The sequence below is a fragment of the Bos grunniens genome, chromosome 11 (assembly GCF_055505025.1).
Source record: "Bos grunniens cultivar Pamir isolate PY7600 chromosome 11, Bosgru_T2T1.0, whole genome shotgun sequence".
NCBI lineage: Eukaryota > Metazoa > Chordata > Mammalia > Artiodactyla > Bovidae > Bos > Bos grunniens.
This window is the reverse complement of record NC_141175.1, coordinates 38158475-38230038: the sequence shown is the minus strand read 5'-3', so window position 1 is coordinate 38230038 and position 71564 is coordinate 38158475. Positions and strand designations below refer to the sequence as shown.

General features: G+C 46.0%; 1 protein-coding gene across 3 annotated transcripts; it reads right to left on the bottom strand.

Annotated features, from left to right (window-relative positions):
• Window positions 1–37289: 37289 nt before the first annotated feature.
• On the bottom strand, window positions 37290–64668 carry LBH (LBH regulator of Wnt signaling pathway). 3 transcript variants are annotated; one of them, XM_086323621.1, is made up of 4 exons: window positions 64558–64655; window positions 64253–64436; window positions 60840–60942; window positions 37290–39929 (listed from the first exon to the last, which is right to left on the bottom strand). In XM_086323621.1, exons 3-4 carry the CDS (start codon window positions 60915–60917, stop codon window positions 39741–39743), a joined length of 267 nt encoding a protein of 88 aa, XP_086179747.1. In that variant the 5' UTR covers window positions 60918–60942; window positions 64253–64436; window positions 64558–64655; the 3' UTR covers window positions 37290–39740. The 3 variants fall into 3 exon arrangements, with proteins under 3 accessions (XP_086179747.1, XP_086179746.1, XP_086179745.1); XM_086323620.1 differs by having other exon boundaries at window positions 64253–64668; XM_086323619.1 differs by lacking the exons at window positions 64253–64436; window positions 64558–64655 and adding an exon at window positions 63472–63686.
• Window positions 64669–71564: the final 6896 nt, after the last annotated feature.

Below are 71564 nucleotides of genomic sequence, written 5' to 3'. Positions count from 1 at the left end.
GAGTCTGTATCATATATACAAGTCAAATGTTTGACATGAGTAGCACAGAAGGCTGGGACTGGGGCTGATGCAAATGAAATGTAATGTTCTTGGGTTTTATGTGAATTGACATATTATTTGAAGGTGGGTTATGATAAATTAAAGATGTACATTATTAAACCCCGAAGAAGCCATAAAAAAAAAAAAACAACAAATAGATAGTCATAAAACAGAAGTATGGAAACCAGTCTACCCAAAAGATGAAAATAGGAAATACAGAGGACGAGTGGCAAACAAAGGGAAGATGGTGAATTTAAAACTAACCGTAGCAGGGACTTCCCTGGAAGCCCAGTGGTTAAGATCCTGCACTTCCAACGCAAGGGGTGTATGTCTGTCCCCTGGTCAGGGAACTAAGATCATGCGTGCAGTGTGGTGTGTCCAAAAAACAAACAAGCAAGCAAAGAAACAAAACTAACCGTAGTGACGATGACATTAAATGTGTTAATACATTGTGTATACAGTCCCATTTAAAAAACAGAGATTGTCAGACTGGATTTTTAAAAGGCAATCTCTAATTATATTCTGTCTATTGGAAATCAAATTAAAATATGGACATACACAGGTTGGGAAAAAAAATGGATGGAAAAAATATACCATCATCACACTACTGGGAGAAGCCCTCTCTGTGGCCATGGGAGCAGTAAGAAGGCAGGCGGTTGGAAGCGATGAACAGAGAAAGGGGTCATCAGTGTTCTTCCCGTACTTTGCCCTGCGGGGGAGCTTAGATCTCCGCCCTCCATGAAATGCTGTAGAGTGGGGAACCTGAAGTCCCCAGCACTCACTGTGACTCAGCCTTGTAAGGGAAGCCAGTGGGGAAAGTGCAGAAGAGAAGGCATCAGGATGAAAGTGATTTTGTCTCCATGTCAGGGCAGGACTGGCTTCTAGAAAAGTACCCACAGGGAGAGCTGTGGGTGGAGTGAGTGGAAGAGGTGTCTGGTCAGCAAGTCTCCCAAGCCAGGAGGAGATCTAAGAGCTTAGAACAACTCAGAGCCCCCCTGAGTGACTACAGTGTAGGCATTATTTCCTTTTAAAAAATTTTATTTATTTTTTATTGCAGGATAATTGCTTTACAGAATTTTGCTGTTTTCTGTCAGACCTCACCATGAATCAGCCATAGATATACATACATCCCCTCCCTTTTGTTCTTCCCTCCCATCTCCCTTCCCATCCCACCTGTTTAAGTTGATACAGAGCCCATGTTTGAGTTTCCTTAGCCATACAGCAAATTCCCACTGGCAATCTATTTTACATATGGTAATCAAGTTTCCATGTTACTCTTTCCATACATCTCACCCTCTCCTCCCTCTCCCCATGTCCATAAGTCTATTCTCTCTGTTTCTCCATTGCTGCCCTGTAAGTAAATTCTTCAGTACCATTTTTCTAGATTCTGTATATATGCGTTAGAATACAACATTTATCTTGCTCTTTCTGACTTACTTCACTCTGTATAAAAGGTTCTGGGTTCATCCACCTCATTAGAACTGACTCAAAGGCATTTATTTTAATGGCTGAGTAATAGTCCATTGTGTATATGTACCACAACTTCTTTATCCATTCATCTGTTGACGGACATTTAGAACATGCTTCCATGTTCTAGCTATTGTAAATAGTGCTGCAATGAACAATGGGATACGTGTGTCTCTTTCAACTTTGGTTTCCTCAGGATATATGCCTAGGAGTGGGATTTCTGGGTCATACGGTGGTTTTATTCCTAGTTTTTTAAGGAATCTCCATACCATCTTCCATAGTGGCTGTATCAATTTACATTCCCACCAACAGTGCAAGAGGGTTCCCTTTTCTCCACACCCTCTCCAGCATTTATTGTTTGTAGACTTTTTGATGGTGGCCATTCTGACTGGTGTGAGGTGATATCTCATTGTAGTTTTGATTTGCATGTCTCTAATACTGAGTGATGTTGAGCATCTTCTCATGTGTTTGTTGGCCATCTGTATGTCTTCTTTGGAGAAATGTCTGTTCAGGTCTTTTTCCCACTTTTTGTTTGGGTTGTTTGCTTTTCTGGTATTGAGTTGAATGAGCTGCTTGTATATTTTGGAAATAAATCCTTTGTCAATTGTGTCATTTGCTATTATCTTCTCCCATTCTGAAGGTTGTCTTTTCACCTTGCTTAGTGTTTCCTTTGCTGTACAAAATCTTTTAAGTTTAATCAGGTCCCACTTGTTTACTTTTGTTTTTATCTCTATCACTCTAGGAGATGGATCATAGAAGATCTTGCTTTTATTTATGTCATTGAGTGTTCTGCCTGTTTTTCTCTAAGAGTTTTATAGTTTCTGGTCTTACATTTAGGTCTTTAATCCATTTTGAGTTTATCTTTGTGTATGGTATTAGGAAGTGTTCTAATTTCATTCTTTTACATGTAGCTGTCCAGTTTTCCCAGCACCATTTATTGAAGAGACTGACTTTTCCCCATTGTATATTCTGGCCTCCTTTGTCAAAAATAAGGTACCCAGAGGTGCATGGGTTTATTTCTGGGCTTTCTATCTTGTTCCATTGGTCTATATTTCTGCTTTTGTGACAGTACCATACTGTCTTGATGACTGTAGCTTTGTAGTATAAACTGAAGTCAGGAAGGTTGATTCTTCCAGCTGCATTCTTCTTTCTCAAGACTGCTTTGGATATTCGGGATCTTTTGTGTTTCCCTATGAACTGAGATCAGCCCTGGGATTTCTTTGGAAGGAATGATGCTAAAGCTGAAACTCCAGTACTTTGGCCACCTCATGCGAAGAGTTGACTCATTGGAAAAGACTCTGATGCTGGGAGGGATTGGGGGCAGGAGGAGAAGGGGACGACAGAGGATGAGACACTCACTCGATGGACGTGAGTCTCAGTGAACTCTGGGAGTTGGTGATGGACAGGGAGGCCTGGTGTGCTGCGATTCATGGGGTCGCAAAGTTGGACACGACTGAGCAACTGATCTGATCTGATGAACTGTGAAATTTTTTGTTCTAGTTCTGTGAAAAATGTCGATGGTAATTTGATAGAGATTTCATTGAATCTGTAGATTGTGTTTGGTACTATAGTCATTTTCAAAATATTGATTCTTCCTACCCAGGAACATGAAATATCTCTCCATCTGTTTATATCATCTTTGATAACTTTCAATAGTATCTTATAATTTTCTTTGTACAGTTATTTTGTCTCCTTAGGTAAGTTTATTCCTAGATATTTATTTTGTTGCAATGGTGAATGGGATCGATTCCTTAATTTCTCTTTCTGATTTTTTCATTGTTAGTATATAGAAAAGCAAGTGATTTTTGTGTATTGATTTTGTATCCTAAAACTTTGCTAAATTCACTGATTAGCTCTAGTAATTTCTGATACTATCTTTAAGGTTTTCTCTGTACAGTATCATGTCACCAGCAAACAGTAAGAGCTTTACTTCTTATTTTCTGATCTGGATTCCTTTTATTTCTTCTTCTTCTCTGATTGCTATAGATAGGACTTCCAGAACTATGTTGAATAATAGTGGCAAAAGTGGACACCCTTGTCTTGTTCCTGATCTTCAGGGGATGCTTTCAGTTTTTCATCATTGAGAATAACGTTTGCTGTAGGTTTATCATATATGGCCTTTTCTATGTTGAGGTTGTAGCCATGAAATTAAAAGACACTTACTCCTTGGAAAAAAAGTTATGACCAACCTAGACAGCATATTAAAAAGGAGACACATTACTTTGCCAACAAAGGTCTGTCTAGTCAAGGCTATGGTTTTTCCAGTGGTCATGTATGGATGTGAGAGTTGGACTATAAAGAAAGCTGAATGCTGAAGAATAGATGCTTTTGAACTGTGGTGTTGGAGAAGACTCTTGAGAGTCCCCTGGACTGCAAGGAGATCCAACCAGTCCACCCTAAAGGAGATCAGTCCTGGGTGTTCATTGGAAGGACTGATGTTGAAGCTGAAATTCCAATATTTTGGCCACCTGATGCGAAGGGCTGACTCATTTGAAAAGACCCTGATGCTGGGAAAGATTGAGGACAGGAGGAGAAGGGGACGACACAGGATGAGATTGTTGGATGGCATCACCAACTCAATGGACATGAGTTTGGGTAGACTCCGGGAGTTGGTGAAGGACAGGGAGGTCTGGTGTGCTGTGGTTCATTTGGTCGCAAAGAGTCAGACACGACTGAGTGACTGAACTGAACTGATGTTGAGGTAGGTTCCTTCTATGCCCATTTTGTGAAGAGTTTTAATCATAAATGTTGAATTTTGTCAAAGGCTTTTTCTGCATCTATTGAGATTATCATATGGTTTTTATCTTTCAATTTGTTAATATGGTGTATCATAATGATTGATATGCTTATATTGAAGAGTCCTTGCATCCCTGTAATAAACCCAACTTGATCATGGTGTATGAGCTTTTTGATGTGTTGCTGAATTCTGTTTGCTAAAATTTAGTTGATTTTTGCATCTATGTTCATCAACGATATTGGCCTGTTGTTTTCTTCTTTTGTGTTATCTTTGTCTGGTTTTGGTATCAGGATGATGGTGGCCTCATAGAATGAGTTTGGGAGTGTTCCTCTGCAATTTTTTGAAAGAGTTTTAGAAGGATAGGCATTAGCTCTTCTCTAAATGTTTGATAGAATTATCCTGTGAAGCCATCTGGTCCTGGGCTTTTGTTTTTTGGGAAATTTTTGATCACAGCTTCAGTTTCAGTGCTTGTAGTTGGGTTGTTCCATTTCTATTTTCTATTTCTAATTTCTATTTCTTCCTGGTTCAGTCTTGGAAGGTTGAACTTTTCTAAGAATCTATTTCTTCCAGGTTATCCATTTTATTGCCATATAGTTGTTCATAATAGTCTCTTATAATCCTTTGTAATTTCTTCATTGTCTGTTGTAACCTTTCCTTTTTCATTTTTAATTTTGCTTATTTGATTTTTTTTTTCCTTGACGAGTCTGGCCAAAGCTTTGTCAATTTTAACTTCTCAAAGAACCAGCTTTTAGTTTTATTAATCTTTACTATTGTTTCTTTCATTTCTTTCTGCTCAGATCTGTATGACTTCTTCCCTTCTACTAATTTTGGGGGGTTTTGTTCTTCTTTTTCCAGTTGTTTTAGGTGTAAAGTTAGGTTGTCTATTCTACGTTTTTCTTGTTTCTTGAGGTAGGATTGTATTGCTATAAGCTTCCCTCTTAGAACTGCTTTTGCTGCATCCCATAGGTTTTGAGTTGTCATGTTTTCATTGTCATTTGTTTCTAGAAATCTTTTTATTTCCTTTTGATTTATTCAGTAACCTGTTGGTTATTTAGAAATGTGTTGTTTAATCTCCATGTGTTTGTCTTTCTTACCATTTTTTTTTTTTTTTTTGGTAATTGATATCTAGTCTCATAGCGTTGTAGTCAGAGAAGATGCTTGATGTGATTTCAATTTTCTTAAATCTACTGAGGTTTGATTTGTGACCCAAGATGTGGTCTATCCTGAAGAATGTTCCATGTGCACTTGAGAAGAAGGTGTATTCTTCTGCATTTGGATGGAATGTCCTGAAGATATCAATGAGATCCATCTCATGTATCATTTAAGACTTGTGTTTCCTTATTAATTTCCTGTTTTGATGATCTGTCCAGTGGTGTGAGTAGGGTGTTAAAGTCTCCTACTATTATTGTGTTACTTTCAATTTCTCCTTTTATGTCTGTTAGTGTTTGTCTTATGTATTGAAGTGCTCCTATCTTGGGTGCATATGTATTTACAATTGTTATGTCTTCATCTTGGATTAATCCCTTGATCATTACATAGTGTCCTTCCTATTTCTTGTAATCTTCTTTATTTTAAGGTCTATTTTGTCTGATATGAGGATTGCTACTCCAGCTTTTTTTTGCTTCCCATTTGCATGGAATATATTTTTCAGTCCTCTCTCTTGCAGTCTATATGTGTCTTTAGGTCTGCAGTGGGTTTCTTGTAGACAGAATATATATGGGTCTTGACTTTGTATCCGTTCAGTCTGTGTCTTTTTGTTGAAGCATTTAATCCCATTTACATTTAAAGTAATTATTGGTATATATATTCCTGTTCCCATTTTCATAATTGTTTGAGGTTGATTTTGTAGATTTTGTCCTTCTCTTGTATTTCTTGACTATATAAGTCCCTTTAATATCTGTTGTAAAGCTGTTTTGGTGGTTCTGAGTTCTCTTAACTTTTGCTTGTCTGAAAAGCTCTTTATTTCTCCATCAATTTTGAATGAGATCCTTGCTGGGTACAATAATCTTGGTTGTATATTTTTCCCTTTCAGTACTTTAAATATATCCTGCCATTCCCTTCTGGCCTGCAGAGTTTCTGCTGAAAGATCAGCTGTTAAACGTATGGGGTTTCCCTTGTATGTTACTTGTTACTTCTCCCTTGCTGCTTTTAATATTCTTTTTGTGTGTGTGTTTAGTATTTATTTGTTTGATTAGTATGTTTCTTGGTGTGTTTCTCCTTGGGTTTATCCTGTATGGAACTCTTTGCGCCTCTTGGACTTGACTATTTCCTTTTCCATGTTGGGGAAATTTTCAACTATAATCTCTTCAAAAATTTTCTCATACCCTTTCTTTTTCTCTTCTTATTCTGGGACCCCTATAATTCAAATTTGGTGCATTTGATATGGTCCCAGAGATCTCTGAGACTATCCTCAGTTCTTTTCATTCTTTTTACTGTATTCTGTTCTTCAGAAGTTATTTCCACCATTTTATCTTCCAGCTCCCTGATTTGTTCTTCTGCTTCAGATATTCTTCTATTGATTCCTTCCAGAGCATTTTTGATTTCAGTAATTGTGTTGTTTGTCTCTGTATTTTTACTCTTTAATTCTTCTAGGTCTTTGTTAATTGATTCTTGTATTTTCTCCACCTTGTTTTCCAGGTTTTTGATCACCTTTACTACCATTTTGCATTCTTTTTTAGGTAGTTTGCCTACTCGCTCTTCATTTATTTGGACTTCTGTGTTTCTAGTTTGTTCCTTCATTGGTGTAGTGTTTCTCTGCCTTTTCATTTCTTAAAAAAATTTACTGTGTTTGATGTCTCCTTTTCCCAGGCTTCAAGATTGAATTATTTCTTCCTTTTGGTTTCTGCCCTCCTGTGGCTGGTCCAGTGGTTTGTGTGAGCTTCATGTAGGGTGAGATTTGTGCTGAGTTTTTTGTTTGTTTGTTTTTCCTCTGAGGCAAGGCTGAGTGAGGTGGTAATCTTGTCTGCTGATGATTGGGTCTATATTTGTTTTGTTGGTTGTTTATATGAGGCATCCTGCACAGGGTGCTGCTGGTGGTTGGGTGATGCCTGGTCTTCAAGTGGTTTCCTCTGTGTGAGTTCTCACTATCTGATACTCCCTAGGGTTAGTTCTCTGGTAGTCTAGGGTCTTGGAGTCAGTGCTCCCACTCCAAAGGTTCAGGGTTTGATCTCTGGTCAGGAGCAAAGATTCCATAAGTGGTTTTTTATGGCATTAAATGAGATTAAAACAAATACCCAAAAACAAGAAACCAAAGATGAACCCCAGACAAAGAAACCAAAGATGAACCCCAGACAAATGGCAGTTACAAAATCAGGCAAATAATAATTAAAATAATGGAATATACACATATACATATATACCCATAAGCAAAGTCAAAACAGTCCAACAAAAATAAAGTATAGTAGATTGACCCAGCAAACAAAGGAAATGAAAAATTATATTTACCAGTTAAGAACAAAACTAACTAAGGCACAAACTGTAAAACAAAACTAAAGCAAGGTGCCAAGTGGGGAATAAAGCAATGAAATCAAAACAAATATATTGAGAGGAAAGGAAGGAAAGAAAAGAAAGCAGGAATAGATATGCAAAGTTAAATAGAGGTAGATGAAGAAGATTTGTATACATTAAAGATTAATGCAAGGGGAAAAGAACAATAGGAAAGGCAAACAAAGGGATAAGTGTAGAAAAAATAAAATAGGTTTAAAAGAATTAAAAATTAAAATTATAAAAAATAAAAAAGGAAGAAGAAAGAAAAAAAAGAAACTCCATAGAACTGTAGAAGCCCAGCGTAGAGGCAGAGGTTTATGACAACAATAAAAAATGTGACTGAGGTGGGGAATAAAAAGTTCAAAAGCTTAATTAGATTTCATTGTGCCAATAAAATCAACAACTACAACAGAGGGGGGAAAAGGGTAAAAAAGAAAAGAAAAGAAAAACCCAAAAGAATCTATAGAACAAGTGAAAACACAAGAATTAGAAATGTTTTTCTTGAGTCATTGCTGTCAAGAGTCCTTTCCCTTGCTGGGAGTCACAGTCCACCTCACCTCCCTAGGATGCCCTCCAACACTGTGCTGATCTCTGGACCTGCTGTGAGGGCAGCTCAGATTCTAATCTGGTCCTGCTCCTGTGTGTTCTTGCCTCCAGTGTCCACAGCTATCAGAACTACTGCATTTTCTTTTACGGGAACTCTCAATGTCCTTTTATATATTCCATAGACACAGAGTCTGCCTAGTTGGCTGTGTGGATTTAACCTGCAGCTTGTACAGTTGGTGGGAAGGTTTGGGGTCTTCTTCCTTAGCCACACTGCCCCTGGGTTTCCATTGTGGTTTTATTTCCACCTCTGCATGTGGGTTGGCCACTGGGGTTTGCTCCTGAGGCTGCCTTGGAGGACTTGGGTTTATCCCTGTGAGGGCCAGGCATGGAGATGGTGCAGCTGCTTGAGTTGCAGGGGTTCTGGCAGCACCAGTACTAAGGGGAGTTGGTGGCTAGGGCAGCAGGAAATATAGTGCTCTAGAAGGGTATGGCAACCAGTATTGGCTAATACACTCCAGTATTCTTGCCTGGAGAACCCCTCTGACAGAGAAGCCTGGCAGCCCACAGTCTACAGGGTCGCAAAGAGATGAACATGACCAAAGCGACCGTGTGTGTATAGACGCAAGATTTTTCTTTTTGCCTGTGGCAGCTCTGCCCCAGTTAGAGTTGAGCGTGAAGGTGGTGCAGCTGCTTGGCTTGTGGGGACCCTGGTGGCGCAAAGTGTGCAGGGACACGGACTGCCTCCGCCCCAGGCGTTATGTATGACCCTATCTGTCTTTTTTTGAGCCTCTTGTAGCTGGCGATCAGATGGCCTCTTTAGCCAGTCTTTCTCCATAGCTCCACCCATTTAGGCACATAGAGGGCCCCCCACCCCTGGCTGGGGTCCTACTCGGTAGATCAGTGCCTCAGGCACTTAAAGGAGCACTCTGGGTGGGGTCCTACTCTGAAGTTCGGTGTGTCAGGCATTTGATGGGCCAGCCTCTCTATTGTTCAGCTGCTGATGCTGGCGTGTGGGGAGAGAGAGGCTATGGTGATGGCTCCACCTCCTACACGTGACTCAGCAGTATAGCCTTGCTTCCATGTCTGCCCAGCTTTCCTCCACAAGCAGGCATTTCCCACCACAGTCTCCTCCCTCACATCCCCTTGATCCATCTCTCTGCAGTCAACAGCAGCCCTCACCCTCCCTAAATTCCAGCTCCTAGCCTCTGCGCCTTCCAGAGGACCCTCGTCCCTGTCCAGGGTACATATGGCTGCGGCAAGGACTGTCTGATTCTCATTCTATGTAGGCTGCCACAGATCAGCTGTTTGACCCCCAGCCTTAAATGCTTCTCCTCTGACTCAGACAATTGCCCTGATGTGGGAATCAGACCCCTGCTTCAATTCCCCCACCCACGGAGGGCAAGTCCAATCCTACTAACACTCCTGTTTTCCCCCTAGTTCCTTCATCCTACCTAGTTTTGCGTGGTCCTATATATTCTTTTCCACTGGTCAGGTACTCCTGTCCATCCTCAGCTGGTGTTCTGAATGCACTTCTGGGTCTGAAGGTGTATTCCTGATGTATCCATGGAGAGAGATGTACTCCATGTCCACCGACTCCTCCGCCATCATGTTCTCTGCATTATTTCCTATTAATCAAGCTATTTTCTTTATACCATTGGGTGAAGAATGTAAGCGAGTTGGGAGTTCTGGGCCATCCAAAGGGTAGATTTTCCCCAGATCCTGGGTGTGAGTGCAGGCCCAGTTGCATGCAATTCTGCCTACTTTGTTCAAACTGAATTAGCTCTTCCTCCACCGAAGCTTGGTCATGCACACAGTCAGAATCTAAGATTCTGGAACTTCCTGCTGTGGCTGTGGGCGATAAATTTTGTGTCAACAGGAACCATCATGATGGTGAGGGAAGCTTCCGTGATGCCTATTGGTGATCACTGAGTAGAGTCAGGATGGGGAAGCAGGACAGCCAAAGCCCTGAGGGATGAAGTCAAGGCCAACGGGGCAGGATTGAACCAAGGAAGCTCTATCAGGTGAAAGCTAACTGGCAGTCCTATCTGAAGTTCTTCTTTTGGGGTCCTGGGTAACATGAGGGCTAAGATTACCCTGTTCTGGGGGGTAAAAAGCTCAGAACTCAGAGAAGCACCTCTGAAATGTTTGGTCATTTTAGGCAATGTTTTACCAGAATTGGATTTCAGGGTCTCATACCAGAGATGCCCACCTATAACCCTCTACACTTGACAAAGCATGGAAATATCCATGTTGGTGAATGATAGTGCGGCCCCAGAGAATCAGGGGGATGCTCTCAGATAGCAGGATGTATGGGTTAAGGATATGTGAGACTCTACAGCTAGGGCCTCATTTCTTGCCCTCTTCCCCTGTTTCTTCCAGAAAGGAGCAGACCACATACCACCAGACTAGTAAGTGCCCCAGAGTCACCCGAGAAGCCTCGCTCTCCCCTGACTAGTGGCATGACCACCAACCTGACCTGCTGCCTGAGCAGCTGTTTTCTCACTTCTAATCTCCTCCTACCTATGAGAGTTATCTTGCTGTACATCTCAGCTCCCTCTTATCACAGAACAAAACCCAGGTTCTTCAGCCTGGAATTCTCCAGCAATCTTTACTTTTTCCTTTGCATAAGGGATGTGCATTCACATCTGTTTAACCACTAGCCTGCCTGAGCCTGGGTACCCCATAAAGCAGAGACCAAGGTGCATGCTGATATCCTACCGCTTTATTAGGGGATATGGTTCTTGAGAAACAAGAAAAAGTGGAAAGAGTGGGGAGGTGGGAAGCCAGGATAGCCAACATGTGCTTGCTTCTGAACTAGCCCCACTTAGACTGAATAGATTGATTGCTGATATTGTAGGTCTATCTTCTAGAGTTTGTATGAACCTCTGAGTTTCAGGATAGCCCATTCATGGGGGAAGAAGGGGAGAAATGTGTCCACTGTATCCTGTCTCCATTGGTCTAGGGTCTTACAAGATCGTGCCCACTGCAAGCTGGCCCAGCTGCTGCTGGGCTGGTCACCCTGGAAGCAGCTGGAGCATGACTGATGGCCAAGGGCCCCAGAAGTGGAGAGGCTCAGAGGGTCAATGTGGTCCAAAGAAATGCCTCATGTACATTTTGGCCCTGCATTCACCACAGGCAGAGGGTTTTCAGAAGGCATGTGAGGAGTCATAGGTTCTCATATAGGACACTTTGTATCAAGTACTTTAGCCTGAAACATTAGAAATGCCCAGTAAAATTTAGCTATTACTGCTAATATCATCCCCAATGTCAACCTTGCTCCAACTCTCTGCCCTGGAAAAGGTGCTTCTTGCCCATCCCCAGGACTGTTCTTAACAGGTGGTAAGGCACTGCCTGCCTGCATGTCATCTCTGTAATGCAGGCAGTGGACCTGGTCAAGGGAAGAGAAAGAGGGCCTGAGGGCAGCCAGGGTGGGGCTGTGCTGGGAGGGGCCTCAGCTGCCTTTCCCCAGATGGTTGCCCCAGCCCTGCCCTGCTTCTGCTTCTCTCCACTTGGTCAGCAGAGGTGAACTAACACAGCAGTCCTCTAGCCCAGCAGCCCGGGGCCAGGCCTCACATACATACACGAGGAGTTCTGAGGGTGCGGAGGCCCTTCCTCAGGCTGAGGGCCTTGGAATAAAGGGAGCAGCTGCTGGAAAATACCAGAAACTCCCATTCTAGGGCAATTGGAGCCTGGTCATGAAGCATCTCTTCCTCATTTCTCATCCTTGGTCCAGGATGGACCCTCCTGCTCTCCATCCTGGCCTTGGTCTCTACCTACAGCCCTAATCGGTCTGCTGGCTTTGAACAATTCCGTGTTCCAAGTCAGAGCCTAAAGCAGAGTCAGGCTCCCCCAGGAATACAGCTCACCAATAATGGGATGAGAGTGGGGAAATGGGGCTAAGACTCTATCTCCCCTTCCCACCCCCAGAGGTAGAAAGTCCTATGGCCTTCCCTATGCCAGAAGCCCACCCAGCAGCCTTCATTAGAGAACTGCTCCGGACCTGGAGAAGCCCAAGAGAAGAAACCCAAAAGCTCTGGCCAGAGCAATGCAACACAAGAACTTCACATATGACCAGCACCTATGTTGTAGAGCAATTCATATATGTGTTTACAACCTTAAAGTTACAATTAAGTAAAGTGATACCACTACATCATTGATTTGTTCATTCATCCAGCAAATGAATTTTCAACACCAGAAGACAGAGACGTGATCATGAGGTCTAGCTACAACAGGAAGAAGGTCCATAAGCAAAAATACTGTAAGAATGAAAAGACTCTCGGTTTACAGAGGAGGAGGAAACTAATTCCTGCCAGAGGGAATCAGAAAGGAATTGTGGAGAAGGACTTTTCTAATGGGATCCTGAAGGATAAGTAGGAATTTTCCAGGGAAAAAAAACTGAGGAGGCTGTGAACACGGTTGGTACATTCCATGCAGATGGAAAATACATACCAAACTAGGGGGCCTGAAGGAACATGAAGTTCTTTATTACCATTTTGTAAAATTTTATTAAAAACCTACTAGGTTCCAGGTAATTGGGTTAAATGCCAACAGAGCAGAGAATAACAAGGTAGACAAGATCTTTTTCTCTTTCTAGTGGAAAAAACAGAAATTAAACAAACAAAAACCACATAGATAACTATCTTCACAATTGTGTCAATTCTATGAAGGGGAAGAGAAAGGAGCTGTGGGAGCATAAATGGGGTAAAAGAGGAGAGGGGCCCATGTGATCTGGGAATTAAGAAAGGCCTTTCTGGGAAAGAGACAGTTAAGCTGCTTCCTGTAGGATGAGTGGGGATTAGTCAGGTAAGGCCTTCCAGGAGGATGACAGCCCGGGTGACAGTCCTGAAGTAGAAAGAGCATATGGTGCAGACTATCTGAAGGTATTCAGAGTGGATAGAGCATGCAGGCTATAGGAGGCAGGCAGAATGAGATGAGGCAGGACCAGAAGGCTTGGACCATTATCCTAAGAGCAAGGGGACTGGCATGATGAAATCTGATGATGGAAAAGACCCCTCTCTGGCTGCTGTGTGGAAAACAGAGTGGAGCCATTATGGATGTGGGGAGACCAATTAGACCAGTGACTCAATCCTAGCTGTGAGTTAGAGTTAACTGGGAAGTTTTTAGTAAGGATGCTTAGAGCCCACACCCAGAATTTTTTTTTAAAACTTCTTCTGGGATGAGGCTTGGAGATTAGTGATTTTTTTTAAGTTCTGCAGGTTACTTTAATGTATGTCTAGGGTTAAGAATCATCAAGTTTTTGCTTTTTAAAAGCTTTTTGTTTTTAAAAGCAAGAAAGAAGGGAAAGGAAAGGACATTATTCTGCTTTAGGTGATAGAAAATGGTGGTTGACCTGATGGTGATGGAGATGGAGAGCAAACAGTGGGTCCTTTTGGGAGGCAGAATAGATAGTAGTAACTAGGAAAGCCCGGGCTGCCCCAGAAGCTCAGCTAGTAAAGAATCTGCCGGCAGGGCAGGAGACACTGGTTCGATTTCTGGGTTGGGAAGATCCCCTGGAGAAGGGCATGGCAACCCACTCCAGTATTCTTGCCTGGAGAATCCCCATGAACAGAGGAGCCTGGCGGGCTATAGTCCATGTGGTTGCAAGGAGGTAGACATGACTGAGCGGCTAAGCACAAGAGGGAATGCAGGATTTTGGGCTTGGGCAATTCACTGAGGAATAAAACACACGAAAATACCAATTGCAAGGCTCATGACAGGAATTCAAGTTTGGACATCTTGAATATCAGGTACCTACGAGCCATCTATGTCAATGGCAGATGGTTGAATACATAGGCCTGAAGCTCAGAGAAATCTGGGTTGGGGTATGAACTTGATTGTCACTGATGGAAAGATAGTATCTGAGATGTGTCTGGGATTCCCTAGCAAAAGGAAAGCATGTGGGATGCAGGGAAAGAAGAGGGCCCAGGACTGAGCCTGAGGTTCCCCCAGGTCTGGAGGTCGAGGAGAGGAGAGAAGTTGGCAACAGCATCTATACATGAGAGGCTGGGGGCAGCCTTGAAGCCTAGAGGAGTCAACATTTCAGTGTTACTAAAGGTCAAAAGGATTGAGGTATGAAAAATGTTTATTGGATTTAGCAACCTCTAGGTCCTTGATGACTTTAGAGAGACTTTTTGTTTTGGTGACTTTGTTTAGATAACTTTTTGTTTTGGTGCAGCAAGTAAGGCAAAGGCCAGACTGGAGTGAATGAAGGGAAGGAAATGGAGGGACACACCAAGAGTTTGGCTGTAGAAAGAAAGAAGAGAAGCAGGGGGTGGTTGCTGGAGGAGATTGTGGGATCAAGGGAATGTTTGTTCAGATAGGGGAGAACAGAGTGACTTGAAATGCTGGAGAGGAGAGGGAGGGCTTGCAGATACAGGATAAAGATGGGATCCAGAGTCCTGGAGGAGGGACAGGGGTCACTCCATATCAGAAGAGGAGAGAGAGATGAGTGGTGGGGTGCTGAAGTGAAAAACTCTCCCTTTAGAGTGGGAGGGTAAGAGACTTCTCATCTGATAGCTTTCATAGTCTTGATGAAGTCATCTGCTGGGAGTCAGGGATGGGTGCATAATTGGAGGGAGTCTTTGAGGGTGGGTGGTAAAGAGGTTGGAAATTTGAAGAGAGTTGGGATAATTAGTGAGACTTCTCAGGTGGCTCTGTGGTGAAGAATCTGCCTACCGAGTAGGAGACGCAAGTGACAAGCATTCTACCCCTGGGTCAGGAAGATCCCCTGAACTAGGAAATGGCAGTCCACTCCAGTATATTTGCCTGGAAAATTCCACGGACGGAGGAGCACGGTGGACTGCAGTCCACGAGGTCACAAATAGTTGACGTGACTGAGTAACTGAGCACGTACGCAAGGGACGGTCAGCAGTATTTATTGTGACTGAGGTGGCCAGAGAAACAGGAGAATGTGAGGCTGTATGACAGACCTGTAGAAATTCTGATCAAGTATTTATAGTAGTGGACTTCCCTGCTGGTCTGGTGGTTAAGAATCTGCCTGCCAATGCAGGGGACATGGGTTCAGTCCCTTGGGAAGACTTGACGTGCTGTGGGGCAACTAAGCCTGTGAAAGTCTGTGTACCCTAGAGCCAATGATTTGCAACAAAAGACGCCTGAACACCATAACTAGAAGGTAGCCTCCACTCACCACAACTAGAGAAAGCCTGCATGCAGCAATGAAGATCCAGTGCAGTGAAAAATAAGCAAATAAAATAAAAAAGAATTTACAGTAGTATTAAATTCTAGAGTGACTTCCTGAGATGTAGTGAGACTTAGTGAGGCTGTTATATTGATTATTCACTGCTCTATAACAAGTTATTCCCAAACTTGTCGAAATGACAAAGATGTATTGTGTCAGTTTGGGGTCAGGAATTTGAACACAGCTTAGCTGAGTGCCTCTGCTTCCAAGTCTGTCAGCAGACTGCACTCAAGGTGGTGGCCAGGGATGGGGTCTCATCTGAAGGCTCAACTAGGGGCAGATTTGCTTCTAAGCTCACTCAGTGGCTATTGGCAGGATTCGGACGCTCACAGCCTGTTGGGCTGAGGCCCTCAGCTCCTCACTGGCTTTTGGCCTGTGGCCTCCTTCAGTTCCTTGCCATGAGGGCTTCTCCACAGACCAGCGCCCAGCCTGGCAGCTGGCCTCCCTCAGAGCAAGTGAGAGGGAGCGAGGGTGTGCAAGACGGAAGCCACAGTCTTTTTGTGAACTCACATCCCATTGGTTCTGCCTGACTCATAGGGTAGAAGCAAATCACCAGGCTTAGCAACACTCAAGACGGGGGACTGATGCGAAGATGGGGATACCAGGAGGTGAGGATGTTTGGGGTCATCCCAGAGGCTGCCTACCCTATTGTTTGGAGCATACAGTATAGGCGAGAAGGCTGGGGAAGGGCTTTGGGCAAGACCATGGGGGCCAAACTAAGGGATTGTACCAACAGTTTCATCCTACAGCCTATTTGAGTCACGGGTGATTTTGAGGCAGGGGGAGAGGTGGGTAGGTCAGTTTTTCAAAGGCTTATTCTGGGAACAGTGTTGATGATTGCTTGGCTTGGGAGAGAGAAGAGATTTGAATAGAAGAGCCAGAAGATTATGGCGGTAGTCTTGAGAGGAGATGTGACTTAAATTGAAGACTGAGAATGGTTATGGGGAGAAAAAACATGGGTTCAAGAGACAGCTGAGCAATTTTACAGGGTTTTCAGTGTGCCTTCCTGCTGGTGGCCCAAAGGGCTGCTCCTGACAATGAGTCCAGCTGGGGTTCAGGTCTTAGATGCCAGGGAGAGGTGCTTTCTCTTTGTAACATGAGCGTGCCGAGGGGTGGGTGAGGCTCTGAGAGGGTGAGTAGGGTGGTAGACGGGCCCAGTCATTCAGGGAGGGTGGGGACTTTCACAGAGTGAAAGGAGCTTTAGGAAAAAATGCAGATCTTTGAGAAGCCAAAGAGGTTGGCCTGATTCAGAGTAACCAAGTCAATAGGGAAACTTCAAGGGTTAGAGAAGGCGGAAACAGGAAGGAGAGAGCTGCCAGGTGGAACCCAGACTTGAGGCGGAGGCTCAGCCGCAGAGCTGAGTGACAGGGCACTGGGCCAGGGGAGCCGGCTAAGTCACAGCCGGGCCTGAGGGGTGGGGGTGTGGATACCAGGTCTGGGACAGGGCCACAACCACTCACATCGGACACGTGGCAGAACCCTTCCACACAGGTTCCATTGTAATCTCACAACAGTGAGGAGTGGCAGGCAGGGCAGGGATTAAACCTCCACGGTAGAGATGAAGAGACACTCAAGGAATTCAGCTGACTTGTTCTAGTTTATGGAGCTCATCTGAGGCCCAGCTCGAGGGTGAAACTGGAGCAACTGAGTCCAGTCAGGGCTCCCTGCTTCACAGTCACCTAAATTCAGCTGGCTGCCCTCACAGAAGGTCCCACTCCTCCAGGGACACAGATGGCTAAGGGCAGGACAGATTCCAGGTGTGAAAAAGGAGCAGCTAGAAGGGAAGAATCCCAGAAGGTGGGCTCTGAAGCTGACTTAGGAGAAACAAAGGGTGGGGAGGTGTCATTAGGAAGATGCAGGGGTATCTGCTGGGTGGAGCAGATCATCCAAAGGTGGGGTCAGTGAGCCCTTCCAGGGAGGGATGGGAATCAGGAGTCCAAAGCTGTAGGAACCCCCAAAGGCAACTCTCTCCCTCTCTCCTAGCACCCAACCCCCTAGTCTCTCTGTCAGTTTGTCTGTCTTTGTCTTATGTCTTACCCTTCTCCCGTCTCTGCACACCTGCTGAACTATCTCTTCACCAACTGCTTCTCTGCTTCTGTAGGGATGTGTGTCCATGTGTGAGTGTGCGTGTGCACACAATGCAGCCCCATGGCTTTAGAAGCCCACCACAGCTGGACCTGAGATCAGACTACTGAAAGAATCTCCCGGAAGACAGAATTCAGTAGGCTGAGGGAGAGCAAGCATGATTGCACCTGTGACTCTTAGAAGATGGGGTCCCTTTGAGCTGGCACCTGAGAACTGGAATCCTCAGCAGGGGTGTAAAAGACTGATGCTGAACAGTGGTGTCCACCTGCAGGGACACAACAGTGATTCCCCTAGGTCAAGCACCCTCCAGCCTCCGGGCCTTTGCACTTGAAGTTGTTCTTTCCCAGAATGTACCTCCCCGATACTCCTGTGGCTTGTTCCCTCCTGCTCCTCAGGTCTTTGCTAAAATGTAACCTCCATGAGAATGTCCCCAACCTCTCAGTCTAAAGCTTACAACTGGCCCCGGCCCGGGCCCGCCCCTCTCTCCGCGGGAGTCGCTCGGGGCCCGCAGCTGGCTGGCGGGCACTTCCCGCCGGCTGTGCGCCTCCGCTTCGGGGACCGATCGCGAGCGCAGGCGGCGGCGGCGGCGGCGGGCTAAAAAAAAAAAAAAAAAAGCTTACAACTGTACTCCCAGCCCTGCTCACACTCCTTATAACTTGTTTCATTTTCCCCTTTACATTTCACTGTCAGGCCCACCATATGTTTTTGTTAGTTATTTGTTATTTATTGTCTGTTTTCTCTCCTATATTGTAAGTTCCTTGAAGTCGGGGATTTTTTTATTGTTTTATTCACTTGTGCATTCCCAGTGCTTAAGCATACAATAGGTGCTTCATGAAGATTTGCTGAATGAACTAATTAATAAGTAAAATATATATCTTCCCAAATGGCCTCTCCCTACAGAAGTGAATGTGAAATGACTGTGTCTTACGAAGTGGGGGCCAGTGGGGTCCCTGAATGGGTGAAAAAATAAGAAAGATTATGAACCCAGAACATAGTCCCTTAGAAAGGAATTTGTTCCTTCTCTGGTCCTTGTGAGTTGGCAGAGTTAGCTAATCATTTGGGAGTGAAGACAAAGAGACTTTCTAGGTAAAGTAAGAATGATTACAGATATGACAAGCTCTCTGAAATGAAATAAAGGGCAAGGGCTTATTGTTATTATTAGTGAGGGCTGCTATACAGTGGGGTTCACTGTAGTCTCCCCAGTAACTTCCCCATGGGCAAACACTAGTCTTTTATCCTTAAAACCGGCTTCCCTTGGCCTGATTCCTTCGCTTGGGCACATAGTCCTGGCCCAAGACACTGTTGTCCTGCATACCAGGAGGAGCCATCCAGCCTGGTCAAGACCCAGGCAGGGCCAGGCCCAAGAGAGGCAAGCCTAGGGCACAAAATTCAAGGAGGCACCCACTCTGGGGCTCGTGACAGAGAAGGGTTCTTTCTGATAGGAACCTGAAAATGAGAGGCTCCTTAAATCCTTAATAGGACATTCACTGTCAGGGCAGGAACAGAAGAGCAGAACAGAAGAACCATGACTTCTGGGGCCCAGGCCATAGAACCTTTGTCAATCCCTTCCTCCATTAAGAAATATATATGAAAGATTATATTTCAAACTGTGTTGATGTGTAAAGACAAATATAATCCAAGCTGGATTATATTCATTTTTTTCTTCTAACTTTAAAATAAACTAAAACATTTTCATGGCCCTTGAAAAGGTCCTGGGGCTTCCAAGGTGGCTAAGTGGTAAAGAATCTGCCTGCTAATTGCAGGAGACACAGGTTCGACCACTGGGTCAGAAAGATCCCCTGGAGGAGGGCATGGCAACCCACTCCAGTATTCTTGCCTGGGAAATCTCATGGACAGAGGAGCCTGGCGGGCTACAGTCCATGAGATTGCAAAGAGTGAGACACGACTTAGTGAATAAACAACAAAAAGGAGGATCCTGAGTCCTAGGCAGCGTTCCTACTGCCTCTAATGGCTAAGTTGGCCCTGGCGAAGGGGGTCATGCAAACCTGAGAGTCCTCTTAAATTTTGTACCCTAGATACCTCCCTAGCCTCACCCTCGTCCCAAGCCTGGGTACAGGAATATTTACAGCCCCTATGTTAGCAACCCACATTGAGGGATTTTATTTCCTTCACTTCTCTGAGCTTCAGTATCCTCATGTTTAAAATGGTTATAATCAAGAATTGCATATCCAATCTCAATAGAGACTATAATAAAATCACCATATGATCCAGCAATTCCACACTCGGTATATGCCCCAAAGAATTGAAAGCAGGACTCAAACAGATACTTTATACAACCCAGTTCATAGCATCATTATTCACACTAGCCCAAAGATGGAAACAGCCCAAATGCCCACTGACAGACGACTAGATAGACAAAGCACAACGTGTACATACAACGGGGAATTATTCAGCCATAAAAAGGAATGAACTAGGGATGAATCTGAAAACATAACGCTCAGTGACCTAAACCATCTCAAAAGGACAAATACTGTATAATTCCATTTATATAAAGTACCTGCTGCTACTGGGGCTAAATCGCTTCAGTCGTGTCCGACTCTGTACGACCCCATAGACGGCAGCCCATTAGGCTCCTCTGTCCCTGGGATTCTCCATGCAAGAACACTGGAATGGGTTGCCATTTCCTTCTCCAAATATAAAGTACCTAGAACAGGCAAATTAATAGAGACAGAAGTTCAGAGATTCTGTTAGGGATGATGAAAACCTTCTGAAAACAGATGGTAGTGATGATTACACAATATTGTGAATATAATGTCACTGAATCGGACACTTAAAAATGGTTAAAATGGTACATTTTACCAAAATACAGAAAAGAATACATGCAGAAGCACTTTACATGGGATAAAATGCCACACAACGGTAAGAAACCGTTGTTTACCGTTATCGATCGTTACTGTATTGCTGTAGAGGAGGAGTGTTCCAAAGTTCACAGACAGATAGGCGGGCATAAAACTGCTTTGTAAACACAACCTTCTCCAACTAGGACCTGCAGCTCCCCACCCACGCAGCCGGCAGAGTTAATGACCAAGTCGAAGAATGAATGGCTGATGGCCAGGATTCCTGAAGCACCAGGGATGATAGAGCCAGCACTTTGCTCCTGGAGTCCTGGACAGGGACCCACAGGCCTCAGCGGCAGAGGTAGTTCTCTTTATATGAGCAGACACTACTTGCCAAGATGTGTGTGTGTGTGTGTGTGTGTGTGTGTGTGTGTGTTAGTTATTCAGTCATGTCTGATTCTTTGCGACCCTATGGACTGTAGCCTGCCAGGTTCCTCCGTCCATGGGATTCTCCAGGCAGGAAAACTGGAGTGGCTTGCCATTCTCTTCTCCAGGGGATCTTCCCCACCCAGGGATTGAACTTAGGTCTTTGGTGTGGCAGGCAGATTTGTCACCGTCTGAGCCACCAGGGAATGAAGTCTTACAAAACACACATAAGAAGTAAGGTGGGTTGAGGTTTTCCTAGGACAGAGAACATTTCACAAATGAATTCCCCACAGAAAAGTCTGTGCAGTGTCCTTTCAGTTCCAGAGACACCCTGCATCTCAGGTGAGCCTGTGTATTCCCTGGAATTTGTCAGTATTTGTGGGGAGAAAGTTTATAGCTTCCATCAGATTCTTAAAGGAGTTCATGACCCCCCAAAATGTTTTTAAAGCCACTGTGCCTATTAATTTAAAATGTGATCAGTATTGAATTGACACCCACTTTTCAGAAGGGGGCAGGCAGATTTCTTCAGATGATGCGTGGGCCTGCACATTCCTGGTGACAGAAGAGGGCAATGCCTCAGTGGGGTCACTGCTCAGTCCTTCCCACAAATGAAGCCATTTGTTTTTAAACAAGCTTTACATCTGTGCACAAACGCTGGCACCAAGTGGCGGCCCAGCTCCTGTTGACCATGATTCCCCCTCATTCCTCCCGGTATGCGTGTGTGTGCGTGCATGTATGTGTGTGTGTGTGTGTGTAATGCCAAAGTCACCAGTCAGCCCAGAGCCCCGAGCTCATAAAAGAATGACCCTCCAAGCCCCATTGATCCCTTCAATAGTCTAGTTTAAGCCCCCAGAGTCTTAGGTGTCGTGCGAGGACTTCTGACCAGGCTGGCATGTCAGGCAAATGCCAGCTTGCAGGGCCCTGCACCTCCCTGCATTGGGAGGGGAGGCGGCGAGGAGAAGGGTCATAATGACTGGGTAATTTAAAGGCTCTGAAGAGTGACTCAGACATTCCAATGGGGCTTTTATTTTTCCTTTTGGTTGATGTGTGAAATGTAATTGTAGTCATTTTTTCCAATGAGTTGATAAACAGTGATTATCCATGGCAGCTTTTGAGTTGAGCCATTGTGAACCAGTTCACATGCCAACATTTTTCTCTCTCCCACCCCCAACCCCTAAGGTAAGCACTCTCCAAGCCTAAGGTCAGAGGTTTCTTGGTCCCAGGAATTTTAGCAAAGCTGTAGGCTGCAAATGGTCAGAGGCTGTCTGAGAAGGGTAGCCATAGCCATAGGCTAGAAGCCTGTGAGCTCAAGCCTGACCCTCGGCCCCACCCACCCCTCCTTTGTACTTAAGATGAAGGCAGAACAGAGAAATGGCTTGTTCTGCATCAGAGAGACCGTCATCAAGAAAGGCAGAAGTGACGCATAATATTTGGTGAGCTCCTTCTGTGGCAGGAGCTGAACTAACCAACCCCTTCCACGTGGATCACTTCACGTAATCTTCCAAACAGTAGAGGATTGTTCAAACCTAATGCATGCTAAACACCACATGCTGTAGGTACCTGATCTTTACGATCATTACTGATTGATATTCTCTCCGTTCAATTTATAGATGTGGAAACTGAGGCATAGAGGATGAAGTAACATGGCCAGTTAGGGAGCAGAAGAATTAGGGGTTTGAACCCCGATCTAACTATTAGGAAAATCCATCGCTCACCAACACACAGGCTGCCTCCGATCAGAGAGCTGGGCTTGATGGACCACAGTAACCCCTATGACAGTGCCCAGCTATGACAGTGTAGTAGAGCCTCTCTGATAATTCAGGAAGAGTAGCAGATCATGGTTTTCTCCCCACCAACTACAGAGACACAAGCTTCCAAGGAAGGCCCGTTTTATTCACTAACTGATCACTGGTTAACAGCCTGCCAGGCAGTGTCCATGGACACAACTTGCTAGGGAGTCCTTGTGACTGTCACTGATGTAGGCTATCATCCATCCTCCTTCATGCAAGAGGAGGAAATGGCAACCCACTCCAGCATTCTTGCCTGGGAAATTCCATGAACAGAGGAGCTTGGCGGCCTACAGTCCATGGGTTACAAAGAGTCAGGCACAACTGATCATGCACGCTTCACGTTTCATAAGGTCATTCTAGTTGGACTGCTCTGGCCACCTCTGTTGGTGAGAAGCCCTGGGATGTGGCAGTGGGGCCAGGCTGGGGTGGAACAGAAACACTGATGAGAGATGTAAGGGGCATTTGGGAAGGAAGTTTGGTGAAGGCTTGGCTGGCCAGGAAATCAAAAGTGAACAAGAGATCTGAGGCAGAGATTAGAAAAATGGCAGGACCTTTTTCTAATTGTTTGCAGTAAAGACTGGGTATGGTTTGGACTCCCAAGGTAAATTTTTATTTAGATATGAAAGTTTAATATTCACAATTTTAAAAAGGGGCAGGTAGGAAGGAGCAGGTTGTTTACTCAAAAAGAGCCTATTGATGCCTTTGCGTTTAAACTGCCATTAATATTATGGGCTTCTGAATTATAGTTTCTCATCATTAAAATTGAGGCTATCATTTTTCAAAGTTAGTATGTTGGGGGTGGCAAGGGTGCCAGGGAGAGTTGAGGAGTCACTTTGCTACTAATTCCACTGAAGTTAATCATCTTTTTATCCTGGATGCTTTTAAGATTTCCTTTATATATTAGGTATTATAAATTTTAATTTGTTGTGTCTAGGTGTGTATTTCTCTTCATCTTTTCTAGGGGGATTCAACAGCCTTTTCAAATCTGTAGATTATTGTATTGTAACTTATAAATCCTCATTGTTCTCATCCATTTTCCTTTTTTGTTTCTTTAAAATTTGATTAAAAATTGTTTCTTCCAGTTTTATTGAAATAATTGATAAATATAGCACTGTATAAGTTTTAGGTAGGAAGCATAATGATCCAACTTATATGCTCATGAAATGATTACCACAATAAGCTTAGAAAGCGTCATTTCATATAAATAAGAAATTAGAAATGGAAAAATTTTTTCCTTGTAATGAGAACTCTTAGGATTTACTTTCAACAACTTTCACATATAACCTATAGCAGCGTTAGTTATATTTATCCTGGTGTGCATGACATCATTAGTATTTATAAGTGGAAGTTTATTTATTTTGACATCTTCATCCAATTTCCCCTCCCCTTACCCTGTGCTTCTGGTAATCACAAATCTGATCTCTTCTTTCCTGAGTTTGTTTTTGAAGTATACCTGACCTACAACACTATGATAGGTCCTGGTGCACAACTTAGTGATTTGATATTTCTATACATTTCAGAATGATGACTACAGTCAGCCTAGTTACCATCTGTCACCACAAAGATATGACGTTATTATTGAGTATATTCCCTACTATATCTTTCATACCTGTGACTCACTTATTTTGTAACTGGACGTTTGTACCTCTTAATCTCCCTCACCTGTTTCTCTCCTCCCCAAGTCCCCACCTCTCTGGCAATCACCTGGTTGTCCTCTGTATCTATGACTCTGTTTTTTTTTTTTTTTTTTTTTTATGCTTGTTTTTTAGGTTCCAGATATAAGTGAACTTACTTGTCTTTCTCTGTTTTATTTCATTTGGCAAAAGTATCTTCTAGGTTCATCCATGTTGCTGCAAATGCCAAGATCTCATTCTTTCTTATTACTGATTAATATTCCACTGTATATATTGCTGGATCATATATGGTAGTTCTATTTTAAATTTTGGGAAGAATCTCCATACTGGTTTTCATAGTGGATGCACCAATTTACAATCTACCAACAATGAATGAGGGTTCCCTTTTCTCTACATCCTTGCCAGTACCCCTTATTTGTCGTCTTCTGGACACCAGCCATCCTGACAGTTCTGAAATGATATCTCGTTGTGGTTTCGATCTGCATTTCCCTGATGATGAGTGATGTGAACATCTTTTCATGCGCCACTTGGCCTTCTGTTGTCTTCTTTGGGGAGATGCTTATTCAGGTTCTATGCCCATTTTTTTAAATCTTTTTTTTAATGTGGGTTGTATGAGTTATTTGTGTATTTTGGATATTAGCCCCTTTTCAGACATATCACTTACAAATATCTTCTCCCATTCAGTAGGCTGCCCTTTTGTTTTGTTGGTACTTTCCTTCACTGTGTAAAATCTTTTTAGTTTGATGAGGTCCCATTAGTTTATTTTGCTTTTGTTTCCATTTTCTGAGGAGACAGATGCAAAAAAAATATTGCTAAAACCAATATCAAAGAGTGTATGTTTTCTCCTAGGAGTTCTATGGTTTCAGGTCTTACATTTAAATCTTTAATCCATTTTGAGTTTCTTTTTGCATACCGTGTTTTACTGTGGTCCTCTTTGGGTTGATCTTGTTTGTAACTCTCTACTTCCTGAACCTGGATGTCTGTTTCCTTTTCTAGGTGAGGTAAGTTTTCAGCGATTGCATCTTCAAATAAGTTCTCTGTTCCCTTTTCTCTCTCTTCTCCTTCCGAAACAACTACAATGTGAATGTTAGTATGCTTAATATTGTCCCAGAGGTCTCTTAAACTATCCTCATTTTAAAAATTCTTTTTTTCTGTTCAGTTTGGGTAATTTCCAATATTCTGTCATCCAGTTTGTTGATTTCTTCCTCTGTTACATCTAATTTACTGTTGATTCCTTTGGGTGTATTTCAGTTGTTATATTCTTCATCTTTGGCTCTTCTTTATATTTTCTGACTCTTTGTTAAACTTCTCACTGTGTTCATTCATTCTTCTGCTGAGTTTTTTGAGCATCTTTATGATCATTACCTTGAACTCTTTACTGGGTAGAGAGTTGCTTTTCTCCACTTTGCTTCTTCTGGGTTTTTATCATGTTTCTCAAAGATATTTGGAACATATTCCTTTGTCATCTCATTTTGCTTAATTTGCTGTTTTTAGCTCTATGTATTAGGTAGCTCAGTCATGTTTTCCAATCTTGGAGAAGTGATCTTACGAAGGAGACATCCTCTGGGACCCAGCAATACACTCTCCTCTGGTCACCAGACCCACACACTCTAGCAAGGCCCTTTATGTGGGCCGCATGGACCTTTCTATTGTACTGGGCTGACTACTGTGGGCATGCTATTAGGTGTGGCTCACCTCTGGTCTGGTTGGTTGCCAGGCCGTGCCTAGTGTGGAGGCTGCTGGCCAATGATGGGTAGTGGCAGGTCCTGGCATAGCTGGCTGCACAGCCTGTGGAGTCACCAGTGGGTGACCAGGTCCTGGGTTAGCTGGCTGAGGGGCCCTGGCAGTCCTAGGGCTAGTCCTGGCCCACAGGTGGCTGAGACTGAGGCTGAGTCCTTAGCCCTCTGGTGGGTGGTCCTATGATAGTGGGTCTGCTGGTAGGTTGGGCTATGCTTCTGCACATCTGTCTGTTTGGACTGGAGTTTCCCAGGACTGGGGATGACCAACTCATGGCCAGGGTCACATCCCAATGCTAATAATCTAGAAGGAGGATTCCACAATGGTGCCCACAGTAAAATGATGTCCCCCAAATGGCTACCGCCAGTGTCTCTGTCCTCAAGGTAAGTTCCAGGTGCCTCGTGCCTCTCTAGGAGGCTCTCTGAAATCAACTAGTGGGTCTGACCCATGCTTCTTTCAAATTGCTGCCTCTTTCCTGGGAGCCAGAGCACGTGAGATTTTGTGTGTGCTCTTGAAGAATGGAATGTATATTTCCCACAGCCCTCTGAGTCTCCTGAAAGTAAGCTCCCCTGGCTTTCAAAACAAATATTCTGAAGTCTTGTCTTCCTTGTGGAGGAGGCCTGGGCTGGGGATCCCAGTATGGGACTTGGACCCCTTGCTCCTTGGAGATAACGTCAAGGCAATTGTAATTATCCTCCCATCTGTGAGTCATCGATCCAGGAGTGTGGGTCTTGACCATACCACATCTCCATCCTCCTACCCATCTTGTTGTGGTTCCTTCTTTATATCTAATTTTAGAACATACTTTCTGCTACTGTTCATCTATAGCTACTCTGTAAGTAGTTGTAATTTTGGGAAGAGGAGGAGGTGAGCTCAGGGTCTTTGTACTCTACCATCTTGGCTACTCCCTTCTTATCCATCTTCTTGTTGAATATTGTGTCCCTTTTGTTTTCCTTCTCATCACCTTCATAAGCTCCAGTTGGATGTATATAAGATATTATATCTCTGTTTTCTAGGCTTCTACTCCATGTTTTCATGTTATTAGCCTCTTTATTTCTCTATCCTCAAATTTACTGGGGGACAATGTTTGGCACATAGAAAGCACATGATAAATCATTGTACTTTTTCCTGGTCAAGGTGGATAAACATGTAATTATTAGGGTATGGGCAGTAGGTGAGCCTTATATTTAAAAGACAAACTGAAAAATGCATGACTGCAAAGTGTATTTGTATGAAGATAAAATGGGATACAGAATGGTCCTCTAAATCTTTGCTACTCAGGCATAGTTCCTGGACTGTAACATCAACCATACCCTGCATCTTGTTAGAAAGGCAGAATCTCAGGCCTTACCCCAGACCTGCTGAATCAGAATCTGTGTTTTAACAAAAGCCCCAGAAGACTCACATGCATTGTAAATTTTGAGAAACTCAGTTGCTTTACAAACTTGCCTGAGTGTCGAAATTATAAACTACTGGCACCCAGGTCTCACTCCCAGAGACACTGATTTTGTTGGTCTGGGCACTGAGTCTTTTCTAACATGCAGCCAGCATTAGGAACCAGCACTCTGCATCCCTGGGGTTTCGGGTGCTTGGTGCATCTGGGCAGGGGGTGAAACAGAGGAAACAGGTTGCCTGCTCAGCTTTCTCAGACAAAACCTCCTTGCCACAGAAGGAGTTGCCCTGGCTTTTGCCCAAAAGAGGATGCAGGGTTTAAAGGAAGGAAATTTGGGTACTAATTTCAACTCTGCCTCCCCAGTAGGCTGTATCCCTGAGTCTAGTCACTGCTGGCCAAAAGAAGGACGAGGAAGTGACCTGTCCCTCTGAGTCCTGGTGTCATAACTGGAAAAGGAGGCTATTTATTCCCTCCAGCCATATGGTGTAAAGTTTTCCCCTATATTTTCTGTCCTTCCTGCTTTATGGTCCTGCAAAAGAGGGCTTCTCCCAGCTGGTCTGGCAACACTGGGACCTGAAGCAGCTTCAGGCAGAGCAGGTGTGCTTCTGAGGGGTGCAGAGAATGTGATTTCATTTATAGGAAGGTTGTGAGGGTCAGAAGAGTGGTTACCCTTTGGAGGAGTAACTGACAACAAATCAGCACTTGGAAGACTTCTGGGGAAGGATGGTATTCTATATCTAGATCTGGGTGGTGGTTTTATGGGTGTATAAACCTTCACTGAGCTATTCACCTGGGAACTGAAGACTTTATGCAAATTATATCTCAATTGAAAACAAAGAGCCAGTAGTGCTCAGCAGGCTTGCAGGGAAATAAAAAGTTCAAATCACTTGATGGCTAGAGGCTGGGAAGACTGGCTTGGGAGCTAAAGCAGAAATTGGGTAGATGGGGTGAGGGTGAGTATGGACAGAGAAGATGCTTAGGGGAATAAGCTAATCCAAATTTCAAGCAGTTGAATTAGTTCTAGGTAAGAAGGGTGGGGTTTGGCTTCCAAGTAGGGTGAACAACAGTACTGGTTTGCCCAGAACTCCTGGTTTTGGCCCTGAAAGTTCTGTATTCCGGGAAACATCTCAGGCCAGGGCAGTGGGGACACTGCATCACCCTGCTTCTGGGCTCTGGGCTGAGGCTGGCAGGGAAATGGAGCATGTCGAGGGCGCCCAGGAGGGTTAGGTAGATGGGTTCTCTCCTCTCGGGCCAGAGGTGGCTATTGCTCCAGAGTCTGATGTGAGGTAGTGGCCACCTACTTCATGGCTGCCCTGCACATGCATGGCTTCTGTCCAATCGCTGCTGTCATGTTACCCATCAGGCTAGTCTGCAGTGACTTATTTGCTGTGAGTATTTCTCTTGGCTTTGCACCCCTGTGGGTTATGGATGAGACTCCCTTGCCTATGCAAGTTCAACTCTGTCTGCTCAGGGCCCTAGTGCCAGCCCCTCAGGGGATTCCTCACTGGCTCCCTGAAGACATTTTAATCCTCTTTTCAGAATAATACTATAAATGCATAAAATGCAAAGAGTTGCACACAAAATCAATTGTGCTGACATACAGCCACGCACTTGTGACAAAGTCATAAATGTCCTTTATTAATGCTTTACCTAACAAAATGCAGCAGCAGGTTTGACTTTGAGGTAGCCATGACTACAAATGGTAATTCCTGATCCCTGCAACAAGTGTACCGTGAAAATGAAAATACTGGTCATTTCTGTTGGTGACAGTCACGGTGCTGCTGACACTCCTGTGATTTGTTGCCAACATCTCTAATAGCAGGACATGCTAAATTTTTACTTAACTGTTGTTGTTCAGTCGTAAACCGTGTCTGACTCTTTGCAACCCAGTAGACTGTACCCCGCCAGGTTCCTCTGTCCATGGGATTTTCCAGGGAAGAACACTGGAGTGGGTTGCCATTTCCTTCCTCAGGGGATCTTCCTGGACCAGGTATCAAACTCATGTCTCCTGCGTTAGCAGGCAGATTCTTTACCATTGAACCATCAGGGAAGCCCTTCACTTAGTCAATGAAAATATAGATGTTCTTTTGCTTGCTTGCTAAGTCACTTCAGTCGTGTCCGACTCTGCGTAACCCCATAGATGGCAGCCCATCAGGCTCCCCCGTCCCTGGGATTCTCCAGGCAAGAACACTGGAGTAGGTTGCCATTTCCTTCTCCAATGCATGGAAGTGAAAAGTGAAAGTGAAGTCACTCAGTTATGTCCGACCCTCAGCGACCCCACGGACTGCAGACTTTCCACGCTCCTCCGTCCATGGGATTTTCCAGGCAAGGGTACTGGAGTGTGTTGCCATTGTCTTCTCCGAGATGTTCTTTTAGTCTCCTCCAAATTCAGATGCTCCCCTGAATTCTACCCATGTGCCCAGGTTCCAAAAGTGCTGTGTAAGTGAGTGAAAGATCTGAAGTAAGTATGGTAAACCATAGAGTGCAGTGCCCGTATAATATTGTTATCCCTGGGGGATGTGGGTACTTCTGGGATGGGCAGGAGAGGATGAGAAACAGACCAAGAGCAGATGATTAGCCAACAAACAGTGAGGCCAGAAGCCAACAGGGGTGCCCAGTCTCCATGTTTCAGATCTGGCTGCTGATCCTCACCAGGTTTTGCTGCAGTAAAATAGCATTTGGCCTGACCCTTGCCCCTTCCCCTTCCATTCCCCAATGTGTAGGAAACTAACCACTGGCCAAGCTCGAGCACTGAGGGGAACAGGAAGCCTGTCTCTTCAGCCTGGAGAGAGGACTTTTGGGGCATAGTAGGAGGTGCGACGGGGTCAGGCCCCACCCATAGCCAAGGGAGAGAGCTGCAGGGAAGGTCTCCGTCCTCACCCCACCTGCATCCAGAGACAAACTTCAGGTAAGCCCTCCTGGGCTGGGGCCCTCTTGTAAGATGAAAGTCTCCCTGGGAGAGGTGGGGCACTGAGATCTCAAGACCTCAGCATGAGTGATCTTTTATATCACTCTGTGTAAGAGTGCAGGGGAGCAGAGACCCTGGGGGCAAGGGGCCCCATTCCTGGCACCAGCCCAAAGGACCTCCAGCTGGAAAACTGCCCTCTAATTAGCAATCAGGAAATGAAGGTATCGCACAGCGCCAAGGAGCACGACCCCAGCTGTAGCCTGGTGACATTCCAGCCCTCGAGACGGCATGCCCCTGCCCCCGCACCGCAGGGCTGCAGACCCTGTGGGTTATTTTTATCTAAGGGCGCTATTGTTGGTTGTGTGGTAGCTGCTGTGGTGGGTCCCAGCAGCGGTGAGCTTGCAGCCAGGATTTCCTGTGCAGCTTCCTTCTCCTCCTCCCTCATGCAAGGGGCCCTCCTTCCAGTGCTCAGGAGACAATCTGAGGGCTGCCTGGAGCCTAACCCTGGCCTTGGAGGAGGCCAAGGGCATCGTGGCCTTCTCTGGCTTCTCCCGGCAACACTGGGCCACCCTGGCCCTGCCCTTGGGTGCCTCAGCCCCATTTCCTCTGCAGAGAAGGGTATAAAAGGCACTGTTTCTAGCTGCCTCTCTCTACCCCACAACTCTAAAAGGTAAAAGCACTGCTTTCTACAAAGCCAGATTCACTCAATGACTCTATTTTAATGGCAACCTACAGCAAGAAGAAAAATTTCTCATGATCCAGTACATACATCCACACACATGTAGGAATGAAACAGACGTTTCAGGAAATAACACAATCTCCCCATGTCTGCTGCACTCTGATTTTTTTTTTCTTTCCTGTTTTATTTCAGTCTTTTTTGTTGTCTTTCTTTTAAAAAATTCTTGTTGCAACTCACAGATAAATCGGTTTCACAACCCAATAATGATTCATGATTCCGTTGGAAAAATACTGTGCCAAATACGTCTTCTGGAGCTATTTCTCTTTTCTGATTGAAGGAAGGGCAGGCACTAGAGTTTATAGAGGGCTTCTTAACTAGGCAGTACCCGGTGTTGGAATTAAATTCATTTTCTAGAAAGAGATGTTGAGACTCTGACAGGCTGAGTAGCTTGTGCACAGAATCAGCCAAAGTGGGATCATTTACCCCATGGAAATTGCCAGAAGTTTTAAATCAGGTTTGTTTTTTGTTTTTCTTGAGAGCCAGCTCTTACACATTTACCAGCACATCACTGATTCTAACCCCGCTCTTTCAGACCTCAGCTTCTGACCTCAGCTTCCTCATCTGTAAAATAACATTAAAAATGTCTACTTCATGGGAAAAATATATTGAGTACCTTCTGGTAAGTATGAGGGACAATGACTGGAAGGAAACAAAGATGCAAATCATCCTGTCACTTGCCACTGGATGGGATTTGAAAGATGAGGTCCCCAAACTCTGCTGTCTTCTACCTTGCTAACTGTAGTTGATACAGAAAAAAAAAAATCTATATATAAAAACCCACATTTTAAAAAGCTGTTGTGAGAATTAGAAGAAGTGATAGTAAACCTAGAGCCCAGTGCTCTACAAACGGTAGCCAATATTAGAAAAGAGTGAATTCATGTTTTCCTGATTGGAAATGGCAAAGGAAGTAGTGCAAACAAATTGCATTTCAAGCAGGACCTTCTTTGCAGATAAATGGGGAAAGGGGAGTGTTGTAATGAATATTCTCATATGCAGGCTATAATGACCAATATGAAAAGTGAAAGTCGCTCAGTTGTGTCCGACTCTTTGCGCCCCATGAACTGTAACCCGCAAGTCTCCTCTGTCCATGGAATTCTGCAGGCCCGAATACTGGAGTGGGTAGCCTTTCCCTTCTCCAGGGGATCTCCCCAACCCAGGGATCGAACCCAGGTCTCCCGCGTTGCAGGCGGATTCTTTACCATCTGAGCCACCAGGGAAGCATCCACATGTCAATCATTAATTCTTATTCTTTCTAGAAATTTGAAAATTAGTGAAAACATTTCAATCACTAATTTTCAAATTTCTAGAATAAGCACTTTACAGCCTCAGATTTACCCAGTCCAGAGCAGTGGTGCCCTCTCTAGCTGACAGACACCTCTGCCTGGAGACACCGAGAGAACATTTAGCCTTAAGACAGCGTGGGCTTTAGAGCTGGACAGTGGACTTGGCCTGCTTAGAACCCCTCCTGTCCACTGACACCCTGTTCTCCGAGGCCACGCAGGAAAAGTCTGTCTCAGCAGTCCCCAACCTTTTCGGCACTGGGGACCGATTTCATGGAAGACAATTTTTCCATGGATCAGGGTTATGGCGGGGGGAGGGAGGGATGGTTTCAGGATGATTCAAGTGTTTTACTTTTATTGTGCACTTTATTTCTACTCTAACGTGGCTGCTGATCTGGCTCCTGTGGTACCAGCCTGTGACCTGGAGGTTGGGGACCTCTGGTCTATATCATCATCACCACCACCATATTATAACAATGGCTGTTTTGGTTTCTTACTGTGGCTCAAACAAATTACCACAAATTTAGTAGCTTAACCTGAATTTATTATCTTACCGTTTTGGAAGTCGGAAGTCCAAAATATCACTGGGATACAATCAACATGTGGGTAGGGCTGTCAACCTTCTGGGGGCTTCAGGAATTGTTTCTTCGCCTTTTCCAACTTCTGCAGAGAGGTACCTTTACTCCTTGAGGCTCCTTCTGCCATCTTCAAACCTCTCTTTAACTCCCAAACTAGCTCATCTGCTTTCCCCCACCCCCTATAAAGACCCATATGATTAGATTGGGCTCACCTGGATAATCCAGACTCTCTCAAGTCAGTCAGCTGATTAGCAACATTAATTTCACCTGCAACTTTAATTCCCACTTGCAGTGTAACATCACAGAGTCACAGGTTCCTGAGATTAGGATGTGGACAACTTTGGGGAGTCGGGGGAGGGTATTATTCTGCCTTCTGCAATGATTAACATTTGAAAACTTACTTTGTGCCTGGTACAGCTCTAAGCTTGTTACTACTTGTAACCGCACTTAAGCCTCACCTCAACCCTGTGAGGTAGGTACCCACTTTACAGAGGAGGAAAGTGAGGCCCAGAGAAGGAAAGTAACTTGCCTACGGTCACACAGATAGTAAAAGGCAGGGCTGAGCTACATACAGATCCAGGGGCCTGAGCTCAGTGCCCATTCTCTTACCCATAACCACTTTTCAGTAACTGGAGGACAGATGTACAACCAGACTTCTGCCTAGTTTAATCCTTCTTTGATGATCCAGAAACCCCTTCAGGCTGTGACACTGCCTCAGGTCCATCAATCCTGACTGCCATTTGCACTGGTGAGACACCTTTGAATGGGCTGAGCAGTGGATTTCTTGGGGCTGGGATGCCTGATGAGCCTGCTTCCTTCCCCAGTGGGCTTCTCACAACAGGCAATAGTGATTCTAAACTCCACTCTGGTATCTGACCTCAGCTACTTCTCTTTTCCTCTGCTCTAGCCCTACTGGCTTCACAGACATTTCTCCAAAAGAGTCAAGTCAATGCCTACCACAGGGTCTTTGCACTTGCTGTCACCCACATGTTGAATCTCTCTCCATTTCACACAAAACCATCACTTCCAACAGGTCTCTGCCCAAGGATCTCCTCTTATTTAAAAAGGAGCCAGACATCAGGCCTAGCTTGATGGGAGATGTCTCCCTCTCCCCTCTCCAATATTTTGGTGGACAGAGGCTTTAATGTTCCCTTCATCTCTCTGCTTTCTCCCCGCTCATGGTGATAAATAAAAGGGGCAAACTAAGAGAGGAATTTTTTTTTTTCTGTTTAAATTTGCTTTAAAAAAGAAAGCAATTCTGAATTATAAAAAAAAATTAAACTGCATTTATCTTCCATTAAGATCAATTAATCTCATCATTAATTGATCAATTAATTCCAGCATTTGTGGATAGAGAGCTGTCTTCACCTTGAAGCTCTTCTTGACTCTTGGTGTGCACACAGGACTCAGTGTGAAAAGCAGGGGAAAGGCAGGGGCTAGTTCCTCAGCTACCCCATCTTTCAAGGGGAAGAGAGGTAAAACCTCGACTTGTGGAGTGCCTACTGAGTGTTCAGCCTTCCCATCCCTGCACAAGAGGTACTAGAAAAGAAACCCGAAGATCCTGGACATTGAGAATCTGGCCCCAGATAACATACGGACTGAGCAGGATGGGAATACAAGTCATCCCGAATAACACAGCAGAGTTCACCAGTTGCCACCAATGCTCCTCCTTTAGGGGGAGAGGAGGTGACCTGTGGTGGAGTAGGGCAGCACTGAAGCCACTGACCAACCATGAAAAACAAATTTTTTTCCTAAATGAGTAATTATTCTATTTAGAAAGTCACATGGAGACAATAGGAGGCAGAAGTAAAGACTCATATTTCCATCCCCAGGGGATATTTGCATGAGGATATACAATTTTTCGGAGAAGGCAATGGCAACCCACTCCAGTACTCTTGTCTGGAAAATCCCATGGACGGAGGAGCCTGGTAGGCTGCAGTCCATGGGGTTGCGAAGAGTCGGACACGACTGAGTGACTTCACTTTCACTTTTCACTTTCATGCATTGGAGAAGGAAATGGCAACCCACTCCAGTGTTCTTGCCTGGAGAATCCCAGGGACGGGGGAGCCTGGTGGGCTGTTGTCTATGGGGTCGCACACAGTCGGACACGACTGAAGCGACTTAGCAGCAGCAGCGGCATACAATTTTCCTAGCACCAACTGTTGAAAAGATCATCCTTTTTTCACTGGGTTGCCTTGGCCCCTTTGTCAGAAATCAATTGAACATAGGTGAACCTATGGCTGATTCTTGTTGATGTTTGGTAGAATCCAATGCAATACTGTAAAGCAATTATCTTCAATTAAAAATAAATTTTTTAAATGTTACAACTACTTAAAAAAAAAATCAATCGACCATTTTTGTTTGGGTCCATTTCTGGATTCTATTCTGTTCCGTGGATCTATTTGTCTGTCGATGCCAATACTAAATGTTTTGAATACTTTAACTTTGTAATAGAGTTTAAAGTTGAGATTTGGGTTCTCTAAGTTTGTTCCTTGTTGTTTTGGCTATTCTAGATCCTTTGCATTTTCACATGAATTTTATAATCAGATTGTCAATTTCTGCAAAAAAAAAAAAAAGCTTACTGTTATTTTGTGTTGAATCTACAGGTCAATTTGGAGAGAACTGACATCTTAAGAACATTGTGTGTTTAGGCCCATGAATATGATATATTTGTCTGATTAAGTGTGAGTGATAGTTGCTCAGTCGTGTCTGACTCTTTGTGACCCTATGAACTGTAGCCTACCAAGTTCCTCTGATTATGTAGGTCTTATTTTATTTTTCTCACTAGTGTTTCATAGTTGTTATTGAACGGGTTTTGTACCCCTTTTGTCAGATTTCTCCCTAAGTAGTTTTTTATGCTAATATAAGTAGTATTTTAAATTTTAATTTCCAGTTATTCATTGCTGGTGTATAGAAATACACTCAATTTTTGTATATTGATTTTAGATCCTGCAACCATGCTGAACTCATAGGTCAGCTCTAGTAGATCTTTTGGGCAGATTTCATAGGATTTTTCTACATAAATAGTGTCATCTGTGAATAGAGATAGTTTTCTGTGGGGCTATGTTTAAGGAGGCTGTGTCCTAATAAACTCCATCCTCAACTGTTGGGGAGACACAGAGGGACAACCCAAGATGAGGATGGTCAAGACTTGAACTTTATCATCAGGGCAGCAGATCCATAGAGCAAATGGTCTGACAGGCTAATGTTAAAATGGATCAATCTTCCATTAAGATTAATCTCAGCACAGATCACTTGATTATCTATACTCTCCATGGTTAAGAGCCCAGATATGGGCTGAGTAAAGGCAAAAATATCCAGCCCCAGGTTCAAGGTGTCCAAAACCCTTTTCCACAAAGCACCACCATCTCTCACTCTGATCTCCACATAGCCCCCTTCCTGGTCTCTGGGCCTTCCATCTTGCCCCCTCCAATTCCATCTCCACTGAGCCAGATTGTGTAAAAATGTAAATGCTACTATCCTAGGCCCTGCTCTTAAAATAAAGCCCAAACTCCTCACCCAGGTCTGAGAAGCCCTCCTTGCACTATTTCCTCCTCCCCTATCCCTCCAGCCAAGCTCATTGCAAACCTTCTCTGCCAGAAGCACTCTCTCGATGCACCTCACCTGCTCCTTGTCACGTCTTCAGACGCCCCTCCTGACCCTTCCAACAGACACTCGCTATGTTTTTCCTGCCTCGCACTTAACACATTTGTCCTTTAATTTCATACTAAAGCAGTGCAGAGGGCTGGGACACTGCTGTTTTGTTTACCTAGCCTCTTAACAATGCCTGATAAGTCCTAGGCATTCAGTCAACGGTTTGAATGATTCCTGGAGTTCTCTTGAGCTACATACACACTCATTCACTCTCAGTCTTTGTGAAAAACTTTGCAATATATTGGGGGTGTTTCTTTCTCTGGGTCAGGAAGATCCCCTGGAAAAGGGAATGGCAACCCACTCCTGTATTCTTGCCTGGAGAATTCCAAGGACAGAGGAGCCTGGTAAGCTACAGTCCATGGGGTCACAAAGAGTCAGACATGACTGAGTGACTAACACTTTCTTTTCTCTTAGAAAGGTGGTTTAAAACCATGGCTGTGTGTTAAAATCTCCTCCAGGTGATTCTAAAATATCCTAATGCCTGAACCTCACCCCAGACTATTCAAATCCAAGTCTGTGGGGGGTAGGATGCAGGTATTTATAACTTTTTAGAGCTCTGCTGGTGACTCTGATGTGCATCCAGAGTTAGAACCACTAGTGTAGAAGAAAAAAGCTGTTTTCATTCAACCAGCTGATAAAAACCATGAATGGGTTCATCCCAGAAGGGCCAACAGGTAAGGTACATAAGGACCCTCACACGGGCCGGCTATGCTGAACTCAGCCTCCTGCGAGAGTAGCTCCTACGCTTTGTCGGTTCCAACAGAGCAGCAAGAAAAAAAGAAACCAGACCAGAGTGGAAAGCATTTTCAAACTTTATTTACAACTGTCACAGTGACAAAAAGTAGTTTGAAAAAAAAAAAAAATGCTAGTTTCTCCCTGAGCCTCAAAAAAGAACAGATAGAAGTTACAGGAGGTTCATCTTACAACAGGCATTTTTACTGAAATACTAGGGTTGGGTTTTTTTTTTCTCCAATAGGATCAGTTAGAAATACACACAAGTTACTTTAAAAAAAAAAAAAAAAAAGAGGAGGCCAGACAGGAGCTCAGCCACTTGTTCAAGAGCAGCTGGGTCCCCACAGCAGGCTCACCGCTGAGGGTCCTGACTTAAGCTGTCAGCCCCTGGCCTGCTCAGACTCCATGTGGTCATACAAAGGGATCTAGCGACCAGCAAAAAATAATAAACCACCCCCATAAACACACATATACACAAAGCAGATTTGTTATGCAGTTTACAAGCACGTTCCCATCACACGGCAAGACTGGAACAGATGATACAGGGGAGCATGAGACGGGGACACAGAAACACGGGATTTTCAAAGGCAAGACCCCATCCACGGAGGGAGTCATGGGATGAGAACTGCAGCTGTGAGGGGTGAGAGGAATGGGGAAAGGCTCCCTGCGGCTGAAACAGGAGGAGATGGAGGAGGAGAGGGAGAACGAGAGAGAGAGAGAGAGAGAGAGAGAGAGAGAGAGAGAGATGCTCCCTCGCAGGGCCGGCTGCAGGCCTCTCCCACTTGCCCAAGGAGCTGGAAGAAGTTATTGCCATCGGTGTATGCAACATGAACAGACAACACAGAGGGTGGGGGCGGAGGGGCGAGGGGATGAGCATCGGCTGCCCAGAACCAAGTCCTGCTGATACAAGTAGCCACGCTGATCCTCCCGCCCCAGCGTTCCCCAGAGCCACACTAACCTTGAGGTATTAAGTACAAGTCTACACGCATGTCCCAACCAAAAGGGCTCAGCCTGGACGGCCTGGGGCCCTCAGGGGACGAGGTGGGTGCCTCAATCGGCTGCGTTCAGCCCCAGGGAGGGACTTGAGCTCACTTCTTGGCTGCACAGTCCTGCTCTGAGATAGAGATGTGTGAAGGGTTTCATCCTGCAATCTCTGCAGCTCCAGATGGCTCTTAACTATGATAAGAAGCTCTAAGTCCAGGTTAGCTTTCTCTGCAACTATAGCCCTCGTTGAGGAAAGGGATGCAGCTCCCTCCCCACGCCACCCACCTTCTGCATCCAGGAACACCAAGGAAGAAGCCCAGGATCTCATGACACCCTTGAGTTTCAAATTCCATCCCCGGGCTGCCTGTCACCGCCATCCACAACTCCCAGGTTCTGCCAGCTCTCAGGACCTGCCTTAATGCTCACTTCCCAATGAGAAACAGAGAAAGTCTCCCCTGCTGGCCACCCAGCCCCCACCAGAAAAAGAAGCCAAGATCCCACGTGGGAGTGGGTACTGCGGCTGGTCAGGCTGGCTCGAACCCACAGTGGGGCTAGCAGCCACCCAAATGGCTGTGCTAGGGCTGGGAGGGTGGGGGTCAGGAGGAGGAAGGGCCAGCCCTGGGGGAAGGCCCTGCCATGCTGTGCCTCCACCCAGAGGGAGAGCGAGTCTGGGGAGAGCAGCGGGGGACGGACCTCGGTGTCCAAGCATCTATCTCAGCCCTCCAACAAGGGCGGGAAAGGCCCTCGCTATTTCCAAGAGGCTAGGGTGGGGGGCAAAGAGGATAATCAGGGGAACGCTCAAAAGTGCAGCCTCTTAAAAAACCTCCAGATCACAGCGGGCAGGTGCACCTGCCAGGGCCCGAGGGGAGGGTCTAGAGAAGGAACCAGGAGACTCTTCTCTTTCCCAGCATCACCTCCGGCTGGCTCTGCAAGAAGCCAGGCTCCATGGCTCTCCTTCACCTGCCTCCCATTACAGACCAACACACCCAAAATAAAAACAAAGGTGGGCAGTGGGCAAAACTAGAGAGAGAGATGAAGACTTTGTGGGGTGATGTCTCAGTGTCTCAGTAGCCAGTGTGCTGCTGGGTCCATCCTTCCTGGCCGCACTTCTCTGCTCGATGTTTTCTCTCAAACGTGTATTTTCTCTTTCATCTCCCATTTGTTTTTCTTGCCCCAGACGCCCTCCCCCGGAGCCCACTGGAGTCCCAGGGCTGCCCCCAGCCCGCCTGAGTTCAGATAATGATCTCCAAGACGCCCACCTCCCCGCACCCCACCCCTGCTCTAAGAAGCTTCCTTTCTCAAAGGCCTGGCACGTAGTTGCAGAGGGCTCCGGTGCCCGACATCTCAAAAAAGGAAAAGAAAAGAAAAGAAAACCAACTCAGTGATTTGCAGGTGCAGAACGGAAGCCATCATCTGGCGTGTGCAGAACTGCAGTGGCTCACACACGCTCTCCTTCCATGGTAGTGGGAAAGAACACAGTTCAGGTACAGAGGCTGTCTGGTGTGACCCCGAGGGAGCTGGCATGGACTCTACTGCTCCTTGTTTTCACTCGCTGTCTCTTCACAGTTGTCCTGCGCATCCTCCTGGACCAAGAACTCCTCGGGGGGCCACCGGAGCTCCCCACTCTCCACCTCCCCCTCTGTGGGCTCCACCACGATGGACGGCAGACGGTCCTTCAGTTTGCAGCAGCGGTCAAAGTCTGACGGGTCAGGGAAGATCTGAAATAAAAGCAGAGAACCCAGTCACGTTCACGTGCAGGACTGAGCCCCCACTGTACACCAGGGACCATGCTATGCCCTGGGAACACCGGGGAGCATCAGGCAGGGGCCAGGGAGCAAACTCCAGGGCAACAGAGGCAATCAGCCCTCAGCCGACTAATCCTGAAGCTGAAGGCTTTCATGGCAGTGCTACCAAAATTGGTGTTTGTCCTTTTTGGTTTTGTTTTCAGATAAAAGAACTCGAGAACACGTCCTCCACAGTAAGTCACATCTCCAATTGTGCCAAGCATTTTAACTGTAAGTCCAATGCATACAACAGGTGCCACAACAGCAAGTTCCTCCCAGGATAATGATCAGCTCTTGATGTGAGCCAGATACCAGGTATTTTATGTAGGTCATTTGCACCCAACACAGTCATGTTGAAACAAAGGTGCTGCTAATGCCACTCAGGAGATACCTGGAGAAGGAGGGTGCCCAAACCATTCACTCTAGACATGTGCAGTGGCAGAAAGGCATTCAAACCCAAGTCTGTTTGACTCTCAAGTCCATGCCCAATACCACCTGCCCCTTAAGGAGACGGGTTCTAATCTCACTACAGCTGTGAAGTTGAAGTCAAATCAGAGTTGAATGCATGGTCCCAGATACGGGCACGTGGGAACACAATCCCAGGCTCCTTTTCCACTTGTGAACAACCCCTGGCTCCTTGACAGCAAAGAGATCAAACCAGTCCATCCTAAAGGAAATCAACCCTGAATATTCATTGGAAGGACTGACGCTGAAGCTGAAGCTCCAATACTTTGGCCACCTGATGTGAAGAACTGACTCACTGGAAAAGACCCTGATGCTGGGAAAGATTGAGGGCAGAAGGAGGAGGGAGTGACAGTGGATGAGATAGTTAGATGGCATCACTGACTCAATGGACTTGAGTTTGAGCAAACTCCAGGAGATAGTGAAGGACAGGGAAGCCCGGCATGCTGCAGTTCGTGGGGTTCCAAAGAGTTGGACAAGGCTGAGCGACTGAACAATACCCACCTTGACAATTCTATACCTGAAAGAGTCTACTTCTCTTTCCAAAGTCCTGTCCACAAGGTTCCTTTTTCTAAGCCTACTGTGTGTCTTGCCCAGAGCCAGGGGAAACCCTAAACTAGGCTATAAAATCCAGGCTCTGTAGCTTCCCTTTGCGCATGCTGCCCTGTGACTACAGATGACCCAATTCTTTGCCCAGCAGCTTAAGTGCTTAATCCCAAGGGCTGCTGGTCCCCTGCCACACACAGCCCTCGGGGACACACCAGAGAGCTGGAAAGAAGAGACTGTCTGGGCTGTTGGGGCTTACAGAATCACATAGCACCTATAAGATAATCTTTTCCCAACCTGTCCTTTTAATAGATACAGAAACTGAGGCCCAGAGGGGTCAGGAGACTTCCTTAGGGTCACACAGCTTGTTTATGGCAAAAGAAAACAAAGTGAAACAAGGAGGGGGTAGAGACACATTTGAAGAGAACCTGGGGGCTCCCTGTGCCTTGGAGGTACTAAAAGGGCTCTCCTAGAACCTCAGGCCTTCCCAACTTCTGGGCTGTGATGAGGGTGCCCAGTCTTACTGCACCTGACCCCAGGAAGTGTGGTCCCCTGACCATGTCAAGGGGCCACGTGGGGCTTCTGGGAATCATGGGCCTCAACACAACCTCCCCAATCCCTGCAGACGAGTGATTATTAACCATTTATCCAATAAAGCCCTATTGCTGGGGATTAAGTCTTAAGCCAGCTGCACAACCAAGCATCATTAAAGATTTAACGAGGCTTATAAAAAGTATCCTAATGGCAGCCAGGAGGAAAACAAGGAAGGGAGGGGCTCGGCTGGGGGTGGTGGTGAAGGGAGGCCTGGGGAAAGATGACCCCACCACAGGCTTCCTCTTCCCGAGGCAGCCAGCCCTGTAGGTCTGGCCCTGGACTGGGCTGTGCACTAGACTGCAGTGCCGAGCAGGGAGGAGGTCATGGGGCTTACTCGGGCCCCTTCTGGCTTCTCTCATGTGGAGCTGGAGCCCCTCCCTGCGAGGGGGAACCAGATGCCTTTCCAAGCACAAGCCTTGGGCGTGAGTGAGGGGAACCCCACAAGTGGAAAGTATGCTACGGTTTAACAAAGCTCTTTCAGACATCACCTGCCTTAGGCCTTACTGCCACCACACCACATACCACACCCCCCACCAGGAGCAGAGAGACCCTGGGACTCTGAGGGCTACAAGGAAGAGCCAGGATTCAAACCAGATCTGCTGTTTTCAGCACCTGCATCTTCTGAACAATGAATGGATGCCACTGAGCCAAAATGCCCATTTCCTGGAACGCTGAGCAGGGATGGTGGGTAAGACCCTGGGCTTTAATGGCCCATCTGGCAGTTCAGGCCCCAAGATAACCATCTGGGCAGACAGGTCCAGAAGATGAACTGTCAAGTCTGGACAGTTGTTCTACATCTTCAAGGACAGAGCTGCGAAATATCTGGAGGGGATGGACACCAGGCCAGGACAGCCCTGGACCTCTGCCTCTACCCTCTGACCTCAAGCCTGGGGCTGTACCTATGCTGCGACTCCCCAGCTGAGAGAGGTGGTGACCGGCTTCTCATTACAGTCGCCTATACTGAGGAAAAGCTGAAGGGACACGCAGCTGCAAGGCTAGCAAAAGGAAGCCTAGCAAGAGGAGGACAACAAGGAAAAGGCATGTGGTGGAGAGCAGGTGACTTTGTTCTGAGCTGGGAGGGGGTCTCTCATTAAAAGTAGGGAAAATGTGAAGATAAGGATGATGCTGCTGATGATGGAAGATACGGCAGGCACATTTGCTGAGCCGAATCGCAGATCACAATAATCCTCTGAAGTATGCAGTGGTGTGATCACTATTTATAGATGAGAAAACTGAAGCACACAGAGGGCAACTGACTCACTCAAGGCCACAGAGCTAGGAAGTGGCTGAACGGGGACCCAAACTCAGACCCACAGGACTTCAAAAGAGGCACCCATTTGATAACACAAAGGGTCAAGCCACAGACCCCAGGTTCTATGTCCTTGACATCACTTGTCCAACCCTACCTAACCAAGACCTCTCAACCACCTGGGCCTGAGTTTCTCCATTTAAGAAGTGAAGCGGCCTCTGGTCTTACTAGATGGATACAAATCCTGGGCAAATACAAAGATGATCAAATGCTTTGAGGACATATGTTAAATTCAAATTGGAATGTCCTCTTTGGAACAGCTGGTACTCTTTGGACTATGGTAAGTATTCAACCTCCAAGCAAGAGGCAGCAATACTAACACAATAATTAAAATAACTCCAAACAATTTCATACCAGGAGCTGCACAATTAAGTCTTTAAAGTCCTTGGGGGAAGTCTGAGCATTGAACTTCTGATACTGCTTAGTTGCCAGAGAACTTTGCTCCCTGAATTGCTCAGAGCAGGCGCCATGGAAAAAAAAAATTAACAAAGCCTGTTAATTACTTAAAAAAAAAATCACTATAATAATCTAACCTTCCCATCAGAGATTATATTTTATTATCAGATAATACCAAGTTATGTCTCTGAAAATTGTAGCTGTCTCCAAAGACAAACAGGACGCACCCAGAACCAAACAGCTTCTCATTTCCTCACATCCAGACAGAAAGCCTTGCAAAGCATAGCTGAGTATTTTGCCAGTACAATCTTATCTCTGACAGCTGCCTAAGAGGCTGACCCCAAGGAGGTCAAGATTTTTCCACTAAGTCATGCTTTTTAATCATCTAGGCAGCAGAAAAATGAGAGGTTGCAACGGCAATTTGATGGGGTGGGGAAGGCAGTGGAAAAAAGGACTCAAGTCAGACTTGCCAAGCACATGACAGGTAGGGCTGGGGCGGCAGGCCAGGCCAGCATGCTGTTTGCCTTCAGGAACTGGCAAGGGATAAACCAATTGCCCCTGTTCCAGAAAGAAAAGGCTTCTGGCTAAACCTCTTACCCCAAAGCGCCCCTTCTCCCTGGACTGGAGAAAGGGGGAAAACTCCTTTTCTCTTCTCTCTGCAGCAAAGGCGCCCTCTAAGAAGTCTGGAAAGGACTATGGGGAGGCTCTGAGAGGTACTTCCCACCCTCACCCTCCAGGCAGGACAGGTCAAGACACATCCCTCACAGCTGGAATTCTCTCAGCCCTGCCCCCTGCTCGGTCCACCAAGACTACACTCTACAACAAGCTGTCCCCTTGGCTGCCAAGGCCGGTGACTTGGATGAAACTAAGAGACACCAAGTTCCCTTCTTTGCACATGAAGTCTTGGCGATCACAGGCACCAAGAACATCCCAGGCCCCACCTGTCTCACTGTGGAGGAACAGCAGGCATTCCAAACTTGATAATGGTGAACTTCATAAGGGACATTTCTTCAAAGGCATCCTTTGCCGGGTGGCCTCCAATCCCAACAGGCTCTGACATTTTGGGAACTCAAATGAGTTCACTCGAAAGGTCAGAGAAGTTTTAGGACCTTCAAGGAACAAACAATCTGCGAGCTGTACTTTGGATGCTGGAATTTTTGCCTGTGTATGTCGGAGCTGTCTAATAGGACAGTATATTGGAATATGTTTTCCACAATAATGGAAATGTTTTTACTCTCACTGTCCAATGGCACCAGCCACATGTGGCTCTTAGGCACTTAAATTGAGGCTAAGTGTTTAAAATTTCCTTTAATTTTTATTAATATAAACATATGAAATATGTAAAGTCAAGTAAATATAAATTGCTACACAAGTAAATGGTTAAATATGAGGACAGTGGAAGTAGGACTGTCCGGGAAAGCTCAGGATGTTTGGCTGATGGGCCAACACGGGCTGCCTCAGAGCAGGGAAATCTGGGGTTGAAGGTGAGCTCCTGGAGATGAGGAATTAGTCAGCAGGCTTTTGTTGAAAGTATAAAAGTTGCCGGTCAGACGGCTCCCATTTCACCCACGCAAGAGAACTGAAAGGTAATACCCAAGCTCCAAAGGCCCAAAATTTGGGGGCCTAGCTATCAACTGTCTGCCTCTAAGCCAGGTGACCTAAACCTGGCTGCCTCTGGGGTGGGACAGGAGAGAGATGCCTGGCACCGAGGATGGAAAATGTGAGTGATTTTGGTTGGAGCAGCTCCCCCTCCCCTCCGCCACCCCACCATGTACACTCATCCCTCAGCCATCACCGCGACAAACAACCACAACCCGAGCTGGCCACAAACAGGGCGGAGGGCTTGGCAAAGAGTTGAAAGATGCTAATAAGGGAAAGTGGACACCAGCAAGTAGAGGAGATGAAAGGTGGTTAACTAGACACAAAGGGGTAATTACCAGTTCTGCAAGCTGAGATCCAGGGAGCTTGGCCATCCAGTTCCTCTTTGCTGGAGAGGAATAGAAGGAAGAGGCATGCTGGGGTGGGAGGGGAAGGATGGGAGGTGGGATAGAGCCTGAGATGAATAACCAGGTGGCTCTCCGAGGCTCCAAGAGGGATCTGCCTGAGCATCCAAAACCACACAGTGAGCCTCCTCCCTCCCTGAAGAGGGGAAAAAAAAAAATCAACCTCAAACCTGCGATGGAAAATTTCCACTCCCGCAGGTAGACCAGGAGTCTGAAAGATCTGGCTTTTCCCTAGTCCCTGAATCTTATTATCTCTATGACTGGGGTCAAGTCATTTTAATTTCCCTGAGCCTCAGCTACCTCCCAAGTAAAATGAGGAAGGAGTTCCCACTCTTACAGTATTGTTGGAAGGATTACATGATGCTTCAGATTGAGTGCCAGCATGGTACCCAATAGGCTCAAAGATGTGGAGGCCCACCCCCCTCCTTTCCATATTTATAAATTGGGATTAATGCTCATTCCCATCTTACAGGGCTTTGGAGAGAACTAAATACAGGTATGTGCGAACATATTGTAAATTTTAAATTTTAACATATCTGTAAATTTTAAATTCCTAATGATGGTTCTTATTAGGTAAAGCTGGGGTCCCCAGGGAACATTTACATTGAGGAAAGTCTGTGGCTGTGGCTTGGGACAGAAGGAAATCAGCAGCACTCCTGGGCTTGTGCTCACAAATTCTAGGCAAGGTTCTCTGGAGAAATGGTTGTGACTTCATCACTTCCTCCCCAGTGCCTCTCTGTTCCCAGGGCATGAGTTAGGCCAGCTGGAATGAAAGCCACTGCCTGGTCCAGATCCTGGCCTTTCAGTGGAAGCCCCTGCAGCTAGAAGTCTCCTGATTAAGCATCCTTCCCTCCCTCCCCCAGCCTACTCCCAGGTCCTGCTGCCCAGGTTTCTTATTTTTCCTGGAGAACAACAATGGATTGGCCTTGTGTGTTTATTCCTCCCTAGGAGGGGCTGGTTTATAACAATGGGCAGATCTCTACCAGCATCCTGCTCTGCCAAAGGCTGAGTGAATGAGAGGCAGCTAATTAAAAAAAAAAAAGTACACCCTGCTTCATCATCACTTGCATTTTACCGACTTTTCAAAGTGAAATGTGGCCGGTTAAGAACATAAAGAATTAGAGCTTAGGGGCACAGTGGCCACTGATGGATGCAGGGAACAAGGAAGAACAATCTCCCATTTCCACTGGGATGCTTGTGACGTCATTCTCCATCCTTGAGACGTACCTCGCTCGAATCTCCCCCGGAGAGGGTTATGGAATATCCACCTCACCCTCTCCTACACTTCCCTGGTGACTCTAATCCTAAAGGAGACTTGAGTAGAGATTCGGGGCTTCATAACAACTATTGGATCTCCTTCCTTTGGATTAAAGATGCTTAAGCCTCTACCCTTGAAACTTAAAAGAAAAGGAAATCCTCTGGATAAACACCATCTTTCATAAACATCTCTCCAACACACACCCATCCTGCAAGTCAAGAGTTCCAAATTCCAATTAATTAGCACTAATTGCTGCTGATAATTCTGGGTCCAGTGAGCTGATGGGGCTTTTGGAATATTAAAGAATGTCTCTCAAAGTTCCCCAGGGTGGTAAGAAAACACTGCAGCTATCTTGCATAGGATAATTTCACATACCCACATCCTATGGTGTATAGCGTTATTGCCCTTTGAAAAGAAGACAAGCTTCTCAGTCATCTCAGAGTTGGGGAATGGCCTCTCTGTCTCTCCCATTTGTTCTACCCAAGTGTCCCACAGCCACACACCCCCTTTCTCAGAAAGCCCAGACTGAAAGGGCTGCTGTCTCCAACCATTTCCTCACTCTTTGTTTTAGAGACAAAAATCTTGAATATTTGGCCTGGTCCCATAGCCTTCCCATTCTTGTCTGGGGCTCTGCTACTACATGGCTTCCAAACTCATCACTGGATGGAAACAACTTTCAGGTCTCCAAGGACTTTCTTACAGCCCAGCTCCAGGGCCTCTGCTTGGCCTTCAGTCATCATCACCACCTTTGCAGCACACTACAAAGCCAGTCTGCTTCAGGACTCACTCTCTCCTGATTCTCATGATCTTGCTCAGGTTTGCCTGACCTGTCTAACGTCACCTTCCCTGTGCCCTCTCTGGACTCAGTATCCCCCCAGGTTTTTCTCTGGACTCAAGGCAGCTTTCTGGCTTCAACTACCCGTCTTAGACTGAGGATTCCCCAATCCATGGCTATCCATCTCTTTCCACCATCTGTGAAAAGTGTCCACTTGGACGACATCCATCACTTCCCACTCACCTTTTCCCAAAGTGAGGTCATCAGCTAATATATGTCTTTAAAAGTTTTCTGCCCCCTCCCAAACAGGAAGCTTGATAGTAGGTCCAATAAAAGAGATCTGGAGATTTTAGTTGATCATAACTACAGTGTTGATGCAAAAACATTGAAAGAAACAGGGCTATGTTCTCAGAGGTCTGCTCCTCTCATGGAGCTCCTCTACTCTATCTGCACTGAGATGCCCTGCTGCGGCCCTCTGGTCTCTGTTCAGTCTAGAGCTGCTGCTGCTGCTGCTGCGTCGCCTCAGTCGTGTCCGACTCTGTGCGACCCCATAGATGGCAGCCCACCAGGCTCCCCTGTCTTTGGGATTCTCCAGGCAAGAACACTGGAGTGGGTTGCCATAGTCTAGAGCAGTGGTTCTCAAAGCTCAATTCCTCAGGTCCTTTTAGGGAGAGAGTGTCCATGGAGTTAAAATACTTTCTTCATAATACTAAGATGTTATTTGCCTTTTTGCTCATGTTGATACCTGCACTAATGGTATGAAAAGCAACAATGAAATTGCTGGTACGGGTGGCTCCAATGGTAAACAATCTGCCTGCAATGAGGAGACCTGGGTTCGATCCCTGGGTCAGGAAGATCCCTTGGAGAAGGAAGTGGCTATCCACTCCAGTATTCTAAGCCTGTAGAATTCCTTGGGCAGAGGAGCATGGCAGGCTGTAAGTCCATGGAGTTGCAAAGAGTTGGACACAACTGAGTGACTAATACTAATTACGATGCAAGAATTAATGATGGCAGTAGCAGCAAACTAGTAGTCAATGTATTCTTCACTGCCCCCCACTCACAATGAAAACAAAATTCTCCATGTCCTTGATGAAGCAGTAAAGATTAATTTTTATTAAATATTGATTTTTTAAGTACATGTTTTTTAATACACTATGCAAAGTCGCTTCAGTCGTGTCCGACTACCAGGCTCCCCCGTCCCTGGGATTCTCCAGGCAAGAACACTGGAGTGGGTTGCCATTTCCTTCTCCAATGCATGAAAGTGAAAAGTGAAAGTGAAGTCACTCAGTTGTGTCCAACTCTTAGCGACCCCATGGACTGCAGCCTACCAGGCTCCTCCATCTCTGGGACCCTCCAGGCAAGAGCACTGGAGTGGGGTACCATTGCAAAGTTGGAATACAATATTTCTGGTGCGTGTCAGAGCACAACAGTTGTCTCGCAGAAAAACACTTATGGGATTGAGTTGCAAGCTGAACTAGCTACTTTTTTCCATGGAACACCATTTCAATTGAAAGAATTATTGACCAACAAACCATGGTTATTCAGGCTTGGATATCTGGCAGACATAAGACTGGTATTTCAAAGAAAATGTCTGATGATGTTTGTTACCAATGGTAAAAACTGAGGTCTCAAGCAAAAATTAGAATTTTGGAAAACTTGTATCAGCCATCATAAGCTAGACAGTTTCCTATCACTTGAAGAATTTCTGATGAGACCAGTGGAGATATTAACTAATGTGATTTTTTTTATATTATATAACAAAATATATTAACATTTGGAAGATCTGCATAACTTGATGAACCTATATTTTCCAAATGATCAGTACATCAGGTTGTAAAACCAAGCATGGGTAAAAGAGTCATTCAACGTGCAAGATAGGCTAATGAATTTTATGTAAAAGTACAGAAAGTTCACTGATAAGGTTTCAGATTCCACATTACCACTAACCTTCAAGAAACTACCACTTATTCAGTTTTGCCAAAATATCAAAGAAAAATATATGAAAAGGCTATTAAAGTATTTCTTCCTTTTCTAAGTACATATCTGCAAAGGCCAGATTTCTTTCACTGACTTCAATCAACACATATCAAATCACAATAAATTGAAGGCTTTAGCTGTTTTCTGTTAAGCTGGATATCAAACAGATTTGCAAAAAAATGTGAATGCTTTTCTTTGTTTTAGAAAGTATATTTACTTTTATTAAAATCATTAGTTATATTAATTAATGGTTTTAATTGTTATTTTAAAGGAATTAATAAATAATAAAAAAATTTTAAACACTCTCTTAATGTCAAAAGATATAACCCACATAAACAAATGTATCTCTGGGGGTCCTAAATAATTTTTAGGAATGTCAAAGAGACTAGGATTAAAAAGTTTGAAAGCCAATGGCCTAGAGAAAAAAATACGTTCATAAAGATGACTGTATAAGTCAAGGTTGAAGGATAATAGGTTTTAAAACTGGAAAAGACTTGAGGGGAACACAAAATGTACCTTCCAATAATTGAAAGGCTGACATGAACTCTAAGAGAGAGAAGATTTTTTTTAACTCCAGGGGCCAACTAAGATTAGGATGGAGGACTTCACCTCATTATATAACATTTTATCAGAAATGATAGAATCAACTCTCTCCATGACACATGGGGAAGGCAAGGCCCAAAGAGATGCTGGGAGTCACCTGAGATGATATACAGTAGCAAAGCCAAGCTTAGAAACCAGTTGTCCAGATTCATAGTCTAAAACCCTGCTGTAATGAGAGGTTCTGAGCTCCATATCACTAACAGTGTCCAAAGAACACGTGGGTGACCCAATGTCATGCTACTGGCATTTGAGTGCATCCCCACATCTGACAGAGACTGGTCTAAGTCTCAAAGGCGGTCCAGCCTCCCGCACTCCATCAGAGATGCTTTTATCCCAAGGAGAATATCTGTATCCACGATCTCCAAATATGGTATATACTTTGAAAGAATTTTGAAAAATTGTCTCCTTTCACACCTTTTAAAACTAACAACTAAAAGTTTTGCTATATTATAAACACCACCATTTTAAAATAAAACTTTTATGCTACTCTTTTAAATGTGTACTCAATGGCTTATAAACACCATAGCAACTTGATAGCAACCATCATCTATTTAAAAAAACCTCATGAACAAGCTCTTAAGTCAAATCATATTCCTTTCCCTACTTGAAAATGTACATCCATTCTACTGCTCTATAGAAGTTTATCTTAATATATTTTCCTGTTTGAAAGTTTTTAGTCATTAATTTTTTCATACTTCTCAGGAATAATATGTCTTTATTGCATATAAAGTGACTTTTAATGTTTTTATGTCCTGTGACCTTAAGGTTTTAAAAAAACAAAATTCTGGATTGTCTTATTGCAGCTAATAGTATATAAGTGATCAATAAACATACCACAAATAATTATTAAAGACAAAGGCAATTTTTCATTGGTTTCCTATAGACAAGTGGGACTTATGAAGCTTTTTAGACAGTAACATTTTTAAATGGTCCATTTGTTGATGCCCTTAAAGTTTCTACACGCTGGGGAAGCACCTTAAAAGATTTAAGGTGGTGAGAAGCAGGTCCTCTTACAAAGAGGATGGAGGGCAATCTTGACCAGAAGGGTAGGAAAAGAAAACTGGTGAGATCTGTCTTTAGGAAATACAGTTTTACAGAGCAACAGAGGGAAGCCAAAGATGTGGAAACTGATTTTTCCCCAAATGCTCTCTGCTGTCACATCCCTCGGAAAGTTTCTGTGAACCCCAGGGCCAGCTGTCCTCTGGTTTTAACACTTTGCTGAAACAAGACGTGGTGTATACACAGAACATTTATTAAGAAGTAATTTGGCATTAAAACCTCCAATATTAGGGTGCCAAGGAAAACAGCCAAAAATATTTCTGATATGGCTTTAACTGCTGTATCCAAGGGGCCAAATGAAAACACACACACACACAGAGAAATCATAATTTAGTATTAACTGATCTTTAAGAATGCTTCCATCTAAGAGTATATCTTCAGCTCTGGAGGAAAACAATTCCTTCATGGTGACAACAATGACACCAGCCACAGAAGTCAGGCTCCACCATTGTTACTCTTTCCTGTCCACACACACTGTGGCTCAATTATATTTTTTTATTTACTCGCTTGTCTAAAACGTATTAAAAAAAAAAGTTCTATCATTACATAAATGGGAAACTAGTATTACTTATCATAGATGGTAACCATAAAATACACTAACACTTTCAAAGTTTGTCTGTATAACACACACTAACTGTAAACCACCAGGTATATGGGGGCCCCACTGGAATGTTGGTCTAGGCTATTTACCTGTTGCAAAGAACCAGGAGTCTTGCAGTGTTGTTGGATGGAAGGCCCTTGAACACTGGCCCAAGACTTCTATTATGTTCAGATCGACTTCTAAGAGCCCAGTGTATCCTTGATTCCAGGGAAGCTATATTTCTTTTTTTGACTTTTATATTGAAATATAGCTGATTAACAATGTCGTGACAGTTTCAGGTAGACAGCAAATGGACTCAGCCACACATATACATGTATCCATTCTCCCCCAAACTCGTCTCCGATCCAGGCTGCCACATAATGTTGAGCAGAGTAGGGGAAGCAATATTTCTAAACCATGACCATTCCATGAGCCAGACCTGAAACCCCAGGAAAACCCAGAGGGTTCAGGGGACTAAACATGGATCTGTTCAACCTTCATTGGTCTCCAAGCCAAGGCAACTTCCCCAGTGTTCCTCAAGGTCACACAGTGCTCCAACGTCCTTAACAAAGGAGATGAATAGGGGAATCGCCAACTCACATACATTCATAAACCATAAAGCATGTCAACATATCCACTATAGGACAAGAATGTCGCTGGCTATTTTAGAATGCTAGCTACATGGTGTCTAAACATCATTCACTGCTATCATCCCTGCTCAAAATAAGCAATTAATAAACTAGAGGAAGATGTACAGCATCTCTCAAACACTTTAAAATAATCAAACACCTTTCTGACTCTCTCCACAAAGCCCCACCATCATCCTACTTGTATAGAGTTTATACCCCCAGAGATTCTATTTGCTAAAGCTTTCAATGCTGGGAGCTGGGATATTATAATAAGCTCATTTGTTTTCTGTTTTTAAGGTAATATATAATCAAGAAACTTAATGATGTTGAATCTCTTTGATTCAGTAATTCTATTTCCAGGAACTTCTGGAAACGAATCAGACCTGTTTAGAGATTTGTGTAAAATTATGTTCAAAGCAGTGCTCTCTGTAAGAACAAAATATACCACAACCTAAACATTCAGTAATAACTGGTACATAACACAATGAAATGTCATTTTACAAAGAAAACCAAATGACAGGAACATAGTCACAATATCATACAAAATGAAAAAGGACTCACTAGAGTCACTCTAGCACACACAGTATTTCCTCAATTTTATCTTTTAATAAAAATAAATATAAAACTAGAAGTAAACATACCAAAATGTTTCAATGATAGGAATGTGGGCATTTAAAATTTCCTTTGTACTTCTCTGTATTTCTCTAAATTTCTAGAAGGAATTAGTATCACCTTCATAAATTATAACACACACACAGACACTGTTACACCTTTTGACTCGGAAATTCTACTTCTAAGACCCTATTCTAAGAAATAATATAAACTACAAATATAGATTTATATATAAAATTATATATAAATTATCATATTATTTATAAAATAAAAATGCATACAATCTAAAAAAACTAAACAATTGGAGAATGGTAAAAGAAATAATGTTGTAACTTTATGATAAAATATCATAGCTATTAAAATGCTGGCTTTGAGGCATTAAGATAAGTTATGATACTGTGATGCTGATGACTTACATACCATTAAGTGAAAAAGCAGAACACAATTCAGTATCTTGAGCACATAAAAATACAAGTGCCATGGAAAAGAAAGGAAAAGATGCTAAAATGCTAACAGTTGCAATTTATGCATCGTCAGATTACGGTGACTTGGAAAAAGAACTTTAAAGAAGAAAATAAAAATTCCACAATGGGCATGTGTTACTTTAAAAATTTGAAAAGTAAGCATAAGAATAATAAAATATATACTTCACCAGTGAAAATGTGACATTACTCAAAAAGGGGGGAAGGAAAAGAAAGTTTTCCTACAGTTACAGAATTCTGATCTAAAATAACTGCTATTAACATTCTGCCATCTGCCATTTTGGTCATAAGTGAGTGTGTAAGTGTGCTTATGTGTGTGAGAGTTCATGTAAGTGGATGCGAATGTGTGTGTGTGCATGCACGTGCACTCGTGTAGGCATCTCAGGCTTAGTCCCTGGGAATCAGCGGCTAAGCCTGGTGCTACCCACACACACTCGCCTGCTGAAAAATTAGAGCTGACACATAGGGCTGTGTCTGGAGAAAATGTTTAGGAATTTGGGAAAATCAAGGATTCCTCTCAAATCCAGAAATGTCTCAAGCTCTACAAAGTAAAGACAGAAGATGAATTCAAGGCAAACTAATTCTGCCTGGGAACCACCTTCAGGTTCAAGTTAGGAGAAAGTCAGACCTAGAGACATCCCCCCCACACACACTGGACTGAGGTTTGTGACTGCTCTCCTTGCTCAGGGCAATTCTCCTGATGGTGAGCGATCTGGAACCTTCCTTCCTATTGGCTCCAATACAATCCCTGGCTGAGTTATAGACAGTGAGTGTCACTTCAGCTAAATGTTTGAGTGTTTCTTCTATACAGTTTATGTAAAAGGAGCTTCTCACAGTGCAAGGCAATTAATTCTAGCTGAGAGGGGGCTGAGAGAGCTCCCAAACTTCCCTTGAGGTTAAAACAGTCTGGAGCAACTTTTGGCAAATTTTAATTCTTTTTCTAAGACAGGTCTGTGCAACAAAGGGCTCTCCTTCAGTCAAGGAGTGAGGAGTAGACACCAGATTTGATTGACTGATAAAGATCCTCCTGAGCTGGGCTCAGGGACAAGGGAAGGCAGGTGGCAAGATGAGAGATGGCCGAGGGGACCCCACAGCTATGAGACTGCAAAGGAGCGAAGCCCGGGAAGCTCTGATCCCCGTGTGAATGAAGGCCTGTCTTCATCCTGAGAGGATTATTTCAGGACTTGGGCCTGAGAGATCATTTTAGGACATTCACTAGACACCCAGGAATAGCTCTTGGCTCCAGTCACAAGATTCGCCACCCAAACTCATCCCTTTTCCTCATGGTATAATCGTCCTCTCTATCCAACCTGGGAGACTAGGTCAGCGTAGAGAAAAATGCTGATCCTATGAGAACCCACGTCATGGGGTGGCCAAGTGGAGAGAGAATTCTCAGCTCAGGAAAGGGAGAGAAAAAGGGGCCAATCAATCACACAGAATCCAGTAAACAACGATTTGCCGGACTCTGCGCCCGGCTCTGTGGGAACAAAGAGCCGTCTAAGACACAGACCCTGGGCCTGGAGAGTGATGGACACACCACTGCTTGAGAGGCCTCAGGCCTAACACAGGCCCTTTGAGAGAAGGCCGGGTTGTATGGCTCCAGTGTGTGTCACGTTGGCTGGGGAAGTGAAGCAAGCTTGTTCTCTCCCTGGCGGTGCTACAGACTCACTGTTGTGACCACGGTGTGTGCGTTGTGGGGGGAGCCCCCGTGGGAATAAGTCCAGCCCTCTGCAGGCTCTCACCCAGGGGCATTCCAAAACAGTGAATGCCGTGTGTGTGTGTGTGTGTCAAGGCCTTGGGCATGGAAGGAAGGTGCTGGATCCCCCACATAAAGTAGACATGACCTGAACACTGACGTGACCTGGGCGCTGGCTCAGAAAGAGGCAGCACGTGCAGATGCAGGCCCAGTGCTGCTGAAAGAAATAGACCCCTCTGCTTCCTCTGCTTGTGGCTCTAGCTGCCTTGTTCTGCCTCATGTTCTTATGAACTGTACCAAGCAGGGAGTGGAGTGGATGGGGTAGGGATCGGAGAGAGAAAACGTGCTGGGATTCCAGGAATATGTCATGTTCATGGCTGGACGTCTCTTGCCAAGTGCTTTGGAATTTCAGCTTTATGTCCCTCCAGGGACAACTGAGGCTTTTTAAGTCTGATGTGAAAGATGTTTTGCTGGTGACCAGGGGACTTCTGTGTGCCTGCTCAGCCAGGGCTCCCCAACTCCTGAGAACCACGTGGGGTTACTGCAGCTGGGGTTAACCAATGAGACAGGGGCGCCAGGAGGAGGAGACAAAGGGGGCTGATGACATACCTGCTGTGGCTTTGTGAGCAGCGGCTTGAGGGAAAGAGAGCAGAGACAGATGCAGGAACCCCAGCCCGTCATGGATTTCCACACCTGCACTTACACAGGAGGGAACAGGAGAGCCAGGCTCGGGGGTCTCATCAAGAAAGGCTCAGTAGACAGGTGAGTGAAGAGCAAGCGTTTCTGAGCTGCTGTCTGATTGTAGAGGTTCAGCTGAGCCTGCTCTTTGAGACAGGAGTTGCTGCTTCTGATGAAGAGTGAGGATGGGGAGAAAAGGGAGTTGGCAAAATGCTTGCCTTAGAGATGGAGAAGACAGAGAAGGTCTGTCCCAGGAGGGGCCAGGTCTCAGCCAGCCTGGTGCTTCAGACCTGTCCTATTGCAGAGCTGAAAGAGAGGCTCAGACTGCAAGAAGCAAGTGACAGGACTGTGGCAGGAAAAGGTCACCCATCACTGTCCCTCCTCCCTGTCCTACAAAAGCCAGGACATCCCTCCCTCCCGTCTCGGGAAACACAGGGGAAGATGCAGGAAAGCTCTCAGCGCTGAGGATCAAAGGGAAAGCCCAGAACATGAGGCACTGTGGTGCATACAGAATTAGTGCTCTAGTCCACAGCGCATCCTCCCTGGCTTCCCTGAGAAGGAGGGGAGTCCGCTGCTCCTCTTCTTGGTGGGTGGACATCAAATGGTAGGAGAATGAGACCAAGAACAGCAGGAGGAATACAGGCGGCCAGGGAAGGAAAGTGTGCTGATCAGAGCTTCCCTGGTGGCTCAGAGGTTAAAGTGTCTGCCTGCAATGCAGGAGACCCAGGTTCGATCCCTGGGTCGGAAAGATCCCCTGGAGAAGGAAATGGCAACCCACTCCAGAACTCTTGCCTGGAGGATCCCATGGAGGGAGGAGCCTGGTAGGCTACAGTCCATGGGGTCGCAAAGAGCTGGACACGACTGAATGACTTCACTTCACTCTAGGAAGGATAAAAGTTATCAGATCTTGGTCCAGTTGCTTGAGAGGGGACAAATTTAAATGAAGACCGAAGAGCCAAATCTCTGTCTAGAACTCAGCAAGGGGGATTAAAAACTGCAGAAGCCTCAGCAAGCTGTGCTGGGGAAGCCGGGTGGCCAGGCCGAAATGCACAGCCTTTGGGTTGCAGCAACATCCATGACCAGAGGTGAACGCCCAGGATCCTATTCAGGGCCCAGACCAACTCAGGCACAACACAGAAGAAGACCGGGTCAGAGAGGCCTTCCAAAATGTCACAATCAGTGGGGTTGTGGGGTGCCTGCAAGGCAGCCACTGACCTGCTTCCCTGAATTAGAGAAAGTAGGTAGGCATGAGGCAAACATCCCTATTCATCTATCCATTGGGCCAGAGAACAAGAAGCTGACAGATGCAGTGTGGGGAGGGAGCTGCAGCCCAGCAGGGACAGATCCCCATCCTCCTTCTGGAGACCCTCCCACTCAGCCCGCTGTGTGCTGGCCACCACTTACATCCCTGTCCAAAATGTACTCTACTTTCTATTAACTGTCATTCACCCACCTGGGAGGGTGTCATAATTCATGCCAAGTGAGACAGCAGATGTGGCCTGCACATATTGAATTGACTCTCTAAGTAAATGTTAAGATAAAACAGAGTATTGGCTCTGTCAATTTTTATACGTGCTCATAAAACAGCACTGACTCCCCAAGCACAAGAGATAGGGCTTCCCCAAATCTCTTAGGGGATAAAAAGACATCTGTCTGAGCCTGTGTAGGGGATGCGGGTTTGATTCTTGGATGGGGAAGGGTGCCTGGAGGAGGAAACAGCAACCCACTTCAGTATTCTTGCCTGGAGAATCCACATGGACAGAGGAGCCTGGTGGGCTACAGTCCATGGGGTCGCAAAGCATCAGACATGACTGAGCAGACAGAGATTTGAGGCTGAGGAGGCCCTTTAAAAACTCTAAAGCAAAAGTGCAGGTGAGCAGCTTTAGAATCAAGAGACTCAATTTTACTGAAACTACCACCATTCACTTAGCACCTGCTTTGTCAAGGCCCCAAGCCAGCAGGCACCTCAGGTTGGGGAGGGCCACTGCACGGGTGATGGCTGATAGGCACAAAGAGGGAATAAGGCATCCTCTGGTCTTAGAGACCTGGGCAGGGAGAAGGTCAGGCAGGACCACGGCAGCATCTTTTAAGCTCAAATGCCACAGGCGCTGGAGAAGAAATATGCCACATCTGGGGCAGAGAAATCAGCAAAGCTTCGTTCTGGGGAGGTCTGGAAGGTGGGGGGAACAACTGACAAATTCCAGTGTGCCTATTTATTTAACGACCTTATTTCAAGGTCAAACCACAAGTCTGAGATTCTGTTTCAACTGCTAAGTCGGGATTGATGTCTCTATCCCACTTTTAGTTCCTGGGAAAAGCAGGTCGCAGTAAAAGCCATGTACTATTATTACCCTCAGGAAGAATGCCAAGAACAGAGCTCAAAGCTCTGCTGCCCCCAGATCCAAGTCCAGCCTGAGCGTGTACACTGGACAGACCCCGGCCAGTCCCCAGAGCTCTGGTGGGAATGTGTTTAATTGGATAGCAGTGGCTTTGAGTGGGCCCAGAGAATACCAGTTATATGACAATTGTCAGACCAACCTGCTGCAGAGCCCTGAGCTTGGCCCAAACAGGGGCAAGCCAAAGGTGCTACAAAATTAGAGATGGAAGTGTTCTCTCAAAGTCCTAATTTTCTTTCAAGGCCGCAGTCTGACTTTCTCCTCCCAAGCCTTCCCACTGCCACACATCCCCACATTGACCATAGCTTTCCAGTTGTTCCACCAGATGGCCTGTATTCCAGTTATGTGCATGTTGGTCTCCCCCATAAGCCCTGGACCCTCCTCATAATGCCCAGCATAGCATGTTACATACAGCAAGTGTTCAATAAATGCTGATTGGTTGAAGATAACCACCGCTCCCCTCTCTCTTCTCCAGGAAGACCTTTCTGAAATCTTGTGAAGGACTGCACTGGAGTTCAAGGTAAGATATTTTGGAACTGGGCAGTAGTCTGCTTCAAGGTAGCAGAAACAGATCTCCTGAGAGGCTGTGAAAACTGGGCCCTCAGTCTAGCACCACAAGGGAAGATCTGAGGGCCCTTTGCTTAGGCAGCATCGAGTTATCTCAGGAGCCCAGAGGCAATTTTATTTTCCTCCAGCCCACAGCAGCCCCACTTGAGCTGTCCTCACCCAGCACCACAGCACCTTCCTCTGTCATTACCTACTCTATCCCTCAGATTCAACAGAGTAACCTGAAGGTCAAGAAAACGGCCCTGTAGGACCTGGCCCTTTATCCTGGGATGTATTCAAAAGGAGAATATAGAAAGCACACATGAGACATACCGACAACTGTGCCTGGAAAGGTTCTGTGATGGAAATCTGAAACCCAGAATGAATCAAACAAACAAAAAAACCCCTCACCTGTAACCACAAAGAGATTCAGTCTGATTCAGTGACTTGGAAACTGGTATCCAAAAACACCCCAGCCAGTGGGTCAGGAAACTTCTGCCCTCCTACCGGCTATGGGGCCTTCAGTTGTCTCTCTCAGACCCACTCTGAGGGTAGAAAGTAGAAAACCAACCAGGAAAGGGTATTTCCCCCCCAACCCCAAACCCCCTCCAGCCACCTGAAGACTTCTTTCCAGCCAACAGAAGAGGCTTGGCCATGTTGACACAACAAACGGGGCCTCCTTGAACCTTCCAAGTGTGTCTGAGGAGACTCTTGCTGTCACCTGCCAAATTACCTTAGCCAACCTCAGCTTTCATCTCAGCTGTCTTTGATCACCCTCCCTCCATCACACACACCCAGCTTTCTGTGTTCTCTTTCTTCACAAAAGCAAACCTAGAATGGTTCTAAGGAGTGACTAGCCAGAGCAAAGTCTCAATTCTAGGCAAGAACCAACCCTAAGGCACAGACATATGACGCACCAGAAGAGCAAGGCTTTGGAATTCGAGACCCAAGTCATCTACTCAGTCTGAGCCTGTTTCCTCATCTGTGAAACAGAACAATAATTCCCACCTCAGAGCTATGGTCAAGACTGAACAAGCACTGTTTGTAAAGTGCATGGCCCATAGCGGCGTTCAGTTAGTATCTGCTGAATGAGCCCACTGCACCCCATTCATTTTCCCCGTTCAGCCACGCCACATAGTTTCCAAGATCTTCTCTTAAAAACAGACTCTTTCCTCCCCCATATGTAATGACCGAGGCACTCTTCTCAGAAATCTGAAAACAGTTCACTGCCCTGACAGTGAAGGCAATGGCTCCCCACTCCAGTACTCTTGCCTGGAAAATCCCATGGACAGAGGAGCCTGGTAGGCTGCTGCAGTTCATGGGGTCGCTAAGAGTCAGACACGACTGAGCGACTTCTCTTTCACTTTTCACTATTGGAGGCAATGGCAACCCACTCCAGTGTTCTTGCCTGGAGAATCCCAGGGACGAGGAGCCTGGTGGGCTGCCGTCTATGGGGTTGCACAGCGTTGGACACGACTAAAGCGACTTAGCAGCAGCAGCAGCCCTGACGGTATCTGAAGGTCTCTGTAGTGGGCCAGGCGCAGTGGAAAGCATATGGTAGGCCAGAAAGAGCATGGGACTGAGAACCTGAAGGCGTTACTCAGACCACTCTTTTGGTCCTTATATATTCTGGATCCACCACACAGGATAATCTATGTGCTAGATCCGGGCAATCACATCCTTGAGAGAACTACCCTTTGGGGAAAGGTCTCTTCAACTCTAAGTTTGAACACTAACCCTGTTGGAATCAGTTGGTCACCCATCAACCAGAGGAAGAGAGCAGCATTTGACACAGCAATTCCTCCACCAGACCACCCTTCTTCATAAGATGCCTCTCACAGCAATGTTACTACTGCCCAAGGCTTGCCTGGGGAGGGAAGTTCTAGTCTGAACTGATTGCACAAATCACCTCCCCTTTGCCACCATAAAGGGAAGAGTTCACAGCAGCCAGGACGACTAATTAAGAACTGGCTCATGCTTTCTGAACGCTTACTGTGTCCCAGGTACTGTGACTGCCTTATCCATGTTATTTCATCATGTTGAATCTTCACAATTCTATGAGGTAAGAACAACTGTTGTCCCATTTTACAGATGAAGAAATTGAGGCTTATTGGCATTCGGGAACTTTCTCAAGGGCACATAGATCTTACAAACAGCACTGGGATACAAAACAAAGTCTACCACCAGCCCCAGCAAAAGCCACTAGGTCTAAGAAGCCAGAAGGGAGCCTGTACTGAACTCACCTGGTAGGAAAGGCCATCCTTTCGGGGGTTGAGGCCAATTTCTTCCATGGATGGGGTGTTCATCATCACTTCAGTCATCTCGGCCGATCTCAGATAGTCAGGGCTGCCAAGAAACCCAGAACAAAAGTCAACAAACATACACACTTTCACATTCCTCCTCTCGTGCCTTCTGCTGTTAAATCAGGAAACCGTCTGGAAGGAGGATGAGAGGTGTTCAAAACAGAACTCGCAGAAAAACAAGCTCATACCCTGAGGAAGTGCCTTACAAGCCCAGAGCATCAGGGCTCTCAAAAAAGCCCATTGTCTGAAAACCACTCTGGCAAACCTCCTCTTTCCTCCTCTCTCCTGTACTAGTCCCCACTGGCACAAAATGACTCCGAATTTTCTTTTAAGTGACAGAACTAGAAAAAAACCCAAAACAGTAAGTAGTGGAGGCCATCTGTCTATATTAAAACCAATTCAACCCGTCTCTATTGAAAACGAATACTGCTATTACATAATGATAACAGGCCAACCTCAGGGAAACCAAGTCCAATATGCTGCCTTCCTAAATTTCTATGTCTCTCTAGTGTTCCTTTTTGCAAAATGCCCCACATAAAGCCCCAAGGGGTCAGCTTTCCCCAAGCTTCACATCTGCCATCCAAGCCCCTTCTCTAGCCCTTGCCACAGCAGCTGAAAGCTCACAGCTTGAAAAACATCCCCTGGATTAAAAGCCTTAAGGATGCCCAGACTCTGATTGCAAAGGAAATTTCCAGAGGGGCCAAGTTGGCCCACCAATGGCTGACATGTGAAAGTGCTTTGTACTCTGTAAGCAGGATACAAGTGTTCCATTATCCTCACACAAGCCATGGGCACGTACAGGGTACCAAATGTGTAATGCCAACGTACTCGCTACACAACACAACATTTTCACCATCATGCCTTTATACATTGTTAAAAATAAAAATTAGGGTAGGCTTTAGAAAGACCACAGCTAAGGAAACAGGGGTACCAAACTCATCTTCATTTTACAGTTTCTACATAGCATAGAAATGGCACTGGATTTGGAAACAAAAGCAATAGGTTCTGGTCCAAGCTAAGCCACTCAAGTGCTGTGTGATTCTGAACAAGTCATACAACCTCTCTGAGCCACAGGTGCCCTGTTAGTTACCATGATACTAATGCAGAGCTCACAGTTTTCACAGTTATGCTCACAATGCTCCAAGGGTGAGGGGGTGGAGCACTACAAACCATGAAATGCTAATCAACTGTAAAGTGAGACCCAACCTTAATCTCTCAGGGGACAATAACCCTGATGGGCCTTGACACACATCTTGGTGAGTTTTGAGTGGTCAGGGGTACACAGCCTCCAACGGCCTTGCGAGTCTCACCCATTTGGTACCTGGAGGTAGGAAGGAAGGGGCCTTCTGCGGGAGGGCACAGCAAGCCTCCGGGTGAAGGAATTTTCACTCTGTTTTGAGAATGCAGTCTCTTTTCTAAACAGGCAGGCTGGGTTGAGGGAGGGGAGACTAAGAGAGGATGCTAGGCTTCCGGGCAAGTCTGAGGTCAGGGACTAGGACTCCAAAGTCAGCTTCCACCTAGGTTCGGGAAAGGCTATTGCCCACACGACTCTCGCCGGGCTCTCAGCCTGATGTCCCGGCGTTCACTCCTCTCTCGGCGCGGGGCCGAAAAGTTGGAGCAAGAAGCATGAACTTTCTGGTTTCTGATCTGAGCAGGACTGCACGGAGCTGGAGCCTGCGGGGCCGGGCTCTCTGCGCCCGCACCTGAGAGCGCGCTCGGGGCCACCAGCGCTCGCCCCCTGACCGCTCTTCCTCTTCTCAGCGCAGGAAGGAAGCAACAGCCGGCACGCAAGTCCCAGCGGCCAGGGGCTAGCTCTTCAACCAGCCGGGCGCCCAGGACGCATCCCTCCCAGCCCCAATCTCAGGTCGGGTGCAAACCTCCGCCTCCCTCTGCCCGGCCCGGGCAGCACTAGGACCCCCAGGCGAGCCTGGGGGGAGGGCGGCTCCTCTCCAGCCTCGGCCCCCAGAAAGGCGCGTCGGGTTTAGGGGCTGTGGAGAGGAAAAGGGATCGAGAGGTGTAGCAAGTGATTGTGCGGCTGCTTGTGGCTTCAGTCGAGTTCCGTGTGGAGAGGGCGTTTTCCCCACCCCTCGGAGCTCTGCAAACGCGGCCGCTGCACCAGCTCAGCCTGGCGGCCGCGGGCCTCGACGCCAAGACTTGCATGCAACAAAAAGGAAAAGGGGAGGGGCCGGGGAGAGCTGGAGCCCCCTGCGCCAGGCTGGGCGCGCGCCTCCTGCAGCCCTCCGCAGAGAGGGGGGTTTTATTAGCCAGGTTCAGCCCTGACCTCTGGTTCTTCTTCCACCCCACCACGACCGTAAACACACCCTCCCAGCCGTCACTTAAGTGAAGGCCGCGAGTTCACTTCCTTTGTCTGGATGCTCTCAGCACCACCACCCCCACCCCCATCTAGGCAACCTTGACTTTGACTCCTGCACGGGCTTGGGCGGATGGTTAGTGCCCGGTGCCGGCGCGCCGCCCGCTGCCCTCGCAACCCAGCCGGTACGAGCAGGCGCCCCCGGGCCCAGCAGCCACGGCCGCGAGACGGATGCCCGCCGAGAGCGCAGAAGATACTCACCAGTGAATGGGGAAATAAACAGACATGAAGTCCTAGGGGAGCCTGACCCACGCCCTTGTGATTTAAACACGGTCACTGCGTCCCGGGTAAGGATGTCAGGGGCGCAGAGAGGGGCGGCAGGCTGCCGGGCGCGGGCACTGGGCGTTCGCTGGTCCGCCTCCGGGAGACAGCCCCGATAGCAGCGATGTCGGCAGGGCAGACAAGCTCGCGGCCCCACAAAGAGCCCGGGAAGCGGTATTTATAGGGGCGGGGGCGGGGCTCGGCTCCAGGAGGCCACGCCCTCCCTCTCCCACTCCTGGAATAACGTCACCAAAATCATGAATGGCTTCAGCGCTCGCAGCTCCGGCTGGCGGCGGCTGGGGGGCGCGCTCGGCTCCGCTCCCCGAGGGCCGTGGTTTGCTGCAGCTTTCGAGCCCGGCCCCCACTCCACCACCACTCACACACGCAAACACGCGCGTGGACACGGGCACGCGCGCACCCGCACGCATGCACTAGGACCTGAGTTCAATGTCAACGCCACTACCCGCTTACAATCCCGCCGGCGTCCGCGCCCCTCTCCCTGCACACACCCCAGGGACTTCTGGGCTGAGGACTGTGGCGTGAGGAGGGCGCCGGGGCCCGCTCTGGACAAGACCGCTCCGCGGCCACCCTGCGCTGGGGGAGGGCGCCATCCCTAAACCAGCGCCCTCTTTTGCACCCATGCGCCGTCCCCAGCCCACACCTGGGGTTCATCCCCGCTCCCCCACATTAGGCCTTTCCCTGGCATCCTCGCCCGCAGCACCTGGATCGCTGCGCCCGAGGCGAGGCGCGTCTCTTCTGTCCCCCGGGAAGCTGCGTGGAAAAGCACAACTCCAAACGAGGCGGTGGGAGGGTACGCGGAGCTGGGGGCGACCGAGTGCCCGCGGAGGGTCACGTTAGCTTGCAAGGGGCTGGTCTGCAGCGCTGGGAGCCGCGGAGGGTTTGACCTGGGTGAGAAAAGATGTGGTGTCGTCGTAGGGTTTTTTTCCATTGGACACATACACACTCGGCCGGCGGCTGGAGACCGGGGGTGCTGGGGGACGCGCCGCACAAGAACACACCACCCACCAGCCTGGGCTCCCAGATTTGCTCCAAGGAGAAGAAACAAAAGAGCTTCAGCCGAACCCTCCCAACCTGCCCAGGAACTGCGGTGCCGCCGCCGGGAGTCTCTGGGGCGCTCAAGCTGCAGAGCAGCCCCCATAGCAGGGGTGGAGTCTGCCCCTCTGTGGCTGGAGTGCGTTGCTTCACACCTCTGCCTCAAAGCCTCCTGTAAAATAGCTTCATAACCCTGACTTAAGTGTGCAGAGGATGTCTGTGGGGCGGTAGGGGGAGGTGGGGGAGGGAGGTATCCCAAACTAGGTAAAATGAAGTGTGTGTTGAACTCAGCTCTTTGAAAGACAGTGAATGTATTGGGTCCATATGTTTGTGCTTAAAAGTAGAAACGTCAGGTTTATCTCAGGTAAAGGAGGATAGGATTAATGGTGAGGTTTTAACTGTGGCAGAGTCATGAGGTGGCCCTCATAATTTGATCAACCCTCTCAAGCCAACCCAAATAAAAATAATCGATAAGAATGTACAAGAATAATTACATGAAAACCAATTTTGCTCTTTTTAGTCATTCATATATATAATCTGAATAAAAACAAAGGACTTCCTGTGAAAATGTGCCTCCAGGCCAGATCCCTAGTTGCTCCTTCCAACCAGAGAAATTCAGGAGCTTCTCACCAACTTGTCCTCCACTCCTACGCCACAAGATCTATCAGAAATTGATTTCAGCTGCCAAGTACCACCTTCATTCTGCTCCTTTGACGGTAGTATCCTGCTGAGGGTGATGATACTTCTGTGGACAGGGGTCATGGGGGTAAGTGGGGGTTGGATTCCAAGTGTGCGTTTACTGCCGACAGGGGGCGCTGTTTGTGCCTTGTCTGCAAGGTAGGGAAGCTTCTCAAAGGATGCCTGTAAGTGTGACATGTCATCTACTCCACCCAAATAGAAGCCAGTGATTGGAGACCTGGTTTCCAGCCTGGACTTTCTGGGCACCTAAACAAGAGTTCCTGAGCCAGGGCCTGTGTGCTGTGCTGTCTGCTATCTTTCCTCAGTAACAATCTGTGGCAAGGCCTGGCATGAAGGGCTGTCTTACCACTTATACAACCAACAGCCCTGTGTTGCATCTTTGTGATTATTGCTTTATGAAACTCTCAAAACTCAGAAAGCTACACCCCCACACACACACTTATACACTCCTTAGTGTCAAAATGGCCTCATTTGGAGAAGAGGGTGGGAAGTAAGGCCCCCACCAGCAGATATCTGGCCTATCTGGTCTCTGGAAAATTTTCCTACATTGGAGAACATTGAGGTAATTATCTTATGCTCCTCTTGGGGAAACTTTCTATTAATACCAGCTTTAGCTAAATTTCACCTCCATTTCTTAGGATGGAGTTGAAAGTAATCTTTGGGTTGGGACCCCAAATCTATACTTTCCGTTTCTCCTCTGGGTCCTTGTGACACATTCATTCACTTGAAAATATGGGAAGCAGGGGGCTAAACTTTGATACAAGTATAACAGCTACGCGTGCATGCATGTGCATGCTAAGTTGCTTCAGTCAGCATCTGAGTCTTTGCAACCTTATAGACTGTAGCCCGTCAGGCTTCTCTGTCCATAGGATTCTCCAGGCAAGAATACTGCAGTGGGTTGCCATGTCCTCCTGCAGGGCATCTTTCTGACCCAGGGATCAAACCAGCATCTCTAATGTCTCCTGCATTGGCAGGTGAGTTCTTTACCACTAACGCTAACTGGGAAGCCCATAAGAGCTATACCGTTTCTCAATTAGAATACTCTATATAGTACCTTGCAGGTTTTCAAAGCATTTCCATGATCTCAACTCTCAAAAGAACATATCAATAGAAAGATGACCATAGCACAACTTTACAAATATTCCAGCTGAGTCTGAAATAAATGAAGTGGTTTTCCAAGGATTACACAGCCACTCAGCTACACTGTTGTGGGTAGCTGCTGCTGCAGCTGCTGCTAAGTTGCATCAGTCGTGTCCGACTCTGTGCGACCCCATAGACGGCAGCCCACCAGGCTCCCCCGTCCCTGGATTCTCCAGGCAAGAACACTGGAGTGGGTTGCCATTGCCTTCTCCAATGCAGGAAAGTGAAAAGTGAAAGTGAAGTCATTGAGTCTTGTCCGACTCTTAGCGACCCCATGGACTGCGGCCCACCAGGCTCCTCCATCCATGGGATTTTCCAGGCAAGAGTACTGGAGTGGGGTGCCATTGCCTTCTCCGGTTGTGGGTAGAGACATAGGTTATTTTAACCTGCAGGCTGACCATTTCTTCCCAATATCCCATGTGATAGGTTTCTATGGCCTTTGAATAAATGAAGAAACAGGAACACAAATGCATGAAGTTGCATAGAGGCCCAAAACTTTAAAGCTGAAAGAGACTTTCCAAATCACCGAGTCTAGTCTCCTCACTTTACAGGTAAGAAGACATCGAAGATTAAGTGGCATGTCCTGGTCACCAGGCTGTTAAGGGGGTATAGATGGAAACTGAACACAGGCCTTCAGACTGCTGGTCAAATGTTCTTTCCACTACAACCCCACACCTTGCATTGCACTTGCCAGGAAGTCAGCAGCAGAAATCAAACACATAATCTGGTCTCTCAAAACCCTCTCAGTCCACCACCAACATTTACCAAGCATTTACTATACGCAGAACAGGGATCTAAGTACTCTTCCATATTCCCTTCTCCTGTCTTTAACCCCAGGAACTAGAGAGTTGAATTGCAATTATGCTTTGATAAAGCATAATCAGAACTGCCTTGCTTTCCAACATTCCATAAATCCAGTTTCCCAGCTCTTTCTCCTCTCACCTAAAATAAGAATTAAAAAAAAAAGAATAAAAGTACTTAGCTTTATTTCTCATTAGAGCTATCTCAGGCAGCACTGTGTCATGTATGCAGGACACGTAGCTGATTATTCATCGAGGAGAAAAAGTCTCCATCCACATTCATTTAGCAAAATATTTCCACACATTATCTCCCTCTAGCTTTGCCAAAAGGCAGTATTGCTTGTCATTTGCTAGCAATGGTGGAGCTGGTCCTTACTGGTGGAGTCAGAAGGGACTTCACAATGTAAGCATGCTGAGGCACACTCAAATCTGTTACAACCCTTATGCCTCATAAACAACTTGAAGACAGTGGTACTATTGCTTCATTTTATAGCTAAAAAAGAGAGGGTCTGAAAGGTTAAGTAACATGACTCTCAAATGGCTCAACTAAAATTTGACTTTGAGGCTTGTTGGTTCTAAAGCCTTTTTCCCCACAAAACACAGACTTTATTCTGGCCTCTGTGGTTTTATTTGTTTTAACTACTAATCTATAAACTGAATACAAAAGTGTTGATTCCAATAGCAAAGATCAGGACTACTTTGTGTCCATCCAGTGGGGTACAGCTGGCAGAATAAACAAATTTCCTATCCTGGGGATCCAGGAACTTCTCAAGGTATCGGTCAAAGGCTTGGGGCTTAAAAAAAAAAAAGTGAGTGGGAGATGGGGAGTTTCTAGCCTTTTTCAGTGAAACTCATTTGAGTGTATAAGAAATCTGAAAGGCAAGAATGTGTGTGGGTTGATGTGAGGATGAAATGAGATAATGTTATGAAAACACTTGGTGAGTTGGAAAGCCCTGAGCAGACGCGCAGCTTGTTTTTAAGGTGTGGGGCGGGAGGAGGAAAGGGGTGTTCAGCAGACATGATTGCATACGCTTCAGTTTCTCACTTAGTTCAACCACAGACTGCCCCATTTTCCCCTGGAGCCCCTTGACTGAAATTTCCAGCTTTGGGGGCGGTGGGGGAGGGCAGACATCAGAGGCAAGCGGAGAAGCTCGGCCTGGTGGGCATTGCTGTGGCCCCAGCAGCACAGCAGCTCACCTCAACATCCCCTGGAGTTTTTGGTGCCTCCTAGCAAGCATTCAGCTGGGTTCTGGGCATGCGATGAATGAGCAGGCCTGAGAGTGTGGGCACACTTTCCCACCTCAGCCACTAGGGACTTAGCAGCCCACCATGCAGAGCAACCCTAACCCGGCAGACAGAACCCTCTAGCCTTCCTCTGACTTTGCTGTAAGTCCTCAGCACGTTGTGTGAACTCTGGTCTCAGGCTCTGAAAGCAATAAAGCAGGCAATAGCGTCTCTTTTTGGCTCTCAGGGTGCTAATAAGGCCGAGAGAAATTGCTTCTGTAAATGCTCGAGAGGGAAGTGCTTTGCATCCTCCCCTCAGAGCTCTGCAGCCCAGTATAAAGCCCATGGACGCTTTTGCCGTGTGCCATTGTGAGAGGAGCCTTCATTGTTCTGCCCAGATTGCTCTCACTGCCCCCATCCCCCACCCAGAGAAGCCTGGGGTCTGTCAGCCCATGAACTCTTGCCTTCCTAAATATCAAAGACATTCAACCCTGGCTTATTCTTTATTTCTATCAAGGGGCCTTTGAACCAAAGGGAATTTTCAGAAAAAGAAAACTCTATGGAATCTTTAGGGTCCAGGCTCTTAAAAGAAAACACTGAAACTGGAACCAGTTCAAGGCTCTTATGTCCAATTAAGGAAATAGTCACATTCCTGTCCCGGCTCTGGCCCTAGCTTGCTTTCTCTCTTTCCCCATCTACACAGGAATGCACTTTAACAGCCAGAAAAGAGGTTACTATCACCAGGATGCAGATCACAGATCATATAGCTGAGGGCTCCTCGGGGTGGGCTCCAGTAGGCTGACACCTCCCTCATATCAGACAAAGAGCATGCACCACAGAACAACCTAAATTCCCTTCATACCGCCCTACACTCCACCCCCCACCCCTCACTGTTTCACCCACAACTCTGGACCCCAGAAACTCCGTGGTACCTGAGGGGTTAGGAAAAAAAGAGGAAAACACGTACAATGGTTTCTTGTGAAGAAAAGCGCTTTCAGTTTTCTTTTCGAATGTACAGGATGTCAGCTAGCTTCCTCCAGGGGCAGCGGCGTCCCTGTTGATTTCACACCCTCTGCTCTTCCTTGGAGGAACAAGCAGTGAATTATGCACAAGGAGCAGCTCCTTCGGAAGGCCCCTGCCAACTCAGTAACCCGAGCTAACACCAGAACGCTGGAGTCCCTGGTGTGCTTCACACCCACATGGTGCCCAGTCTCAGGATCAGATAGCTGGGTCCATATTACACCTTCCTGACCTTTCAACAACAATTCTACCTACAGGTAGAATTAGGAGGTATTAAGCCAGGCTTCAGCAATATGTGAACCGTGAACTTCCTGATGTTCAAGCTGGTTTTAGAAAAGGCAGAGGAACCAAATTGCCAACATCCGCTGGATCATGGAAAAAGCAAGAGAGTTCCAGAAAAACATCTATTTCTGCTTTATTGACTATGCCAAAGTCTTTGACTGTGTGGATCACAATAAACTGTGGAAAATTCTGAAAGAAATGGGAATCTCAGACCACCTGACCTGCCTCTTAAGAAACCTATATGCAGGTCAGGAAGCAACAGTTAGAACTGGACATGGAACAACAGACTGGTTCCAAACAGGAAAAGGAGTACGTCAAGGCTGTATATTGTCACCCTGCTTATTTTACTTCTATGCAGAGTACATCATGAGAAACACTGGGCTGGAAGAAGCACCAGCTGGAATCAAGATTGCCGGGAGAAATATCAATCACCTCAGATATGCAGATGACACCACCCTTATGGCAGAAAGTGAAGAGGAACTCAAAAGCCTCTTGATGAAAGTGAAAGTGGAGAGTGAAAAAGTTGGCTTAAAGCTCAACATTCAGAAAACGAAGATCATGGCATCTGGTCCCATCACTTCATGGGAAATAGCTGGGGAAACAGTGCAAACAGTGTCAGACTTTATTTTGGGGGGCTCCAAAATCACTGCAGATGGTGACTGCAGCCATGAAATTAAAAGACACTTACTCCTTGGAAGGAAAGTTATGACCAACCTAGATAGCATATTGAAAAGCAGAGACATTACTTTGCCAACAAAGGTCCGTCCAGTCAAGGCTATGGTTTTTCCAGTAGTCGTGTATGGATGTGAGAGTTGGACTGTGAAGAAAGTTGAGCACCAAAGAATTGATGCTTTTGAACTGTGGTGTTGGAGAAGACTCTTGAGAGTCCCTTGGACTGCAAGGAGATCTAACCAGTCCATTCTGAAGGAGATCAGCCCTGGGATTTCTTTGGAAGGAATGATGCTAAAGCTGAAACTCCAATACTTTGGCCACCTCATGCAAAGAGTTGACTCATTGGAAAAGACTCTGATGCTGGGAGGGATTGGGGACAGGAGGAGAAGGGGACGACAGAGGATGAGATGGCTGGATGGCATCACTGACTTGATGGACATGAGTCTGAGTGAACTCCAGGAGTTGGCGATAGACAGGGAGGCCTGGTGTGCTGCGATTCATGGGGTCACAAAGAATCGGACACGACTGAGTGACTGAACTGAACTGAAGCAGTTACTATGTGTCAGATAGTGGAGTTCTAAGGAATTACTTTCGGAGATCTTCAGTTCTCTCCCACCTCCATCACCCTTGAAAACCATTCCAAATAGACACACAAACTACGTGATAACAAGAGATCTGACAGGCCAACACAGCTCTAAGACAAATCACTAAATTGCTTTCATTTCAGTTCAGTCACTCAGTCATGTCTGACTTTTTACACACCAGGCTTCCCTGTCCGTCACCAACTCCTGCAGCTTGCTCAGACTCATGTCTATTGAGTCAGTGATGCCATCCAACCATCTCATCCTCTGTCACCCCCTTCTCCTCCTGCCTTCAATCTTTCTTAGCATCAGGGTCTTTTCCAATGAGTCAGTTCTTTGCATCAGGTGGCCAAAGTATTGGAGCTTCAGATTCAGCATCAGTCTTTCCAATGAATATTCAGGATTGGTTTCCTTGCAGTCCAAGGGACTCTCAAGAGTCTTTTCCAACACATTTCAAAAGCATCAATTCTAAATTGCTTTAGTGATCCTCTAAACAATGATAAAACTGAATAAAAACAGCACACAAGCTACACAAGTACAGTTTGCATATAAGACCCGTAGC

Bases quoted from the DNA above. Each gene is read 5' to 3' on its own strand.
- LBH (XM_086323619.1), bottom strand. From the start codon at position 63,497: ATGTCTGTTTATTTCCCCATTCACTG. The intron at 60,943-63,471 runs GTGAGTATCTTC...GTTTCTTGGCAG, and splicing joins GTTTATTTCCCCATTCACTG to CCCTGACTATCTGAGATCGG. The intron at 39,930-60,839 runs GTGAGTTCAGTA...CTTTTATTTCAG, and splicing joins AGGATGGCCTTTCCTACCAG to ATCTTCCCTGACCCGTCAGA.